General features: G+C 35.6%; 2 protein-coding genes across 3 annotated transcripts; both read right to left on the bottom strand.

Annotated features, from left to right (window-relative positions):
- Nucleotides 1-3,550: 3,550 nt before the first annotated feature.
- On the bottom strand, nucleotides 3,551-4,779 carry LOC118267000 (flightin). Of its 2 annotated transcripts, XM_050704459.1 has the most exons (4): nucleotides 4,612-4,779; nucleotides 4,332-4,523; nucleotides 3,818-4,076; nucleotides 3,551-3,695 (listed from the first exon to the last, which is right to left on the bottom strand). In XM_050704459.1, exons 2-4 carry the CDS (start codon nucleotides 4,505-4,507, stop codon nucleotides 3,678-3,680), a joined length of 453 nt encoding a protein of 150 aa, XP_050560416.1. In that variant the 5' UTR covers nucleotides 4,508-4,523; nucleotides 4,612-4,779; the 3' UTR covers nucleotides 3,551-3,677. The 2 variants fall into 2 exon arrangements, with proteins under 2 accessions (XP_050560416.1, XP_035436599.1); XM_035580706.2 differs by having other exon boundaries at nucleotides 3,551-4,076.
- A 14,513-nt stretch (nucleotides 4,780-19,292) lies between these two features.
- On the bottom strand, nucleotides 19,293-43,933 carry LOC118262285 (uncharacterized). The gene is made up of 3 exons (XM_035573509.2): nucleotides 43,728-43,933; nucleotides 38,317-38,618; nucleotides 19,293-20,020 (listed from the first exon to the last, which is right to left on the bottom strand). Exons 2-3 carry the CDS (start codon nucleotides 38,602-38,604, stop codon nucleotides 19,538-19,540), a joined length of 771 nt encoding a protein of 256 aa, XP_035429402.1. The 5' UTR covers nucleotides 38,605-38,618; nucleotides 43,728-43,933; the 3' UTR covers nucleotides 19,293-19,537.
- Between the last annotated feature and the right edge of the window lie 9,381 nt (nucleotides 43,934-53,314).

Here is a 53,314-nt window from a genome sequence, read left to right as displayed (position 1 = left end):
CCCTATTATAAGTTTTAGACAGTTAAACACTTAATAACAATAAGCAACAACAAATTACACATATTTTTTTTATAAAATCGTTTTACCCTACTTTAGGATTTTCTCCTGTGTCATGGGTGCGTTTACAAACATACTATAGACATGACACCCGAAACAACAATCTGTGGATCACACAAAGAATTGCTCCAAGCGGGAATCGAGCCCGCTAGATATCGTACCGCACCAATCGTGGAGTAAAAATGTTATAGTCTACTGCAATTAATTTTAAAACGCATCCTGACTCATCAACATCTATCGATACAATAATATGAGGCACCAGTTTGGCATCTCTGCCATCAGTTAGTTAATAAGAAGATTGATGGTAACAACGCCGGGACAGTTTGCCAGCTAAACTTACTGCAACGAACTAATTTATGTTGCTCTTGTCAATTCGGTATGACAATGCCAAGACGGTACTTATTGTATTATTGTCACCTTACTTTGTAATGGACGAAATTGGGAAATGTTTCTATCTATGATAGATACATAAAGTGTAATGGTTTCCTTTCATAATCTCAACGATATATAGGTTTTACAAATTATTAGGTGTATTATAGCTACTTAATCAATATGTATTAGGAATCTATCCCATGAAATATTGCTAATTAGGGTCTTCAAATAGAAGTTAAAATTTTACTATATATTATACCTAATGCAATATTAGATACCGTTTTGGGTTTTATTTCACAATATAGGCAATTATATTCTATTAAACAAAATTTTTGTTTTATCAATTTTTTATGCTGTGTGTCGCCGAATGCTACTCATGAATATGAGCCTGTAAGTAGTATGGCTTGAAACTAATCGGGTTCTTAATCAAACAATTAAATGAGTAAGCCGAAAAACATAACAATTACTATAGTACGTCTCACGAAAGTAAAACAAAAGCTTAAGTTACTTTGCAAGAAGAAGAAAATTTAAGTATACATTTTAAAATAGTACTGGACTAGTTGTTCAGCACTCAACATTGCTAATCCCTCTTCAGATCAGACTGAAAACTATTACAACTAGCCTGGACGTGGTGAAGTTCTACTCGAGAACTCGAGTACTTTACTTTAACCCTGATAGCTTCACCTGTATTAAGAAGATGCTTGAAAACTTCACGTAAAATTTATCAAGAATTTGCTTGAAACAGTCACCTGCAAACTGTATTTAGATTAATTTAACTTTCACATAGAATCACGTAAGTTAACAGCGAAGTAACTAACTAGTACCTATTTACTTAACCCCGATCCAGTTAATCGTTCATGAAATGATAGAACAAATTACTACCTTTTTAAGTATTTATTTGGGCAAGTACTTTGTCAAAAGGTAGGGACGGTAATTAAATCCACCCGGTTGCCAGATCGATCAATTATTCCGTCATTTATGAATGAATTGATGAGCCCATCCACAGTAATGATGCAGTGTCTCGGTGATCGTCCATGGCTCACTAAAATTGACGATCGATATTCTATGACGGAGTGCGGCTGATGCTACATAGCAGCACATTTGTCATGTAAATCGATACATTGGTTCAGAAACTCTCCAAACTGAGATCGCTAACTTTGGCTCATGGAGTTTGGAGATGATGAATTAATATGAATAGGAATTGTTAAATAACACAGTATCTATTACTCTGTCTGTTACTCTCTAAAGTTGCATGTAGATATTGTAGAGGTCTGCTAACTTCTTCCATCAGTTATGTAGTTCAGTCCTATGTGGTGTAGGCGAGGCTTTTGTTATCTAGATTGCTCTATAGAAACTTCGCGCATGATGTGAATTAAAAATATTAGCACCTTGTTTGAGAGTGTCTTCCTCTCTAATTTGTTTTTTTTAATTGCAATATGACATTTCATTAATACTCTTTCGTATTCAAATACAGATTGCCCTTTTGGAACTATTTCCATTAGCCATTGTTACACGTAAAGTTTAGAGTGTTCATAAATATGTTGCTGTGAATTCAGAGAGCGTTTATTAAAACTTAGTTGCAGTATGAAATAGTGCGAATTTGAATGCTGTCACATACTCATGTTACAAAGTATGTGTGAAATGTAATCCGGATGAATTGAACATTCCATACGAAATTTGAGTGAGTAACTCAGTGCTTAAGGGTTGGTGCGGTAACTAAATATGAAAATGTCGAGTAATTAAAAATTGCATAAGTATCGATGTCACAAATGGAGCATTCTATTAATACTCATCGAGTACCCAATCGATGTCTGGGCTCCCTTGGTCATTGTAACATTTAATTATCTTCAATTTGGCTGATTGCCTACTTTACCTGCTAGGTAGCCCAACATTTGGCCCACGCCCAAGCGATTACATTCACTGAACTGTCAAAGATAAGTTATTTTAGATATCTCGACATTGAAATTTTGCTGTGCGCCCACTGAGTATGTGTCACGCGATTGTGACATTGAACGTCTTGTATTAAGAGCCATATTACTTGCTTCACGCATCGTGACAGCATACTGACACAGATACTTAATTGCCGCTCAATGTTTCAAACAAATCATTTACTATTGATGTTATTAGTCATCTCGAATGTACGACTATGACAGTTTCGCTAACAAATTGTATATTGACATTATTAGGGTAGTTGCCAATTTGCCAGTGTGATCGCTTTATACATTTATGAAAATCGTACACTTCTAATTAATATTTTGAACCTGTAATAGCCCATAAATAATTTTAATAATTATTCACTCGTAAATCACTTTTATTAAGAAATCAGCGCACAGATTTATTATTCTAAGCGAAGTTAACGAGAGCCATTTATCTGGATATTAATCTAATATACCTTATTAGTCGTTGTCGGGGATCGATTGGCCGGATATTATTCTATGATATAATATTATCCGGGAAATAGAGGCAGAATGGGTTTTATCATACTTATTCATAGTAGTTATTGCCTCGTAATCTGAGGTGTTAATTAAGATTAAGTGTGAAACGCGATCTAAAGGACAGTTTAAAAGCTTTCAATGAAGCTGTTTCTATAAATTCTTTGATCGTTTTTTCCTCGGTGAGTGCACTCAGCAGGTGGCTTGTGACTATGTTTGTTTTTTTTTTGTGAAATATGAGGTGGAGTGAATGTCGGAGCGTGTGCATCGGTATATTTGGAGAGTACACTAATTGGAATCTATGTAATACGTAATGCTCATGTTCCAGATAGAACACATGTACTTGTATCAACACGGCACTAAATCATCGCTTGGAAGATATTTATGTTTCGATTCCCGTGTCCAGGTGTTATCTTTGAACTGCATACCAGTTTATTTACACTTTGCATAACATCTACCGACTCGGTACTTATTCAAGAACATCTTAATGGGCAAATGTAAACTGAGTAACTATTTATTTCAAAGCATTTGTGTTAAGTGAGACTTCATGTAAATATCGCAAAGCTTGTTAATTAATTTCGCAATGCATCCAATATAATTGTTCTTCACAAATATGCCTAACAATATTTCAGATGTAAATCAGATTAGTATGGGCCTAGGGTGTACACGCAAGCAAATGAAACCAAATATTTAGTTTAACTTAAAGTTTTATTGTCTTATAACAAATAAGACAGATATTAAAATAGGAATGCGGACGGCTTCCGATCAGAGTTACTTTATGTTTGTACTGCGGCGGCGGCGGCCGCTGATGCTGCATCACACCAGCGAAATCCTGTAACATCGACACAAAGGTCACGCCGGCACTCCGGAGTGGGTCCGCGTAAGCGAGGTCAAGCGAGGGTGTTAGAGCGAAGCTAGATGGAGACGGTGTTAAATCCGAGTCTGGAATACTTCCTCGAGATGAGGGACTTGCTATGGTAGCGGTGGAACCTGGCGCCCGTCGATATGTGGTGTAGGAGAGCTGTGTCTTTGGAACTCTTGTGGCTATAGCTAGAGCCTTTGGAAAGGTAGGTCCTGAGCATGCGCTCGCCCCAGGTCTGGGCGCGCGGCCGCTCCACCGGCAGGCCCTTGTTCCGCCGGTCCAGGTAATTGATCACGTCGTTGTAGTAGTTGTGCTGGTAGTCGTACAGGTAGTTGTATTGGAGGAATCTGGGCCTGGAACGTGACGCCACGGTTTAACTAATGAAACATCTTAAATATATTCTTAACTCACAATGTACACTACTTGAACGTTTTACCAATAAAACTGTTTTAATATTTAAGTAGCACAGACTTTTTATTACGTTAAAAGTGTTTGAATATTGAAAACCTGGTCGTAAACTTTTTTGTTTATTATTGTAGCGCTCCACGTTTATTGTTTGAGTTTAATTTATAACGAGTTTAATTTCAGTGGAATGTTTATTTGGTTACCTGATCCAGTGCTTAAATACTAGTTTCTTGGGTTCGGTGCCCATGACGGTTTCGGGCGCAGGGGGCTCGGCCTCTTCGGGCTTGGCTTCCGCAGCAGGCTCGGCGGCGGCGGCAGCCTCCTCCGCAGGCGGCGCCGGCGCAGGGGTCTCTTCTTCAACGTCTGCGTCGTCCCACATCTCGCAAAGGGGTACTCTGCGATCAAAAACCACAGTGTTATTGTAGGCACTTGGTAAAGCAACTTCACTAGTTTCACGACCGGACACAGCACTACATCACGGACCTAACTGGGTTTGGAGAAACGTGTGGTGCGGATGCTCGTTCGTCTACGACTGTCAGCTCCGTCCCCCGGTGGCGTACGCAGCCTCCCGATTTATCTCCCTTTGACCCCACCTGGCTGTCGCAAGCGCTATGTTTGTGCGACTCGCTGCCAATGATGTTCTGTCAATACGCTGACCGTGCATTGTATTGACAAATTCCTAGTCGTTTTTAATTAGTGTGCCAAATGACGCATTGTCTCTTTTGAAGTAGGAAAAGTGTTGTGAAAAATTAAATGTAACATTTAATTTCGTGTCATTAACATTGCATTCCGCGAGGGAACTGTAACAGATGCATAAATTCGTTTAATGATGTATTTTGTAATAATAAATCAACTCACTATTACAAATTGGTTTAATAAGATTGCGATCGCTATAATGGTGATCTACACACGAATGTATTAATCGTACCGAGGTCATTAGTTACGGGTGTCAGATGAAAAGACAAAACAAAGATATAAATTTACGTTAGAACTTATTTGAGTTGGGTGGAAATGAGCCAGACTGTCACTAACTCTAGCACAAATGATGTCACATCTGTTGTCCGAGTCCGGAAGATACATTGATTTATTTACGTGAATTTGCAAACATTACTTGATGCTGCTTCATGTGAACTTGCTCATTTGCTGATGAGACTTTCGTAGAGGCTTTTCTGTATTATTTCTTTATATCTACATACTTATACCTAACCTACATACCATACATACATGGAGGATTTTTTCCGAAATGAAGTCATATTCCCCAAAATTAATTAGGCATTCGTCTGTAAATGTTCAAAGGGACGGTGTACATCGTCCCGGATGCAGTGTCTCCTGATAATTACGCCGACGTTCCGCATGTTTTACAGTAATTAATGAGGATTAATTAGTGATTACCACACATGACACACTCACGTCGGTACCAGTGAGTGCAGCTGATACCGAGCGTGTTCAAATCGATCTATTACGCCTTGGTCAAAAGACAACAGGATTAAAATAAATGATCACATTGATCAGAAATATTGGCCTGTACCAAAATGGTATATCTGTTAAATTAGTATTTCTGTAACATATTTTTTAAATATGTATGGTAGTGGGCTGACTTATGGAAAGACAGATTGATGGTGTGGAAGGAATTGCTTCATTAGCTTAGTGTTATTCGATTCTCGTATGGGATGATTCTATGTGTTTCACAAACTGTTGTTTTGATGCATTGGTACACGCATTTATTATACAGGATAAATTCCTAGAAAAAAAAACAATAAAAACTAAAATTAAATTAAATTATATGTTTTTAGGGAGGTTGAGATAGAAATGCATTTGATAGGAATACAAAGCCTTGTTGTTGCAACCCTTAGCTTGAAATGAAATGAAAATACCGAGGTTTTTCTTACCGGTTTTTGTTTTAACTTATTAGTACGTATTGTATTTTGTGTATCAACTTCGGTGCTTGGTCTTGGGTGGAGAAATATATAGTCATTATAACAATTTATCTTTCCATTTTTAAATAATAATATGAAGATATTTATAAGATGTACAAAAAACTGTATTTCAATACTTACTCCGGTTTTAGTCTACTGTTTCTATATTTAGTAGTCACCTGATAAATATTGACATTGGTATGTAACACATTAAGACCAGGTAGACAAACGCGTGCTATGTGGCAGTTAATAAATAAGGGACATATATTATATGATTGATTTTGACATGTGATTCTGAGTCATACTAGGTATATGTCGAAGTAGGAAGCTTGTCTACACTCTTTTAAAACTTTGTCTGAAACTAGGATTTTCTTCTGTGGCATGGTGGAAACACAAGCCCTGATCAACAATTTTTATATCTTACTTAGGTATAAGGTTTCCGTGTGGGAACCGAAACGGTGCTATGTTGCCGTTGCGCGGCTGCCACCATCCGCGTACTCACTTTTAAAACACCCCTACGTTCGATCCTGATTTCGCCACATAGACTTTCATCTTTTGGGCCTCATAGATATGACATGTTTTGGGGAATTACTTTTTTATTTTATTTACTTACTTTATTATAAGATATAGGTAAATAGAACAAGACCAAAATCGGATCAGGTGTATGTCCTAAGACAATAACCAGACCAGTTACCGAAAGACATTAATCTAGCTAAGATACTTACAAGAATGAGGATTAAAGATTAAGTACCTTAAGAACAATTTGACTGTACGGTTAGCACAGTGGCTCGGCAACCGGCTGCGTGCTGCGCGCAGCGTGTTACGGGTTCAATTCTCGCAAGGAGCAACTCTTTGTGTGAACCACAAATTGTTGTTTCGGGTCTGGGTGTCATGTGTATGTGAACGTGCAAGGATGTGTGGGGCAACGTTTAAAAAAATGGTTTCATCTTTATCTAGCAATATACGTCTTTGAAATGCTGGTTTAAAGTACATCGAGTTTCATTGTACGTAGTACCATATGGCATCGTGATGGAAAAACAATGCACTATGAGCAATAGAAATCATTACCAAAAATCAAAATAATTGTGTGTGGCTAACCTAAAAAGATATCACATTGCTTTTATTTATTTACAAAATCGATCAATACAAGCATATAGCCGATATACACATGTATCTCACGTGATATTGTTGATAAATATATTTCAATCAGGTACCGACATATGTAATTAAAGGTAGCTATAATAAATCAATATTTAAAGTGATCTAAATCAAGCGATGAGATATAATATGGTACTTTCGTTGTAGCAACGTGTTGTATCTATCAATCGACAAGGGATGCTAAATTTGGTAATGAAGATTTTCCTGTACCTATATTTAACTGAGTGGAAAACAATTATTGCACAATAAAATAACATCTTACAATATATAAGTTTAGGAGAGCCATGCTTCAGCACAGATGAGCCGGCTCGACCGGAGTGATACCACGGCCTCACAGAAAACCGACGTGAAACAACGCTTGCGTTGTGTGAGTGAAGTTACCGGAGGCCTAATTACCCTCTTCCCAATCCCCAATTCCTCAACAACCCTTAAATTCCTAACACCCAAAAGCCCGGCAACGCACTTGTTATGCCTCTGGTGTTTCAGGTGTCCATGGACGGCGGCGATTGCTTACCACAAAACAGACAAAAGAAGTTTATCTGTTCTGTGTTGCTTACCATCAGATGATCCGTCTGCTAGTTTACAGGCTTATACCTTAAAAAAAATTTGGCTAATATTTATATTGATGGTATAAGCTGGTGCCGAAACATGGCTCCCCCACACTTAAAAATGTGCTACTCCAGACCATAACCACCTCTGTCTAAAAAATCCAAATCATATTTCTTATTTTTTGCGTACAACAGTAATCAATTTACATTTATACATCCTTAAATAGGGTAATGTTCTAATGTTTTGTAAGATCCATCTGGTATTTTTTCAGTCCAGTCAATCCTAATACTAAAATTTCGTATAATTAAGGGGCTAGTCTTTTTTTTTAAAACGTTGCGCCATTTTTTCGTGTGTCGTACCCAGGATACACCTGCATTCACAAACATACAAATCCATATACACATGACACCCAGACCCGACAAATCAATTTGCGGATCACAGAAAGAGTTGCTCCGTGCGGGAATCAAACCCGCTACCCGGTGCGCAGCAGCCGGTTGCCCAGCCACCGCACCAACCGTGCAGTGTTACCTCCTACTTACATAGAACTCAGCCATACCCCAACACTCATCAGTCCGAAACTCAATTGTGGGTATAGCAGCTTCACCATCCCGCATGAAACACATAGATATGTCTTTAAAAATAAACATAAACAAGTAAAACAACTTGTCTTTAACATTAAATGCTTTCAACATGAGTATGTATTTGTTTTTTAATTTCCGTAATGGGCGCGTTCGTGTGGTTCTTTGTCTTGTACTTGTGCGGGCTCTGAACAGAGGCTTGCAGTTTCCTGTGTGGGCTAAGCCTTAGTTTGTTGCATGTCATTTTATATGCATTCGTCGTTTCACCGTGTATGTACTCCTGGATTTATATTTTCTTTGTGACTTTGGTGCACTTTGTGTTGCCGTTTCCGATGCTTTGATACGGTTTTATCTTTAGGGATTTTAAAATGTTTTGTTTTACAAAATTTTCAACGGACTTTTGTTAAAATTTATATGTAGAAATGTTACCTAGATATACATTAAATAAATACTCTCCAAAGTCCTATTACAAATAATATTGAGATAGAGGTTCCCCGGGACGGCTATTTCGTGCGATTGTACAACAGATGTCGTTACTTGTCTTGCGCTGGAAGTTCCAAAGAAAATGCAAGCTTGGAATAGTTATGTATGTTCTGATATATGTACAATGTATGTACATCTCTGCCTACTATTCAGGAATTGGAAGGATTTCTGAATCCAAAAACAACTCCAATAATAAATTACCGTGTCAGGAACCGAACCCCGTTTTTCTTGCTCGGCAGTCGCACAAACCACTCAACCAATGATGCATTATAACATCATATCAGCCACAAGACTTCTACTGCTGAATGCAGGCCTTTCTCATTTACTTAGCACATATCTCCATATACATATTATCTATAGTCTACATTATAATATTACGTATTAAAACCTTACCTTAATAGAGCGCAATAACTAATTAATATTAATAATTACAGGTAATTATAACTAATAACCACATACAATAATTAACTTCTCCCACCTCATTATGGCTCTCAATTGCACACAAAGCAACACTGTTACACTCAATATATTATAACGTGTAGAAAATTACTTTTGTTAGTAAATAAATACTAAATAAGAATGGTCTGAGTGTGCAAGAGCCAACCTACGGCACGAATGTGCCAGCTCAATCGGAGTGATACCACGGTCTCACAGAAAACTGATGCAAAACAACGCATCGTCTTGTGTCGTGTGAGTTAGATTACCGGAGCCCCAATTTCCTCAAATCCTGGAATTCCTTTACCCCAAAGGCCGGCAACGCACTTGCAACGCCTCGGTATTTAAGGTGTCCATAGGCGGCGCTGACTGCTTACCATCAAGTGATCAACCAGCTCGCTCCCCGGCCTATACCATGAAAAAAAAACTGGGCTACAAAATGAGCCCACTACTAAGGTGGGACCTCTTCTCACATGGAAAAGTATTAAGCATTACGATTAAGATTACGTTTATTTTTTTACTTATAATTTATAATTATTACTCCAGGTTTCCTCACGATTTTCACTTTCACCCACCAATGGTGTCTATAAAACACCGATACAAAGTCTCAGGTATCACAAAACAAACGTACTAGTAAACATTCTCGTTTACATTTAGTTCACAATCGTCGTAGCACAGGTTTACAAATGTACGGACGTACGTAAATGTCAGTAATAGGGGTGTTCTGTTCACAGTATTGTCAGGCATACATCAGCGGTGTGTAGTTCGCAGTGTCAGAGGATCCCATGTAATGTGGTCGCTCTCTGTCCCCGGCACCCGCATGTCCACTGTCTAAATTAGCTGGTTACATGTGACTCACTGTATTAGGTGGCCCTTAATTAGCCTCTATTGGTTTTACACTGAATTAATATTGTGATTTCCATGTTTTGTTGATGTCCACCAGGTTTTATTGTTATTTGCTATTATTAGTTTCAAAATTAACACTAGGACCTGGAATTGAGTTTGTATGTGGAATACGGAATAACCGCATTGTTTTGATATTGTAATAATTCGTCATGAGCCGGATTCGGAATATAATATTCACTGCTAAATAAAGCTTTCCCTCTCTTAAGGGGGGAGGGAGGGTTAATAATCCCCATGCCTGGTATTCGTTTAGGGGATCACAGTTATGTTCCTGATAATTTAGAATAGAATAAGAGAATATCAAAAGTTAAAGAAAGGAGAAAGTGCAGAAGAATAAAGTTCAATAAATCTGTCTTCGGTAAGAAAATATTATATGAAATAAAATATAGGTTATCGCACGCGGTGAGTTTATTGCAATTAGAAATAGAACCTTATTTGTTGTGCAGTAAGTGTAATAATTAATGACTGTATTGCACCATTTACTGGAAGCTCTTTATGATTTATTTTCTTTTGTAAAAATGAATGCGGTGGCGTCAACGCTCGCCACTAAGTGACAAGTTCAATTAACTTGAACAAATAGTAGATCTTGGAGTAAAATAATTATTTGGAATTTTATTGGTTTGTTATAGAAATCACGTATAGCCGTTAGTCCATTGCTGGACCTTTGCCTGATCGAATCGGATAGCGTAAACGCAGTGCCTTAGTATGAGTTTGCTTTAGGTCGAACGAAAACGAATCAAGAGTGCGTGTGGCGCCGTGATTGGTTGGTTTATTGAAACCGGCCAATCAGAGCGCCGAACGCGCTCTAGTTTCAATTACTTTAAACTTAAAGCAAATTTATACTAAGGGTAGAGATACACAAACGTATCTCATGCATTGTGCACTATACACAATATGCATTGACGACATGGATTGTAATTTACTATAGTACATTAATGTAAGTGGCTAAAGACAAAGACAAAGAGATCCGAGATTGTGCGCACACGCCTCTATGCTCCAGAGAAATCAAGATCCATTGTCGTAATAATGTGACTGATAACATCATCATTCACCGCTTATCGTCACTTACTGAATCAATCTAGCAATTGCAATTAGGTAATTGATGTAAGTATTTGATACAGATCTTAATTATTCTATTACATATTTCAAAAAGTACCTTTACTTAGCGTTTTATAAGATTTGTAACTTTCTTATTTTTGCATATTTCTTCTCAATTTTTTTATGACGTATGTAACTTTTAAGCAACTTGGCAAAAAAGTTTTTTCCAAATTTCGAGTTAGCGTAATATAAATTGCTGGTGTCGATATTACATAATATGTATGTATGTAAACTCTGAAAAAAGAATATTTTTCAAAGCTATCAATATCATGTCTAAAAATTGTTTTTGTAAGTATTCAAAAGTATCTATATAAAATATTGTAGGGAATGTACTAAAACAGTTTCAAATATGGGAGGGATGGTTGTAATCTGATTGCGACAGTAAGTGTTAAGAATCATCTTTGGCATAGTTATCATTTAGGTATACCTTACAAGCTCAATCACGTGCTATTGGGAAGCCCTTACATCCGAGAGTGGATGGAAACGTTCTGATAATTGTGATGATAACACAAAATCTGCTTTCGACTGTACGGTTGGCGCGGTGGCTGGGTGATCGGCTGCCGCGCAATGTGTCGCGGGTTCGATTCCCGCACGGAACAACTCTTTGTGTGATCCACAAATTGTTGTTTCGGATCTGGGTGTCATGTGTATGTGAACTCGTATACTTGTAAACATACACGTTCTGATAACTGTGAAGATACTAAATCATAGTTATCAAGAATGATCGGAGGTTCAATGCAACTATAGTACAATTACGTGTCTATATACCAAACTTAATTCTATTAATGAGAACTATGTAAACAGATTTTCCTTAATTAAATTTAGATATGAAATGATACGAGTATCAACACAAGATAATTTCACAATTTGGAACGCGAAACGACATCGAAAGTACGAATTCGCAGACGACGTAAAATTAGTGAAAGGATAAATTCCTTAGTAGCGTACGTCACGAGTTAGATGCAGACGTTGATTGATGTCCCCGCCCACAATAAAATATTGACGGATCATTTGGCTACTATCAACGGTCATACAATGACCTGACCTATTTAGGTGGCAATCTACAGCATGCTCCCAATTCGATATTTAGAACAATCGAGTTAGTAAGTAACATTTGCATATGTAACTGCTGTATGCATACCTCGAATGCCTCGCTCGGTATGTCAGGTAATACTACTATACCTATTATTGAATTAGGTTCACATATTATAACTGCCTCGTTGGTCGAGCGGTTGCAAGTGCGACTGCCGTACAAGGGGTCTCGGGTTCGATTCCCGGGTCGGACAAAGTATTGCTGGGCTTTTTTCGGATTTTCGAAAATTTCTCAGTGGTAGCACGGAGTCTGGAAATGTGCCCGGTATATAGCAATAGGCTCACCACCTATTACATGGGACTTACAACATAAATTGTGAAAAGTGGGTGTACATTGTTCAGTGGCATTACGTGCCATAATGTGCACCTCTACCTACCCCTTCGGGAATTAAAGGCGTGACGATATGTATGTATGTATGTTCACATATGATTGCTTGCGTTGAATGAGCCTCCTCTATTTCCGCTGGACAGGTGTTATAGGATTTTTCGCTTTTGTAACTGTCAGCTTCGAGTCGAGACGTCTGCTTCGTGAACAGTATTTATACTTGGTTGCGGAAGAAATGTAGGTGAAAAGAAAGTTATGGTATATATTTTTCTATAGTTATACATGTTTTTGTAAATTGTATATTTTTGTTCTTATTAAGTACCAAAGATTTAATTGTATATTCTATTTCAGTCGTTAGGTCTTTAGAACACGAGTCCACGGGTAACAAACAACGTAACCTGTGTTGTGTAGCAGATATTGCTACGCTGGGCTACGAACAAGGTCCATTCGTAGCACATTTTGGGCTACGTAGGCGCTACGGAAATTTGCTACGCCGCGTTGTAGCACGTAGTCTAACTTCATGTGACCAATGTAATGTAGTATTATATGAAGCTTTGTTCTTATTAAATAGGTACAGTATGTACGGAATGTACGTGATTACCACAAGCACTTAATGACATACCTCTCTGTGTAAGGGTATGTTGATTCAGTGTACCGTTAAATATGGCGCAGTCAATCGAGATGATTTGGTGTTTCAAGCCACATTGGGTTCAATTAATGTACTAACTATATAATTTTGACTGCATGATTGGTGCGGTGGCTTAGCAACTGCCTGCCGCGCAACGGGTAGCGGGTTCGATTCCCGCACGGAGCAACTCTTTGTGTGATCCACAAATTGTTGTTTCGGGTGTATATTTGTAAACGCACCTACGACACAGGAGAAAATCCTAATGTGGGGCAACGTTGTTTAAACAAAATAAAAAAAATGTATAATTTTACTTATGCGACTGATTTGTATTGCTGATGAATTCTTTAGAACTTTGCTGAAAAATAAAGCTTTGTTTGGTACGAGGCGGTGGAAATTTTCAGAGCGATAGTTGTATTTCTTGTGACAATAGGGCAGATGACTAATTTTAATTTTAATGTCGCTTGACGTCACTTCTATGTACATTTTATATGTAGAAATGACGTATGTATCTTAGATGGTAATAATAAATAATTGTTTAAACAAATCCACTTAACTAACTACCCATCATCATCATCAGCTGCGAGACGTCCACTGCTGAACAAAGGCCTCCCCCTTAGTCCTCCACGTAGAACGACAAACCGCCACCTGTATTACTTACCCAAACACAACAAACTAAGTTTAATAACACGTTAAACAAATGCGTCAAAAACACGTTACCACAGTTAAAAACTTAACAATTTATTTATTTAACGGCAACCAACAAAGCATACACCAAAATACACGAGAAGTTCATAACAAATTAAAACATTGTTTAGTGCAGCCTTAATTAAAGGCTGCCATGACATGCATTAAACAAAAAAAACAGGATATTACGACTAAAAGTTCACTAACCAAAAAAATCTTAATAATAAGCGTTAATTTATATTGCAAACTAGCTACTTCCGCGCGGTTTCACCCGCTTGGCTCCTATTGGTTATAGCATGATGTTTTCTAGCCCATAGCCTTCCTCGATAAACGCACTATTCAACAAAAAAAGAATTATTCAAATCGGACTAGTAGTCCCGAAGCTTTATAATATTATAGTATAGATGTAAAAGAGTTTAATTCTCTGCGAATATCCTACCCAAGATAGATTATACCACTGTAAACAAAACTGATAGCATTAAAATGGAATACGTTCACAACAGAGGTTAAAAGAAAAATATGTAATAGGTTTTAAAACCACAGAGCTTACACGAGGAAGACTGGAAGAGACATATCTGTCGGACATCGGATGAGCGTAGAGATAACCAATAACCGAAGCAATGTCACCGATGTATGTTACAAAGCAAACAATACAAGACACGTGCGGTTTGAAAATAAACTAAAATGTATCGTAATAACTGTAGTGATTCTTTATTTGTATGGAGTATTTTAAAAAGGAGGTTAATTGGTTTTTGTTTTAGATAAGTGTGGGAGAGCCATGCTTCGACAAGTATGGGCCGGAGTGATACCACGGTCTTACAGAATACTGGCGTGAAACAATGTTGTGTGAGTGAGGTTAACGGAGGCCCAATTGCCCCTCATCCCAATTCCCGATTCCCCAACAACCTGAAATTTCTAACCCCCAGAAGGTAATGCACTTGTGGCGTCTCTGGTGTTTCGGGTATCCATTATAAGTATAACAAAACTTTTTGTCAAAACCGCATTAAAATCGGGTCAGCCAAATTACACATACATCGAGGTCATAATGAGATCATCCTCCATTTTGTTAAATGCAAAAGCAACTTGATCACTCGAATACTATTAAATATTTTTGTTAGTTGCATATCCGTAAGGTACAGTAAAATTAGAACCATTTTTACCTCTTGTATAGCAAAAGTGTCTTCATACTTAAAATTATTACAAAGTCTCTCTCTAGATTCACAATTTGCTAATATTGTTACTATTTGAAAATGCTTATCGATAGCTCTGCAAACTAATTAAAAATCATCAGACCGACTCCATAATCGTTAGTGTTAATAGCAATTTCACATAACACGTCTGACTGACCATTTAGCCCCATCATTTCTCCCTGCAATTTGGTATCTACGTCCAGAGGGTGTGGCCGTGTGGCGACATCGTAATTTTCCACTTAAATTCTATATACGGTGCGTAATTCAATAATATTGAGCACCCTGTAAGAGTCTGCTGCGATAGTACAGGCGGTCGCTCCAATTAGTCATTTCAAAGACCTTGTACAGCAAAAACAGTGACGTGTGAATTATGAAAATATTGTTTATATTATTACTGATTTTGTTAATAAGAAAAAAGTTATGGTCATTTTTATTAATCACCCCTAAACAATCTGTTAACTAAGAGTTTTACCTTTTAAGGTACACCTTTGATGTTGTTATTGCAGTTAGTGAATACAAAAATGTCCTAATAATATTATTAGGACATTTTTTTTCAATTTTTTTTAAAAAGGTTGGTCAAAACTGGCACTAAGCAGTTAGCGTTATATCATTATAGATTTACGTTGTTATGTGCCTACACTAGAATTTTAATGTCATACTTTCATTTATCCCAATGGCGCCCCTCCACAATCTCCCAATCCCCGATTCCCCAACAATCCTTAAATTCCTAACACCCAAAAGGCCCGCAACGCATTTGGTGTTACGGGTGTCCATGGGCGGCGCCGATTGCATATCATCAGGTGATCAGTGTGCTTGTTTACAGGCTTATCAAATAAAAAAAAAACTAATTCCGTCGAACTTAAAAGTTCAAAACAAATAACGTGATTTCGAGTTTTAGTTTACCAAATTGAAATGTGACAACAATCACAATCACAATAAAACTTCAAGAGCCGTTTAGTCAAAAAAGGACTTTAATGTGATACTTTAAAAACTAACATAAGGTTTACTTTTTTGTGGCATGATTGTGCATTTAAATCGTAGACATCCAATTTGATAAAACTAAAAGCAAACGATAGCCTTTTTGTTTCATCATAGCAATGCGAAGAGACGTTGCTTTTTGCATTACCTAATGGCTTACGAGAGATGTCTGAAATGGAAATCTTGATTTGGAACAAACAAAAAATTAAAAAAATGGCATTACAAAGTTCATTCACCTCTGAGCATTTTCTTAGTTGATAATAGGTCTTTAGAAGACTGCCAGATCAATCAGCCGGTTGGAAGTTGTGTTCAGCACATGCCATGCCATGCTATCTCGCTACATATAATGTGACATTGTCACAAAAACTATTGAGATTTTTATGATAATTAATACATACTTTCATGGTACGAAACTTTTTTTTTTTTTTTTGATGGTGGAATATCATCCAATGACTTCTCCCGCCTTGGGCAAAGCGAGAGGGAGTGTCAGACTCTTACTGACTAAAAACCACCCCGTTCCTACACCTGCCCGTCGAGCCGGAGCCCCGGTAAACCCGCTAGGTAGTCCGCAGCTCCGGATGGTACGAACCTTAGGATTCTCATGTTAGATTATGAACTCGACTTTACTTGATAAGATTAATACAAACTAGTGAGGAGAAGGAGTACATTAGGTATAGGGCACTTCTGACTTTTTGTTTTAATCGAAAGACGTGCACTTCAGTCAAAGGCAAGTTATTTTGTCTACTTACCTATATAATTTTTACAATACAATTAAACCATTAAAATACTTTATTCTGGTTAGAAATATCAATGCATTTAAGACAAATTCGACCTTATTCATAAAAACCTCGTGTCCTACACTTCAACCCCAATTCATTAGGTAGTAGAGCCAGGAATACGCGGAGTGTCATTATACATATACTTTATTCATATTAAATTAATACCACTAAAATACTTCAGATATCCATAATATAATAATTAATAAAATACGTTTTTGTTTATATAACTAGTACATACATAACATAAAAATAACTTTCCTTGCCACCGCTAGATGGCGTTACCAGTACTTTCACGCAAAATGCTCCGGCTATATTCATGATACAATTTTTCTATTGTAAAGAAATAAAATGTGTATAATAACTATACATTGCTGTTAATAAGTATTAAGGTAAGCCGTGGAATATGTTGTGTCTGATCGGGTAAAGTATTATTGTATTTTTTTTGAGTTATCGAAAAAACAACCTTCTACGAAATCTGGATTTGTGCCGGGCGTCTGGTTTATATCAATAAGCCTAATCTCTATTAAATGTCACTTGTATATAAGGACTTGTAAAAAACGAGTGTTACATTGTAAACATGTATGCATATTTACATTTAATTGCCGCAGGAGTGGGTAAACCCTTTCGACGAATCGTTACCTGCTAACCAGTATAAGATGTTTGAGAGAATATTAATAACAAAGATTCCACGAAGCAACGTTTAGCACAAAATCATTAAATCGTATATGTATTAAACTGTCCGAAATATAATTTTCATTTTAACATTTAGCTGGAATCAGGCTATTGAAATACATACCGGTACCTCAGATACCTTTGTTTCTTAAATGAGTTTCAAATGTATTATATAACATGTTTGTTTTGAAAATTAATTTATATCGTGAGAGTATTCTCACGATATAAATTAATTTTCGTGGAATTCGGTATTTGCATAGTAACTCTTTTTTGTCTTAGATACTTAAAATTATTAGTAAAATAATCTTTAAGTACAGTCGGGTTTCGTTATTTCAACCCTGTAGGTTTATGTGTATGCTTGTAATTCTCGTAAATGTAATTCCTTACCTCAATCCTTCACCAATTTCATTTGTACAAACATAGAAACAAAAATAATATGTTAATTAAGTATTCACGCGCTCTGCTATAGGTAGAAAATTGTGATATTCTGCAGGCTTATCAACTATCAACATGCTGGCTTGTTCAGTTATGCTCTTGGCCAAAACTCATAGAGTATTTGTGACGTCTTACTTATGGTCTATTATATTGCTACCAAATTGTAATTTTAACCGACGTTGGGTTTTTATGACATTGTCTTTTTCTTTCGGCTCGATTCCTAAATTAAGTGCCTAATTTAGATGAGTTTATAATATAATAGTTTCGTATATGTACACTAGAAAGTAATTGAATTATTTATATTGTTTTATTTCTCTGTATTTCTGTTATGAAGAGAATAAATAAAGTATTTTCGTTTTAAAAATTCTCAGAAGTACATAGCTCGATATCTGGAAATATACATATTTGGGATTATGTTCGCCCTTTTTACCAATTGGGACTAATAATATAGCGAAGTGGGTGTGTGGGTGTGTGGGTGTGTAGGTGTATTTACAACAATAAGCATCACCCATGAGGGCGGCGAATCTTCTATTTTTAATGTTTTTTTCCATAACATAGAGGGCGTAATTACTGAATAGATGATAGTTTATGTTTAGGCCCAATAGGAGAGTTTCTTACAATAATTATTTCAAGTGTGAGTTACATTCATACAACGACCGAGGTAAGTACAGCAGAAAATTGTGTAACTGTAACTAGCCCACGGCGCTTTCCCCTCTAAAACAAATTATAAAAACACGACCACATTTGCATAGCTTAAAATATTCCCATTTATATTCCCCACTGTGACCAATATCACATTCAATATTGCTTTGAATAAAAAGTAATACAAGGCTTTATGTGAAGAGCTCCATTTTGTACAGGTAATATCATTACTTCAGCGTGGGTACAGACGAGAATAAAATACTTATTACTTATACCAAAGGCAATCTATGTCTGCGTCATACCGTTAAAACAATATTTTTATAACAATATTGTGGCAATACTCTTTGATGTCGTTACTGAGAATAATAAATTATCTTTGATTTAGATTTCTGTTTTGTCTCGACATCCTCAAAAGGCGAGCTAAATAGGCCAGGCTATACAAATATAAATAATTGTGAAATTAAATTATAATAATATTATGTATCTAAGAACTCACAATATTTTGTTTAAATGCTCAATTAGACAAATATCATTTCTAAACACTTACTCTACAGTGAGTTTAAATAAATGTAGAGGGACCTACGTACGGGTATTGAATAAGGTAATCAAACAACACATATACGAATATTGATTGTAAAATTATTCTATTAACTCTTTAATAAATAGAAAACAGGGCGATACATAGCATTACATTTTAATCTATTCAAATATAAAATAGACATCAGCTTCGATGATTGTACATACATAGGCAAATGCAGGATCACACATTCTAGCAAACTTATCTATCTCGTAACGAAGAGAACTCACTGTGTCCTAAAACGAGCGGTTTTAGAGCCAAGAGTGACGAGAGCGTAACAAGTTTGTTTAAAAAGTGACTTGCTTCTTTTCCCTTTCGGATCTGATAGTGACCTTGGAGGCGGCGACAGTGGTATCGGCGGCTTCGGTGTCGGCGACGAGTGCTCGCAGGCGGGCGGCGCGCTTTTCTCTCATGGCAGTCCTTTCGCTCAGTTCGTTCATCTCGTCCTCCAGGTCATTTAAACGCGCTCTTGTCACTTTCGCTCTCTGTGCGGCCGCGGTCTCGTCGTCGGATTTCAGTGCTGTCCATTTTGTTAGCGAGTTCTCTTCGTTTAATCTGCGCGCGATGCGTTTCTCTGTGCGTTCCTCGTTCTCCTGCAGGGCTCTCCTGGCGCCGCTGACCTCAGATGAACCGATGCCCACGCTTTCAAGGATTTTGTCAGAGATCCTCATTCGGTTTTCCAGGTTGGCAACGTTGCTCTCGAAGTCAATGTCCTCAGCGAAGCGGGATGTTTTTTTGCCAGCACGCAGGCGCTTCAGGGACTCTGCGATCTGAAATGGTATAACAAACAATGTTAGTTTGTCGTTTGATATAAAAGTTTTAATATAAACCGCGCCGCTTGATGTATGTGTTGTACGTGACAATGAAATCGATGCTTGAATAAATAGAACTGAAACCTAATGTTTTTACCTACGCCTTTCAATTTTACATAAAGGTTACGAGTATTTTTTAACAAAATGTTCTTAATCTTGTTTCGATTAAATTCAATACAGAGCTGAGTTTATTTTTCATTTCGTAATTCCATTATAAACCATTTTGATTGAGGCAGGTAATAAAAATCTGTTTGGGATTCAAGTGGCTCATGTCATTTGGTTTGGCAGTCCTATCATCTGTAGTGGTTGCCGATCTATTTCTGTCGGCTATCTGCGAGCCGTCATGTAGGTAACGGTGTCTCTACTCATTGTTAAATTTAACACTGGGATATAAATTAACGTCATAGCTTTCCCAATGTCTTGAATTACAGGAATAAATGTTTTAAGATTTGGTGAAATGTTAGTTCCATTTCATTGACAGAAGTACCTAACTGAACAAAAGCGTTTATCTTGTTTATTCCAACGTAATAGTATAGAATTTTGTTTGTAAATCACATTATTTGTAACAATAGTAATAAGAAATTCCAATTCTAAATTGAGTTCGAAGATATGGAGTACTATTAACTTCCAATTTTAATAACCGATATTCCCAAATCTTAGGATCGATCCTCATTTTTGACAGCAATTCTATAGAATTGCATTGAATTGAATTGAATTGAATTGAATTGAGTTCTATACAACTAATGTCAAAAATCGATATTAATCTAAAGATTTTGGATTGAGATCGGTTATTGAAATCGACAGTAAATCAAACTGACCGAATTATTACCAGATTACACATTTAAGAACTAATATACACAAATAGACTCGGCGTATAACGATTGATCAAATCTAGTGTTTGTTAGTTTATGTTTTACACCAATAAAGTGAAGTAACAGACTAATATTACATCAGAAATACCGCGCTTAAAGAAAACTCTTTGAGTAAAAAGTGCAATCTAGGAACGAATACTTACAGGTAAGTAATATTTTCTTGATTAATTGCTATAAGAAAAAGTACTAGACAAATATTACTAGCATTTTATCTTAATTAAAATGCGCAGACTACTATAATGTACTAACGAGGTATTAAGTTAATTACCTCTCGATTCCTATCAAAATTTATTTAAAGCCTTCTTTTTGTATTTGAGATTTACATAGATTTATTGACTAGACTGCTACACTTAAGTGTGTTTATCTAGTCACTTTTGCGTGGTTTCATAAGGTATTCGTCCCATATTGTATAGCCATCTTCGACAAATGGACAAACACAAAAATAATAATTATTCAATTCGAATCTGTACTTCTGGAGATTAGCGAGTTCAAACTAACAAACAAATTGTTCAGCTTTATATATTCTTTAAATGTATACTTAATAGATTTAACATATCTTCATATATTTTGCTTTTAAACTACGATCAGTTATTAAATCTTACGGGCAGTCTAATGGTAAAATTTCACAGTTATATAAATACACCTGTGACACTAGAAGCATCGCGACGGCGCGTTGTAGAAAATTGTTTGATTGTACCAGCATTTTCGAAGGGCACTTCTCTGAAATGATTGGTTGGGCGTTTGAAACTCGCACAGCAACATGGCGTCACCTCTTCACACTGGTTTTCATTATTTTCCGAGATGACTCTGTGCGAGCCAGGTCATTCAAGTAACATATACACGGTGTAACAAAAAGGGGGTATACATATCAAGTGCACGGTTTCTACTTTCTAGATAACATAACAAACGATACGGGAAGGGTTTTTCAAACCCATGTTTTCATGGAGCGAAGTTATGATTTTTTCCAATATTTTTTTTTTATTTTTCATGCGAATTAAAATTAGGTAGATAGGTATTAGGCGATCAGATTTACAGAAGAAATGTTTCGTAATTAGCGAGTGACCTCTGTAGTGTTGTGACACGTTTGTATGATTTATAAAATCAAGAACCATCATCATCATCATCATCATCATCATCAGCCTATAGCAGTCCACTGCTGGACATAGGCCTCCCCAATAACAAGAACCATACGACACCATTATTTGGTTCCCATTTTTTTTAAACGTATTTTAAGCTGAAACTTTGTGTAGAGATTCTATTCAACCTGTATTCATCAGTGCTTCTTGATGTATATGGGTATTTTGTTACACGCTGTACATTGCAAGACTCTGCTACGAATAACATTGGCGGTGATTTCAATTACCAGGGGCTCATATGTAAGCAAAAGTAGATCTTACAGCACCTCTGCCAATTTAATTGGAAATACAGGTTTTATAGATATTACAGTGCCAATAATACTGAACACGTTTAAGTCGTAAAGACTTGTCTGACTAGTCAGTGCAGTCATTTTTATAGATCTATCAATCAAATCTTGTTTTATGTCTATCAAAGGTCGCGAGATTTAATGACTCCTATTTTCATTCACGAAATAGTCTTAAAAGAAAGAGTATGATTGGTTTTGTGATTGGTCTTTCTATAATGTTCTTGTATGATCAGATGTATTTTTAGACAATCATATCTAATATAAGTATTAAGAAAAAAGAAAATAAGTAAATTACATAGCATGTATGTAGGTATGTATGTCCTTTTATGTGGGCAAGAATTTTAATTTTAAATCCTAAATGTTTGAGAGAGTCATTCAAATTCTATATTATCATGTCTAGCATGGTCTCTTAACAAGATTTACTAACCAATTTATGACTTTATTAATAGACTAGCCTAGTTGAAATCATTAAAAATATCACATACCTATAGTAAAATTGTTAAAATACTCAATGTGATCAGATAGAAAGCACCACAATTTTATTGAAAATGAACATGTTACATTACAAGTCCAGACGAAAATATTTGCGTTCGAGTATCAGTGCTAAACTAATTGAATTTAGAGTGGAACCGTCCGCGACTCTGTCCGAGAACCAAACCGCAATTGTCGATGGTCCGAGCTTTGTAACGTACCACTCTAATCCCAAGTACCTATGTAGGTATGCAACGTGCAAATTAAACTACAATGTGTAGAGGTGCCTTTATCAACAAATTGGCTTGAAATTGCGTTATCCTTTCTAAGTATCAATTACGATGCGCCTTTGTAAAAATGTAGAAACATAGTTTGTTTAAAGTTATAATGAGATAAAAGAATTATTGCGGAGAAAAATAAAAGGTTCAGTTGTTCATACAATTTACAAAGTTGAAAGATGTAATGAGTATGATAATGGGTTGTTGTTTAATTTCTATTTGTTTCCTTTTTGTACTTTAAGCTAAACTGTTGACTATAGTTTTAGATTAACTCTCAAAAGGGAAAATATAATAGTTAAGGTAAGCGTGCGTATCGTACGATAATTTATTTCCTTAAATTAGTCCTGAATTAGAATTGTGTTTTAACTATAAGATAACAACATTATCATAAGTGTGGGAGAGCTTGCATGCTTCGGCACGGATGGGCCGGCTCGACCGGAGTGATACCACGGCCTCACAGAAAACCGACGTGAAATAACGTTTGTTATGTTTCGTTGTGTGAGTGACTGAAGGCCCAATTACTCCCTTGCCAATCCCTGATTCTCCAATAACCCTTAAATCGCTAACGCCCAAATGGCCGACAACGTACTTGTCACGCCTCTTTTTCGGGTGTCCACCAGCGGCGGCGATTGCTTACCATCAGGTGATCCGTCTTATCGTTTACCAGCTTATACCATTAAAAAAACAAATCTTTATGTCCGTGTTATAATATCTTAAACAAACAAAATAACTTATCCCGTACCGTGAATGTTTGACGATATGCGGACTTGTGTACATGTCAAATAATAACCAGGAAAATAATATTATTATGTAAAATTTTTCTTGTTTCCACATCCTACGCAAACATTTAATAAATTTTCCAATAAAATAATATTTATAAAGCGGAATTCTGTTTTAAATATCCGCAACATATCCTCGTATTCGGTATTTTAATATAATGATAATGTTATGTTATGTATTCGTATTTATGTATTATTATCTGTTATGGTTTGAAAACGTGTAGTACTGAAGTGAAAATCTAAAAATCCGTTCAGTATTTTCATTATGACTAAGTTCACATGACTTTAAATCTAGAAATGAATTATGTTTTTTTAATCTCCTCTGCAAGCGAGAGAGGTAACGCTAATTGTTGTCTTAGCAATTAGCGTTGCATTGTCTCTGCCTACCCTCATGGGAGATAGGTGTGAGGTTATATATGTATGTAATCACCACTGTATTCTGACTCATTTAATTGCTACTTAATCGAATCCTTAGCAACTGTCTTCAGAACAACATACATAAGGGATAGTTTAAGTAATCATTAAAAGTCTCTGAGGACGACAATCCAACAAAAAAGTGATCAATCTATTTTCAAAAAATGTAATCAGCTTATATAATTACGTTATAATTATAAACCAAACATTATAAAAATGGTGTGGGTCTATTGGGGTCTAAGTGGGTTGTAAACATCTAAGCATTGATTTTAATGAGGATAGCCATATACTCTTGGAAATACCATAAGGGTGGTTTTTCACCAGAGATTTGCTATATAGCTATGCTATACAGATGTAATAACTTAACTGTAAAACTATGTGACTGTGCGATTAAGATGTGCTATGGAGATGCGCCGCCGCAAAGACGGCGAATTGGGTTTAACTGGGCGAAGAAGATATGCAACTCCAGTATGCGATGTATCGATAGTGGGAAAGCCATCGATAGCACACATTGATAGCATACACCATATATGTACCAGTATGCATCCATAGCACCCAACTTTCAATACAAAAAAAAATAGTTTAGCTGAGTCCGTTTCCACCACTGCTAAGCTATGTGTACCAATGAATATGATTGGTGGAAGCCAAACGCATCCACAGCAACGTAGTACGGCACATATCTGGTGGAAAATCACCATAACACAAACAACATTATTATTAGAATTGTTTGTTAGAAAACGATACGCCTTTACGCCTTAAAAGGCCTACATGGATTTACCCACCTCTAACACCCACAGTAACTATTTTTATCTATTTATTAGAAAATGATAGGGTATATTATTTACTAACCTATTTTTGGTCAAAATATGCTCAGTAACGCGTGTCGTGTTATGACGGGTTTCTGTACATTATATACTAGAAAAAAAAACCTACTACCACGTGGTTTACCCATTCTGCTCGACTAATATTGATCACAGTATAATTTATTGCCTACAAAACCTTCCTCAATAAACAAAACTATGCAACGCAAAAATAATTTTTCGAATCTTATCAGTAAGTACTTATAGAGATTAGAGCCTTCAAACAAATGAATACACAAACTCTTCAGTTGTACATCTAGGTGTAAATAATATCAATAAATTGATTCAAGATTTTGTAAAACGGTTTTTAATAATAACTTAAAAGTGTTTGAGCAACTCGTTTAAAACAATAACAAAACATTCATATTTGCATAATATGGACTGCGAAAATTCTAGCAATATTCATTTGTAAATAAACTCAAAAACAACAGCTAGCCTTTCAAATCACAGCCGTTATCTCGAACAATATTAGAAACGAAACGAAACACCAAATAGAAGAAAAAAAAATCAATTTTTCACGGTATCTACAGCATGTTTGATCATAAAATAGCTTTTACAGCAATGCAGCAATCTTTATTCGACAGTAAAACATTATACAGGGTGATTCAGGTGTTGTAAATATGTCGCTGAGGATAGTATATGACTTTTTGACTCTTTAATGATATTTTATACTTGTTTTACAATGACGGCCGGCCGAGACTGTTATAGTTTTAATTCTGAAATAGTATGCCTGAGAAAAATGTTTTCTTTTTTATTTCGTCATACTACAACCATTACTATGGGTAATAATGTGATTGCTTCTATGGCTTCAGTGTTTATTACGAATAGCCAAACAAAACTCGCAATCGCTCCCGGCCAAAAAGCACTGACGAACTATCTAAATAATTTATGTTAGATGGTATTTAAATTTCCTAACTTCCCTCTATCTGCTTATCCCCTATTAGTAAACAGACGAAAGTTAGAACTAACGTAACTAATGCAACTTGTACTTCGCGAACACTGTTGATCTTGTGTCTGACCGCTCTCCAGACACCGAATTTTGTATACCAGTAGTTGCACTTTAATTATGCACAACTCGTTTAAATATTTAGATGTATCGTAGTCATAGCAGTAGTGTTTACAATAGCTATTATTCTACATCGTTGACTCAGTAAAAAGTTTTGTTTTAAAGGCGACTGTTTGATTGATAATACTAAATCTAGATAAATAAGTTGAAATTGATAAATGCAGATATGCACATACGAAGTACTGTACATCTTGAAATAGTTTCATATACAAAGTACATTAACATCGTATGTTACATATAAATAAGACTAGCTTCTGCCAGCGACTTCCCCTGCGTTCCCGTGGGATAAAAATTATCCTATACCAAAATCCGTTCAGTAGTTTCAGCGTGATTGACGGACAAACCAAAGATTACTCAATTATCCAAAGAAACAAACTTTTTCATTTATAATATTAGTGTGATCAACTCGGCTTTCGTACGATTACAGGGCTCGTCTTAACAATTGAGGGGGGCAGGGGCAGGGGTTCCCAACCTTTTTCTGGTCAAGGACCGCTTTTATAATTCTTGTTAAGTTAGGGATCACTATTATTATTACTTTTTTCATGTGGTACTACGCTCAGATTTTCGCATTTAGTCGTAAAATGGTGACTGTTGGATTATTGAAATCAGTTGCTTCTCTCAGTTATCTCCTTTAATATAAGCTTTAGACGCGGTATTTATTGGACAGAGTGTAGTCTTGTGTTCTTTTTTCATATCACGGGCCAATTTTTGTCTTCTACGGGCCACCATTTAAGAAGCACTGCTACAGAGAAACATCTTTTTAATGAAAGGTAATATAATATGATAATGCAAAGGAAGGCTTCGTAAGGAGCCTCTAGTTGCCATTTTCTTGTGTCATTTGATATTTATTCTGCGTCTTTTGAATGCAACTAACATTAATGCAGTCCTTGCAAGGTAATATTTTCCGAGAATTTTAACGACATATTTTCTTCCTATTACGTAAGTAACGTTATTTACGTAGAATTATATAGGTACCGTACTCTATTTGCGGTAGTTTTAACTTTCAAGATGCAAGGATATATTTACTTAAAAGTAAAGTTAATTTAAAAGCTTTTAAAATAATTGCACTCCCGTCTTTTCATTGACTGGTAATTCATTTATATTTATATGATATTGTTTATGGCAAAGATATAGTATCTTAAAAAGAAATGATATTAGTGTGCTGTGTAATACAATTTTTATATAGATCTCTTACGGTAATATTTTTTATACGGATTTCTTTAAGGAATTGCATGCGCAATACTTGTAGAATTGATTGTCCGGTTGACGCGGTGACTGGGCAACGGGATGCTGTACGGGTAGCAGGTTTAATTCCCGCATGGAGTATCATGTGTATATTATGAAATTATATGTCTGTAAAAGTGCCTACGACACAGGAGAACATGATAGTGTGGGGTTTAAAAAAAATGTAGATATGGTTAAATAGAATTGAAATATTTCGTTCCCAAATACACTAGATAGGCTTATTTTTAAAATCGTAATCCTCTTATAGATTACTACCACATCACGGATTCAGGATAAAACCATTTTCATTTTTAAGCTACCTATATTAAGCGCGTTTTTATAAAAAATGCACCAACTGTTAATTCTATACGGATTTCATTTTCTATTTTTACAGATCTATTAAAACATTTAAAACGCCGTGGTGGTCACCGGTGACGGACGTTAGCGGAGGATTTACCTTCAACAGTTTTCTATTGGCCGTCAAAGACTTAAATATCATCTATTATTTATTTTATTTATTCATCGATATTTTCAAATAAATGTTCCATAGCAATAACAAGGCTTATACCTGAAACCTTCATCCTTAATGATACAAATCGCATATTCGATCACAGGTCAGTTTAGATTGGAACTCTGTTTGTGACGGGTTAATCAATTCGGTTTCGTATACAGATGTCGATGTAAATACGGACAGGATATGGACGAGATCATTAATGATATGTCTAGCAGTAGCAATATAAACGAACAGCGCCGCGATTGCATGGCTGTCTTTTGACGTCTACCTGCAACGAACACATGCCCCAGGCTTATGCATTTAATGGCAAACGCTCAACAACATGCGTCATTTTGGTCTACCTATTGTGGGTTTATTTACTAGGGGGGGGGGGGGGGGCATTGTTAGGGTTGCACTGTATTGGTATGGTAAAATTTAATTACCGAAAAAGAAAACGTGGCGACGTCGCGTTGCCTACAGTTGGCGTGTTGCAGATAGCAACACGCCAAAAAATCAAAATGGCATTATAAACCTGTTATACTATATTGTATAATGTATTTCTGATTCTTATACATATCTCAGTTCCTAAATCTTACATACAATTTGGTACACTACACTATCGCAAGTAAATGGTATAAAGAGACGTTCATATCAATTTTCTGGAGAAATTTTGCCTTCACTTTGAACCTCTGAGATTCAGCTGGTGTCGTCAAAGGGGTACGGAATCCAATATATTGAATACCTTCATTGAGTTTGGTTAGGGGCGGTGCACCTCTAGCGTGTACACGAGCCAGCCCTAACTACGTCGTCATCTAGTGATCGTTCGTAACCATCCTATCAATATTACCTGTCCAAAAAATATCTCCACTTGTTATATTCGTCATATGCTAGCAAATTGTGAATTAATCTATGAAACTGTTTTGCCAAAGGATATGTCGGGGAAAATAGGGCATTTATTAAGCCAATAATACCTATGTATTGGGCTTTACTTTCACTTCTATTGATATTTTTAATGCAAATATGTTTTATTATAAATTAATTATTATGTTATCGACTTTCCCGTAACTGCTTGACGAGGAACTCGACTAGTTTAAAGGCATGCTAGAGGCTCATGTTCATGAGCTGCATTCCGCGACACACAACGCGGCGACTGTCGCACTGCTACTCAGTAATGCTGCTGTATAATAACAAATTTAGTATGCTTCACGAAAGTTATAATACAATTATGTTTGATTGTAGATGACCATAGTAGATAATTACGATATTCCAAACTGATAAACGCTTACGCCTCTAGCATAAAACGAGTTATAAAATTCAATACCGAAATAAAACATCTATTTCCTACAATTTAAATAAAATCACTGAACAAAGTACTACATTAACCTGTCACTCTTAAAATGTGAACTAAAATGAAAACACATTTCACGTGGAAATATCATCACTAAGTTGCTTAATAATTGAGATGTGTTACTGCAAATTTAGATCCAATGTCATAACTATTATTGTTCACAATCGTGTGGCAACTTCCTGGTTTTTTTAAATGCCCGTACGTCATAAGTTAATTGGATGTTCTGTTAAACAAAGTCCCGTCAGTACTTTGAATGAAAGAATGAAAATTGTATGAGAATTTTACTAGAAAAACATTTTAAGGAAATTGACATAACTTTACAATGTTGACTACTTTTATTACTTTCATAAATTAAGATGTGATATTTTGGACTATATTCAGGTGACATAAGGTATTTTTTTTGGCGAGCAGTGATATTTTCGTAGGTAGATAACAACTTCACATTAGTGAAAGGAACACTTCATGTTTCAGATATAAGTAGCAAGAACAAATGTGAGGCTTGATGTGTAAAAGCTTGCATTCTCGAGTTTATAGAAGAATTAGTAATTACTAGTGGTCGCCTAGTGGTCGAAATTCGACCATATACGATTTAATTAACAATACCACTTAGCATACGTTCAAGAATAATTTTTATTTAACTCAAACTCAAACAAACTCTTTTATAAAACTCTATTCATATGAGACGTCAGAATATCATCGCAATGTCTATTGATTTTGACGTTTTGTCATATACGATCAGATACTATGCATTTGTGTGTAATGTTTTATTTATTGATTTAATGTACTTTATAAGCATTATTTTTGAAAAATATTAGCGTTTCGCACTTCTCCTACACATAAACTATAAGTGTACCAAATTTTATGCTCCTACGTCCGCGCAATTTTCGTAAAAAGCGGTCCAAAGTTTTTGCATCACGTATTAATATATAGATATCCTCATTAAAATTAAGACGACATCGAATTTTGATTGAATTATTTGACCACATTAATTAAATTAGGTGTGCCATGTATTTTATGAAAACCATAGTCACGAAGAAGCAGAATATTATAAGCAAATAAAAATAAAACGCAATAAAATTAATCATCCATTACTTTAGTTTCTATTTCATCCCGTTCCTCCGATCACTAAGCGCGAGAGTAGTTTTAATTAAAACTCAAATCTGATAACTAAGTAGTAAGTACATTACAACTAGTAGTAAGTACATTATATTCATAATGGAACGACTTTTTATTTGTTATAGCTAATACGTTTAATGCAGATTTCAAACTTGAATAAGGGTGGAAGTAAAAGTTGATGTCAGTATTTCGGGATGCAAATTACATTTTAATTTATAACTGCATAAATATTTTTTTTGTAAATCCTACTTCTACTATATTCTCGTTAAATATTTGAATTTTAAAAATGTTAAACTGTCAGTATTGAAATAAGTGTTTGGATTTCTGAATTTCATTTTACTGAAATATTAATAGACAATATTCCGATTTAGTGAAAAATTCAAAAATGTAAAACGAAATAAAATAAATGCGACATCTGATCATTGTTCGTACTCCGTGCTCGCATCGTACGGCTCAGGGGTGGAAGCGAGTTAATTAAAAAGCTCACCATTGTTTTGCTTTAACAGCAGAACCTTGACAAATGGCGATTGTTTTCTCTATCTAGGACCATCGTGGAATAATATCCCTAACCTCGTCGAATACTGAACCGTACAGACGTAGGTACTGAAGAACGAACAGACTTCCTATAAAACGAAAAAAGCAATTTTTAGTTTTGCAATGTATCAAACGAATACTGAATAATTTTCTTCAGTGCTTTGAGCGCCGAGAAATATTGATAGATAAATATTGTTGAAGCATTGCTTGCCTGCTGGTATGTTTGATTCAACCACAAAGTTGTATGATTCGACGAGTTGTTTAACTACCTTTTCGCCGGCGCGTCTCTAGTGTATGTAACAATATTTTTTACTATTTTCCAATCAAAATTGAGTTGTATGCAGAATACACAATTTTAAACATGATGAATGTGGTTTTTGCTCTTTTGATTTGCCAGTTGGAAGAGCTTTTTGTATCTACCTAACAAAATGTACACTTCTGATTCGAAGCTCCATGTTTCTATGAATGTAGACCCACACAGAGTGCACTTGTGTTTGCGCGCGAGATTGTGGACGAATAGAAATACGAGTAGTACATATTATCATTATGTACGACACTTATATTGAGAACCAATGATAGCTCTATTTTTCTTTTTTGAGTATTGGGATGGATTGGCGTATACTGAATAAGGGTCGCTAGAGAAAGAAGACATTGGAAAATTTTAGAATGTTGGACATCAGAGAGTCATCTGTTCTATAATAGAGAAAACATTACTTTTTGGTAGTTGGTTTATTCGAGTCGGTCTATCAGAGCGCCAAACGCGCTCTTGTTTCGATTACTTTAAACGTAAAGCAAACTCGTACTACGGGGCCCCTGTACTCGACAGAATTAAATGTGGCACAAATAAAATATTTAATATATTCATAATATTCTAAATCACATAATCATTACCTCATAACAGCAGAACTTAAACACTTTTGTAATTGTAAACGCACCAACAAAAATTACCACCTAGATAAATGAAACTATTTACTACCTACGTATAAAAAAAGCATATACGTACTATTTTTAACACAAAATACAAAGTTTATAAATATAAAAGAATTCTTGAAGGTATTTAGGTTACATCATAGGCAAACATTGAAGTGGTTGCCGATAAGTCGAGCTAAGAAATAGCACAGTATTTTATAATGCCCAGCATTCTGGGAATTTGTTCAAGGAAATATTGGTAAGACTTAGTTTACTTTGGAGACACGAGCAAGGAAAATATGAGGAGATTCTGCCCGGTGAATGTAGAGGTAGGTAGAAATATTTATACACGAGTAATTTCGTAGAAGACTTCATTATACTGCTTCCTACATGAAATTGCAAGAGCTTATTTGTTAGTACTCAAAATTGGCATTTAGCTTACGTCCAAGGTACCACGTGCCTACGAACCCACACAGGTATATACTACTAATTAATAAGACTTATTTCTTGAAAAGCTACAAATTTCTACGAAGTTAGGTAGTATAAAATATGAATAGCAGAACTGCGAACTGAGTGTTCGTAGTATTGTCAGTTTTTTTAATTGTCAGTTAGATACATCGTGGCGTACTATTGCTGAAGAAACCCCAGTATCGAACTTGAAACCCTTTGTTAGGCAGTCACATGAGACAATTACATGACTATATATACCTATCTAAGATGAACTGAAATGGAAGGAATTGATGTTAACCGTTAACCGCCACGTCGGACATTGGTGTCCGACGTTTAGCGGAGAATTTGCCTTCAACAGTTTTCTTTCAACAGTTAATGAACGGCTTTAACTGAGTTATATACTATTAAAAATTCTTGTGAATGAAATTAAGCTATACATTTCTGATTGAAAAATATTATTTAATGAGCCGTAATATAAGTAGTTCCACTCAATGACATATATAATAAGCGTAACGTAAAATTACCGAGACGAGCAATCATATCAGATTATTATTACTCACTAATTTCATTTTACGAGATGAAATAAATTGTAATTGCTACTTTATAGAATCAAATAGATTGGTATTATTAGTTGTAATTCTTACTAGCGAACATAAATTGAATTTATTAGAATCGAATATTTATATAGTAAGTAGGTAATTGAAAGCAGACTGATTCTATTTCAATAAAAAGTATATTACAATTACCAAATTGAATTGCGTACAAAATAAATCACCTATTAATATCACATATTATTGTACCGTATCTCTTTCTTTTAAAATAACTAATATTATGTCATTATTATAGTGTTTATTTGTTACCTCTTCACGTTAAAACGGCCGAAGGATCACGCGTCTCTCGTTGGGGTAGGCAGAGACAATAGAACGCAAAATAACACGGTTTTGGTATGCATCTTTCGTTTCATCTACATTCAACAATATCTTCTTGTACGATTAAGATACATACTATATTACTTTGAAATATAACGTAGATGTAAACGGAAACTAAAATATAGGTTTATAATATTAACAGACGATTTACTGAGACGTGGAAGACGTAACACGAATGTTTGCCAAACATCCATCAAACGGTTGTCGTCGCGGCCACACCGACACTGTAAACTGTAAATGTGTCAAGAGAATATTTTAAGAATATTATTTATTTAGTGTACATACATAAACTAAATGTATTTTACTACGGCCAGAGTTGTGACAGGTCATATTGATGTTACATCATTTATATTTAAATGTAAAATGTTTACGATGTACCAAAAAACATCATATATTATACATATTTCATAATTACCATGACCACCGTCATTTCGATGGAAGTTCATTTGATAAACCACAGCGCGGATTCAAACAAAGTTTCAATTACGTAAATCGGGATTATTGTAATTTAAACTGGTCTCTGACTAATAAACGAAAAATAAACATTTAATTGTGTGACGTTAACATTTGAGTAATATTTTTATTTCCCAGTATTTAACCACGCAAGTTGTGAACACACTCTAAATGATTAAAGAATACGTGGGTGACAGCCTACGGGAATAACGTGCACAAGTACTTCTCCTGCACTTTAATGTGCAAAATGTTTTCCAACACGTGTCTGCACCTGTTTCAAAATAAGTCACAATGCTAAATATAGAACGGCGTTTCATTTTCAATGTTGCCGCCCGAAGACATATTAGGCGGTTTTATAAATATACCAGATTTGTCAGTGAATACTTGATGCGTCTAGGTATTTTCGGCTCATCTGCAATGTGTTTACGAATTTATTTTTGTGTGTTTACTCACAACTGCTACTAGAATCTAGAATGAATAGACTTTATGTGATTCTAGTAATTAATGAGCACGCAGCTCCGTATATCTATTTCTGTGATCACAAACGAAATGACATCAATTAGTCTATTTTTGAGTCACTAAAATATTTAACCGGAACATTTCGCAAAAGGGTACCCATCTAGACTATTCGATCGTATCTAAAAGGTCCAAATCCATTAAGCATCAGACATTAATGTCTTCTAATGAATTGAGAGCGAAATAATCACTGAGTAAGTTGCAGCGTCTCGTTTAGTTGAGAGCTTGTTTGCAAGTTTAGCGACCCGACTTTACCTTTGATCGACGACGTACCGGCTTTGGTTCGAACACGTACGGGCTTTTAGTGAATTACGTTGCAAACACACGCCCTGTGTATGCTTACCATTATTATCCTTTACATCTGTCTCCTATAGTAGCTCAGATGCAATCAATACATAGCTTGATACAGATCTGTCTAATGCTGTACAGTACCTGTATGCCGCGCATTCGTAGGGCGTTCTGTTGGCACACGTTATATGTGTATTTTATCTGTTCTCGGAGAAAATATGAAGAGCACGAAATGGAAATACATGCACGAGCCACGCTTTATTTACGTAAAGAATACATTCGTTAGGATTCATTTGTTAAAGTTATGAAAATGTTTTAAAATCCTACGGCCCAACAGCAACGAGTTAATTGAAAGTGCTACCTACTAGCTAGCAGCCACCAACAACCGATAACGTAACAAATATTAAATCCGGTCTGCGGTTTGATTAAAAATACAGGATTACAAATTTTAGGGTTCAGTTGAGCTCTATGAAAAAGTAAATTAAGTTGTGTTGATCCGCTGTGATACCAGGTATTTCGGAACGGGTATCGGCTTTTTTGAGTAATGTGTATTGAAATATGTGTGTAATTAAAATTTGTTTTCGGTTGAATTGGCAAATAGGTGGTAAATCCCCAATGTATTTAACCATAAAACAAGGTAGAGGAACTGATAACTTCAAAGTTTTAAATATCTAAATAGCTGTGGGAAAAGTTGTGGAACAAGAGTCCACGTAGAAATAGGAGCTTGCAACAGCAGAGGGATTATACGCAGATTTTTATCCGACTTCTAGCCAGCATCAGGTATTGTGTTCGTAGTTTGTTCTAAGAAAGTGTTGGGAGTACAGACCAAGTTTTTCTGCTGTAAAACAACTCCGCCTGCCTTTATAGGAAAACGGTGAATAAATAATGGATGACCCGGTTACTGTTATGTTTGAGTTTAATTATCATCCGTATAATGTTATATCGTAGTCAATTTATAGAGCACGCTGCGCGGAATACGGTACACACAATATAAAGATTATAGACCGAGGCGCGGCAAACTATCCGTGACGTATCGTGGCAGGACATGTCCCTACAATGACGGAATAAAATACGACAGCAGCAGCGACGTGTTTATGCACAGTCGCCATACGGTGGACGGGCTGTATGCAAAATGTACCACATTTATTCCCGTCACTCAGCCGCTTTGCTCGCACGCGGTTGGCGTAGTGTGAACCGGCCCTAATCTGCAATATTCGCTTCTGAATATCGCCTCTTATTCCGCTAGTGTATTCATAGTCAATGGCTTTCTACTGCTACAGATCATGTGTATAGTACGGATCAGAATGTGAGAGAGGTGCTCCGTTTTAGTAACGGATTGCATTATGTTATTGATTGAAGCATCTAAAGCTATCCTTTAACTATATACAATTCTATAAGATTCAACCTTAAACCGTTACTAATAAAATTTTAATTAGTATAACAAGTATTAATATTATAATATTATATTATAAGACTGATTAAAATCTAAGCGAACATGTCACGTTGCCCCGAATTCGCTGTACCGACAAGTAAATTTTTAAGAATAGCTTTCATTAGACAGAGACTGATTGATTTAGGTTAACTTTATTTTGGTCTAAAGTTATTTGGGACAGCATTTTATAAATAGGTCTAGCTTTCTGTTTGTTGTTTGCACTACAATAACATTTTTTGAAAGTGTAATTTAGGTGCCACATTCTTGTGATATTTTTTTTGGAAACGAAATAAATATATCGTGTTGATTGTTCGCACCCAAATAAATTATAATAGATAAAATTTACTTTTTTATTAACATAATATAAAACATTTCAAAATAAAGTTGACAAATAGACACCTTAGAACTCTCACAAAGATTAAAAATTCTCCGATCCTACTGCATATCTGTGCTATAGCATAAGTACCTATGTTTGCGTCAAAGTATGTAGATTTGCATGTCGGAATGCTTCCAATACTTAGTTCAATCCGTCAGATGGAGCGTATCAAATTCTCAAAGTCAAATATCAGATTTTCCTCTTCTATATTTGCACCTATGCACCTTTGCGATAGGAAATGCGTAAAATAACTGGAAGTATTGGATTTCTACAGAAGTCCTCATACCTTTAAGAAATATGAAATACCCTTTGAAGTTATTTATCAAATATCTTACTGTAACTGACAATTTTGTATTGTGTTGTACATTGCATTGAGAGACTTGTTGCTTTTTGATAAAAGCGTTATTTCAGTGTACACTCGTTTTAACACCATATTTAAGTTTTGTTACTGTTCATTTAAGTAAATAATTACACTAAATAAGTGTATAGTATTATTTTTCTCAATTCTTCTAATTTGCTGTAATTTTCATATTGTTTACCAAAGTCAGTTTATAGTTGGTTAACCATTATCTTCACGTAGAAATTAATAGAAAAATTATGATCTATAACAAAAATATATAGTTAAATACTATCTCGACTGACATAGACATGAAGCTTTACTTCATACCTATTGGAACTCGTTAGCTTGAGCTTCGAGTACGATTTCGAAGTTCGAGTTTATCACTTAGCGTAATGGCGCCTGTCAATAATGTACGGTACTAAAAGCATGGCGATACACGAATGAATGGGTATTAACGATATCCAGTTGTCACTTAATTGATATTAACATAGTGAACGATTATATGTAATGCACTCAGTGGAAAACTGTTAAAATCATACCAATTAATATCGTTAGGGCTTGGACAGAGGTCTGTCTTCCCGCATTGTTTTTTTTTTCGTAAAATTGTTGAAAAATCGATTGTGAGCAAGGTATTTCTTTTTTTAATAGCTATCTTAATAGCAGAATACATAGTTATGGTAACATGCTAGACAAATTATATTAAAATATATTATATGCTGTTGTTCTGGCTACTTTTAAACGTGTAAATATTTTAAACCAAATACTCGTACTTGAAAATTGAAACTCGGGCATATTTTTGTGCAACGTCTAGACAATACCGTCGTTGTGAACACACCCTATGTGTGTTGTGTGTTCAACAATGCAGTTAATCATCAATTAGTTGTATCATTTTTGTGTTGGATTGTGTTGATAATAAAACATTAAATTCGTAATTTACTAATATTTCCCAGTTAATACCCATGAAACGCGGTGTATCTATGTGCCTATAAAGCTTACGTGTATTATGTACCTACATAATACACATAGAATCTTATAATAACGTACATATGCCAATAAAGTGGTATTCAATTTTTTTATGTCAGTCTGGTAGATTAATTTAAAACATTAGACACGTATTTTTTCTTTTTCTTTAATTACACAGTAATTAAAGCTTATAAATTAAAAACTTATTTAACCATAAAATCAGTCTAATCTTAGACGGAATAAAGGTCATAATCCAATTACAGGTTCAATGAGACTATTTGGTTTTCAAAGCAAATGTTTATCAGGAATTTCTTAGGAAAGGAAATGAAAACTAATTCGGTGATCTTTTCTCGGTAGTGGCTCATAATCTTACGTTGAATCTGCTGATAATTGGTTTTCTGATAGGCGAGTAGGTAAGTAGTTTATTATAGTCTTCTAACTTCGTCTTAAGCTCATTTTTAGTTTTTAGAAAATATACCTGACCTAAGCGAAAATATATTTGAGTTATATGAATGCCAACTATTAGGAATGATTTAGTTTTTTGTGAATCTACATAATATCTAATACAGGATTTTAAGCATTGTTCATACTTTTGCATATAACAACTGTCCATATTTGTCAATTACGCAGTGCTATTGTCACGCCCCCCTTAACACGGCTAACAATTCAGATTAGTACTCGACGACCATAAAAGTGACAGAGTATAAAATGTTTACTTACATCATCAGAAAGTTCCTCGGTGTCAAATGCAGAAGACAGGGGCCTGCCTCTCTGTACCCTGGCACCCCTGGAGTCAAACAGGTCGTCCATAGGTGCTTCCACGTCATCCAAAGCGCTCTTTATGCGGTTCTCGACATCAGACCTGATACGGTCACGGTCCGGTTCGGAAGCCCGTGGTACGGGTGTCTTACCGTCCAACCGGTCCAACACTGGACGGTAGTAGCTCTCGCCTTTGTCGAAGTTGCAATCGTAGACGCGAGTGCGTCGGGTCCGGCCTAAACGACTCATCTTGTTATTGTGTTCTGTGAAAAAATTAAAAACTATATTAGTTTCAGGTGTTTGAAATTAATATTAAGTGTGTGAGAGCTTTCGGCACGAATAAACCAGCTCGATCGGAGTGACATCACGGCCCGAAAGAAAACCGACGTGAGTGAGGCTACCGGAGGGTCAATCAACCACCTTCCCAATCCCCGATTCTCCAACAACCCTTAAATTTTGTTGGAGAACCTCCAAAACGCCAGCAACGCACTTCTTGGCGATTGCTTCTTACCATCAAGTGATCTGTCTGCTTGTTTACCGGCTTATAACATAAAAAAACTGGATGAAAACGAAATATTATTTTAACTAACAGACTGTTTTTTTCCTATTATGGTTGTGTTTTCAGTTTTGAACAGAATTCCACAGTTCTCTAACTCGACGTGTAAATGTCTTCCACCTCACGTTTTACCTGTTATTGATACCGAAACAATAACTGCACTTATCAGTCTTGCGACGTAAACATTGCTCGGCGCCATCGACTGTTAGAAAATAAGAAACTTCACAGAGTTTTTCCAATCATTGCTGCAGTATGAACTTTTACTGGTTTGGTTTCCCGTCTGCGCTTTGTGTTGGAGATGTGATGAAGCCACATCAAATAGGTTTTGTTGTAACCAGAGTGCCATTTGAATATCATATTTCCAGTTAAATGGAGGATGCTTATTCAATGTGAGTTTATTGTGCTCAAGTTAGGTCTAGCTTGATATTGTTCGTTCTCTCGACAATTTGTCGGCTTCGCTACACAAGACATCATTCTAGTACGGTTTGTTAGTAATTGCTTCTGTTTAAACTTTCGAATGTAATAAAATTAAATTGATGTTGTGCACACCTATCTATTATTTTGAAATGAACATTATGGAAAAATGGATAAACCGGGCTTTAAATATTGACCAATTCAAACTACAATAATATAATATGTGAATTTTGTACCAGCAGTATAATGTGTAACTTTACACTTTTGCGTATTTATAAATACACTATGCACATCAGTATTGCAGGTATTGCAGTTTACAAATTGAACTGTATCAATCTCGAAATACACACAAACTTCGCCAAAATGGTTAGATCCAAAACTGTAACCGCTGACTTAGAATATTGTTGCATTGTCAATATTCTCAATTTGTAGCGTACGCAGTTTGCTAGTGCAGATCCAAGTTTATCTCGTTAACAGAACAACCATTATTGATTTATTTGGTCATTATATCCTCTATTGAGGATCGACTAGCACGTTATGATTCTCTATGTCGCTCATATTTTAAATTCCGTCCACATACCTAACCTCACGCCTGTCTATGGGGTTAAGCAGTGATAATGGAACGACAATTGCTATGATTCTTACACAACATTCTGTATACATGAATCTTAGTATTAAGCACAGGCTGTTCTTTTTTTGTAATATATAGGTAGCGCAGGGTTTAAAAAATAAACATTGGTTTTCCTATAAATTTAAGGCCATATTTTTGCTCTGAGCAGCCGCTGAGCAGTTACCTAGATAGCATATTCTGGGAACAATTGGCTCACCGATTCATTCATATCAGTATTGTGTACTCACTGAACTATGAAGGTCGGATTTCAGTCGCCTCGTGTCCGTAACATATTATAATATAATACAAGGTAACATTTACATTAAGCTGTAAACAAAACCTTCTTGTTTTCATCTTTAAAACCTCAATTAAAATCAAAATTTATAGAATTGTCTTAATTAGACCGTACTTAACTGACGAAACTACACGTTAGTGTTTTACAGTATAGACTGACGGAAATTTACAAATAATTAATTATAAACTGTCTAAAATAGTCATACATCATAAACGAGTGCTGAGACACAAATCTGAAAGAAACAAACGATAAGAGTCAACAAAGATTGGATGCGCCATGTCAGCTTACTTATGCATTCATTATTTATGTAGCTCAAGACTTTGGCTAAAATGGTTATATGCAGCATCACAGCATGGCATACTTAGTATTATGATTTTACTGTCGATTTTATTGAAACTTGAATGACTGTTGTTACGTCGTTTCAGTGTTCGTATGCCGATCTATGGAGACGAAACGCAGACGTCTATCTAGTATCATTCGATGATAAATAAAGATTTTTTGCGTTGAGATGTTCATTACATCGATACATTTTTCACGAATAGTTGAAGCTTTTGTTGATCTTATAATTATGACGTCTTTAGTCCATTACAGGTACTATTTATAGAATATGAAATGGATGGAAAAATTGCGTCGCCACTGAGTGAAGCCTTGGACTTGTTTATAACGGTGTGAAGGTAAGGACGGGTGCTTTTAAACGCGCTTTTATTATTGTACTTACTTACTGCCGCACTTCTGTTTCTATGTGACTGAGAATACTGAGATGTATTGTATCAAGAAAATGTTGGAAAACAAGAAGTTAATTAAAGTTAAGGGAACTACAAAATTACAATTTTATTCAAAGTCAAAGTCAGATCATTTATTCCAATTAAACCATATACTTAAGTACTTTTGAAACGACAACGTAATCGTTCGAAAAGCGAAATATCATATCAATCCGTCGTATATATAGATCTATATACTCTTTATCTAGAGTATGAATGAATACGGACATGTAGTCAAAACATTTAAAGAAACCACGTTACTTTTCGAGATTCGGATCGTTAGTGAAATTCTATAGTCAGTCTAGGAATCGTGGCCTGTGTTGTGTCAGACTCCTGATTATAATACTGCAGCGAATTCAAAGACGTTGCTTGAGTACCGTAGTTTGCTATGCGAGTGTAGACCTTATGTAAATGAAAATTATGTGAATGTGAATATATACTATATCTCAGCCTTCGTCTTCATCGTCGTCAAAGAATATTGGACTTTATTTACTTATAATCAAAACGTAATATTAAAGCAAAGTTAACTAACGAAAAATGTATTCAATTTTGTTCCTGTCGAATTTTGTGGCTTTTATTACTGGTACAATCGACAATGCAGTTAAGGTACGTATTATACTGCAACCAAATAAAAATATACTTAAAAAAGAATTTCAAAATTTTGTAACAATCATATACCTAAGTGGGTATTGTAATAACCCTGTACGATTTACGTAGCGGGGGTTTCAAATCCATTGCATACAGCGTGTCCTTAATACGAATGATTTGTAGCTCTTCGCATTATTAGTGGAATCTTGCCCCAGGCAGGCAATTAACATAACATCTACTAATGAACACGAATACGTTTCGAATATATACTGAACGTGTTAAGGGATTATAGACGAATTAAGTGATTATATATACGTATAGTGTAGCTATAGGTATATATGTGTTTGGTGTACATACAATTATAAATTAACACCTAACAGTCGGGAAAATGGCTGTAGACTGTACTGTAGAGAACTATTTTATAAAATCGAATACTTTCGTAACATTTTGTATTGTACATCTAGATTATTATTGATAGATTCAGTCTTTATTTTGTGCAATATAGTGATTTCAATTTAATTTAATTTTTAAGTGCATTTTCGTAGATATTTCGAGAACCTTGTATGAAACATTAATTAATCAATGTTGAGCCCTTTTAAATCGAATGTACAGTCAAATAAAATGAAATATGCCATAGCTAAGCTTCAATCAGCGAAGATTGCAGAGTAAAATTAAAAATAAGGTAAAGAATAAATTAATTTTACGACATGAAATACGACCAAACGTCGAGCATATGGCGGACATTTGTAAACTACTAATGATAAATGTATTCACAGACAGACACAAGTAGTTAGTCGATTTTACATTACGTACCTACTTATGTAAGGAAAAATAAAACACTAGACAGCACTAATGATTCTAAAAACAATATTGTTCTATTATTCAGAAAGAGCGCGCCTTCGATATATTTTCAACGTTTATTCAGTGCTCATAAAGAATATTGTAAGCTCTTGAAATAAGAAAAATAAGTAATTTTATTATTTAAACGGAAAAACAAGTTAAATTGTACTTTTAATATAATTGGAGGGCTTTATTGGAACATATTATTATGATAAAATAAGAACAATTTTTATAATGATTTATATAACAATACTCGTATTAGTAATGTTTCAAGTAGGCTTATTTCAAAGAACTTGTTCGCTGTTTTATCAAAGTATACAGACTTTAATAGTATTGCTTTAAATGTATTTATGTATGAAGATACTCATTACACGTTCAATCGTAATGAACACCACTCCACTACAGTTTTAAACTTTCGAGTTATTTCCCGTGTCGTTTATTCTGAATTATTTTTGTTTTGTAAGCGTTCCGTGTTCCAGCTGAATATTCACGTGCCTCGTTTGTTTGTGAAACTATAAAAATCTCCGCTTGTATATTTTATGGACAAACGTCAGACATCAAACACGATGGAAAACAACATGTCGTAATAATTAAAATCACGTAAGGCACAGCCGTGGGGGCAACAATACGTAATATCCTGTTGTCCACGTTAAACCATTTCATGCTCACTAACGAAAATAGAGACTGAATCTTTTAATTTGACAAGATTAATGTTCAGCCGATATATTTTCATGTTATCATACGTAAATCCAGATTCTTGGCAAAGAAATATGTGTAAAAACTCAACGAGCTTTCCACTTCAATGAATTTTTATATAAACATAATATAAATGTTTACTACAGAGACACGGATGTCTACGGATGCATAATCAATAAATTATGTAATGGTAATCGGCGCTGACCGGAGCGGTATTTGTTTCATCTATCATCCCCTCCTGACGGATTACCCTCCCCGAGCAGCGACGCGTGCGTCGAACAGTGAAACAAATTCAAAATAGAATTCGCAAACATTCGATATCGGGATATTTTTAGTATCAAAAACCGGGTTTTAGACGGAGACGAGGTATTGTAATATGCACTCGTTGAACGCTGAACGTCTAAAAATAATCACGCAATAGGAATTCGAACGCAGATTACCGGTAACCAATCCAAGATTAAAATTTGTAAATGAAATAACAGAAAGCACATTGTTGTCACATATAAAACACTCAGCAGATTCAATTACAAATATTGCACAGCAAATGGAATATGAATAAGAAAAAAATTCGCTAAGGGTGCATTGAAAGTGAATCTTAGGACGTGTACTAACCTGGAGCGTGTATAGGCGGCGAGAAGGAAGATGGGACTGGGCAGGCGGGCAGCGACGGTGCGGCGCGTGAGCAGCGTGGGCGAGACTATGTTTAACCGTGAGCCACACAGAAATAATACTGACTTTTGTTCCGAATGATTTCCTTGTCGGAAAACAGCCGACACAGACGGAGGAAGCCGAACGAACCGCGGATTTCCGAGGATGTGTAATGCAGCTCACACGTTTGGCACTTATATTGTCCACAGATTCCAAATATACAGTGTGAACAAATGCTGCAATGGTTCTATAAAAGGCATTCGGACCGATGTCTATAAATACTCAAATTACAAATAGTATAAATAATCAACATGTATTTATGACGCATTACGTAGGTAAATAGAAGTTCCTTGCTGTGTATAAAAGCTATATATAAACAGTTTTAGTTCATAATGTGTTTGATAGATGTATATCTCATCTAGCGTCAGGTATTTGTTATGTTAGGCTTTTGTTTCAGATGTGCGCATCCAATATTTTACGTCTTTCATCAGATCGTAAAAACAAACTTATCGGTTTGCGCATAAATTTTATTTCCGATTGATCCAATCGAAATCGTATTTTTCGCATTCCAGCCACAACGAGTTTGAACAAAGTGTTCATTTTCGATTCATCTTTATTAACATTCAAAGCAAAAAATATGGCATCCCTTTCAGTAGCTAAGTGTTCAGTAATTTTGTATTTACACAACATTTTGTCGGAGTTTGGTCGACAATGTTCTGCAAAGTTATCCTTTAAATCATCAAAGAAACTCTTTATCTTGCGACCTACTTGTTGAATTCACTTAGCACGCATCAGTAGGTCAGAGAGCTAATTCGTTCAACTAACCAACTCAGCTGTCTAATATAATGGTTAAAGTCCAAGATTAAATCGTTTTAGTAACTGTCAGTCGATAAGAGAAGAAATCCAATCTTACTCTACCGATAATTCAATCAAGCTTGCGTCTTGACCTTTAAAAGCCATTTGCTATTGCGGCTGCAAATCTGCACTAACGGAAACTGAATGAGTTTCTTTTCATCCTGAATTAGCACTGATTTTTCTCCTATCTCAAAATTAAGATACAGCTACAAATATACACAAAATACTCCAATTTCACGATACGAAGCCGCGTGCAAAGTAAACTCTATTACCGGTATAGTGAACAATGTGCGAGGCGTGTTGCTCGGCAACGTACTTGTAACTTCTCCGGTATTGCGGGTGTTCGTCTGTCCCGTCAGATCCGTTTACTCGTTCCTTTCCAATCCTATAGAAATGGAGGACGTACGAGTACCTGCCGTATCCATTTCACCTATTACGAAATCCGTTTTACAAACAACAGAATTGGGAAATATTGCATTTGGGATAGTGGTAGTGGCTGTAGCACTCCCAGTATTTGAGCTAGCCCCGTCAGACCCAATGAGGATCAGAGTGACAAATAACGTTATTTGCTAATGGGAAGTGGACGCTCCCGGGCTTTGGCAAATTGTTATTGAATTCTAGTCAGAAATTCTGTTGCAAATAGCATTTCTAACAAAAGTTAGGCATACGAATGGAGTATACTCTCCATAATTAGTACATTATTATTACATTATGTACATTAAATTTCGATGATTATGAGGATGATGTCATAGTAGTGAACGTATCTATAATTACAAGAACACGTGCGACTTTTTATCCCTTTTTGTGACGTGAGCACAGAATTATAGCGCGCGCGAATTAGCGAGAGATTAGTTAAAAAGGAGTGCAAAAATAAAACGGAACGGAGAAGAACTACATAGTTATCGTTTTGACAAAAAAAGTATTGGTTAAATCGAAAATGTATCCGGTTTGTGTTCAGATAGAAACATTGTAGTTCAATGAACATACGGCCACTCGTTTGAATGAATACTCCATAGCAGATAAGCAATATGGCGTCTAATTTCAAGGATTGTTAGTTCAGGATCAGGGTACGCACAGGGCAGAAACAGGTATAGACAAATGATCGTAATACAATGCCCCGTCACTTGGCAGCCGATTTCAATGCCGCCGCGTCTGCCTTATTGTTTCTCGAATAATACTCCATTTCCAATGTGCTTTACGATACGGCATGAATTACTCTTTTCTATCTCATACCCTTTTCACAAATGTAACAGGGTAGGTACGGACTAACTGTTTGATTAAAAATGTTTGTCAATATTTTCTGTTATCGTTTTTCCACTAACGAGCTATGTACGTTTATGAACATGAGTGGTCAGTGTCTTCAAGAGTTCATCGACTCTCTAAAATCTTTTCTAAGCTCCTTAAAACTACCTATATTTACTTCGTAAAAAGACTATACAAAATATTTTCTTCTTTTTTAAAAAGGTACAGGTTATCTTTGTTATTTTTTTTAAAAGGCACAGATTGTTGTACATAGTTAGAACTATAGGTACATAAATCTGTTATAAAAGACTTAATCCACCCACATCACACCTACAAAAGTCTGTAACCCTTCGGGCGTCTATGGCGGCGATATAACATAAGGTGATTCGTCTGCCCTTCATCCAAAAAAGGGGTGCTACACCAGTTTTGCGTCACACTGAAAAGTTTGGAAAATATTCACGACACACCAGAAACCAATAACGGTATTAGTGTTCTCCATTTTTACGCCGCAAATTAGTTTAGTACCCATCGGCGTAACTGATGAAGTTACGGCTATGAGGTGGACATGGACGCTAATTGAATTCCCGTATTTAGCCTCAGGCACTACAGCCAGGAAACCACATTAGTTTGACGAATTTTAGTTTTCACTTCCTGGTTTGGAATTCTATAGGCGAGTTCCCAAAACCAGGTATAGTTTGTCCAACATTTTCTAACAGTTCTATAAATGGTTTAGATACTTTTACATCAACGGCATTAGTCTATATTGTTTGATGTACATTAAACAATGTTTGTTTAGTTTTTGTTTGAGTCAAATATGAGTATTTCTGATAAATGGTTTGCATTATACATACTTATACACAATTATTGCATTTTAACAAGTAAAAGATCGACAAATAGTAACCTTTACAGCGCCAACGCAAAGTCGCAGTCACAGTAATACCATTTAACAAGACCATTAAAATATAAATGAAAGAGTGAAAATATTTATTGAATGTCAGTTTTTTATTTCAACATGGACAAGTAATAGCTACCCTCCGGACTTTTGCATTTCTCTTTTACTGAGCCCCTTCGTATTTAAATAAACAGCTGGCAGCCGTCTCGTCTTTCGACAGCGTTTTCAATGCTCGAAGCCTATGTTTTCAGGTCGATAAAACGTACTTGCCTTTTGAATAATATGCCCAATCTAATTAGCAAGCTTTGACGTGAAAACACGGACGGAAAAGGGGACTTTTCTGTTTGGTGTTCAAAGAAAGAAAAACGTTAAAAAAATCGCCGCCGTCGTACCGTAACATTATGATGCTGAGGGAGTATTAAAGAGGTAAATGCATAAAAATGTCTGGCAGTGTTATTGGATTCTTTTAAGTAGGCAGTTATAAGATATTTAACTTGAGGCAATGTTTGTGATTGATTGCAAAACTATAAAATCTAAAATCACTTTTGTTTTAACCATACAAATATATGACTGATGACTTATATGTGTATACTTTGCTTTATATTTTTTATATAGTACTTATCTGTGGTGTTTATCAACTTAACCATCTCTTATCTAAAAGTTACCTAACGTAAGGTAGCGCCTAAAATAATCAGTTATTTATAATGTAAAAATACTTAGCAGTTTTATTGATAATAAGTACCAACATTATTCATATCTTTTCGCGCAATGAAGTTATGGACATGCTGTAGAAAGATTTTTTGTTGGAAATTACCTCCTTTACTTCTCTGTTTCGTCTGATCCACGACTTTTTAATACGAGAGAGAGATAGAGACCGAGAGACAGAAATTTTAGGTACAAACGTACCTACTAAACATTTCCAGCCAAATCCAATAAATAGACTATAAGCTCACTCCAGACACTACTTCAAATCTGAAAGCCCGTGACAAAAGTATAGATACAGCAAGTATTGTATTATCAGTATTTATTGCGGCGTTGTGAGTGTCCATAGACCGCGCTAATCGCTTACCATCAGGTGACCCGTCTGCTCTTTTATCTCTTATTTCAAACAAAAAATAAGAAAGTATTCAAAGACCATCCAACTATTGTTTCTGATATCTAATACTAAATCTTATGTGGGTATTTTGTACAAAGTATGCCTCTATTTAATATTACTTCAATACGTTTCTTCTCCATAATAATATCTTATTTTAGCACAATATATTCCTGAAAGGCGTTACTTCTTTGTTAGGAGTGTTTCTTTGAAAACGATAAGCAGCTTAGTATGTACACCTACAGCGATCTTGTTATATTTAAAAGCATATAAACGGTACCTTCGTTGTATGAATAAATAAATAGCATAATTATTCATCACCTCTTATAATAGTTACAAGTTACCTACATTTCATTTTTTTTTTATTATTCATTTCATACTACGAGTACGTAAGGTTCGATTTAACGTTGAATTTGTATTGAATACAAACTTTACTTAACAGGTACTGGTATTTAGATAATTAAATGTCAGAGAAATTAATTTATTATTTGCACAGTTGTGAAATAATGATGAGTTTGGTAGCTGGTTTAGTTAATTAGAGTAATTAGAGGGTTTGATTTTCGATCACTGGTCGCAATAATATTCCTGTTATTGGATGTAATATACTTGCATATACCTATATGATGTAATGTAATATATTATATATAGGTATAATCATGAATATGAACTACCGGTCGCTTAAATGGTGCACGAGAATGCTTGTTATATGTATGTTATTTAGGTAGGATTAAGTTGTATGTACATATATGAATCTGGAGATAGCAAACCCTTCTGATGAAGACCAATATTATGCTGTCACGCAGACTAACAGAGAATATAGTAAGGACTAACATAGTAACTATAACTAAGAGATATTATAACATTACTCAAGTATAAAAGCAATGTAAACAAATTTGGAACCTAACTATTGAATGTTGGGTGAAGTCGCGCCACATTCTCGACTCTCTCTCTCGACTCTAGTTGAATATAGACGCTAAATTAGCAAGTTTGTCCTCCAGGTTTCAGTGCTATAATGTATAATTATGTACAGTTAAGATTCTGTAGCGAACTTCGTATAACTTGTGTGCATATTTTCTTAATAGTTCAGTTTATTCAAGGTATGAACAGCGCAAGATATGAGAATGTGATAGGATTTTCAAAGTTCTAAAGTTATAGACCAGAGTGTAGTTGAGAAATTTGTGACATAATTACTTTTCTGGCTATTTAATAAGAAGTGCAGGATTAGTGGGAGCATGTTGTAGTGATAGATTTCGTGGTAGAATTCTGTAATAAAGATTTGACGTGGTAAGTGTCGGAGAGCCATCCGGAGCTGCCCGCCAAATCCGCGGTTTACCGGGGCTCCGGCTCGAAAAGCAGGAGAAGGAACGGGGTGGTTTTTAGTCAGTAAGAGTCTGACACTCCCTCCCGCCTCACCCAAGGTGGGAGAAGTCATTGGATGATTTTCACCCATGAAAAAAAAAATAATTATTCAAAGGGTCGGAGAGCCATGCCACTAATGGGTCGGCTCGACCGGAACGATACCACGGCCTCGCAGAAAACTTACGAGAAATAACGCTTGCTTTGTGTTGCTTTCACACATTGACACTCATGCGTGCGTTCGTGATGTTACCGGAGGCCCAATTACTTCCTTTCCCGATTAACCCGATCCCCGACTCCCAACAACCCCTAAATTCCTAACCTCCAAGAGACTGGCAACGCACTTGTTACGCCCCTGGTGTTTCGGATATCCATGGCCGGTAGAGATTGCTTACCATCAGGTGATCCGTCAGTTCGTTTACCGGCTTATACCATAAAAAATATGGTGATCGTTAAGAATGTCCTTCTAGTTCAATTATTTATCGTCGAGTAGTTTCAATATTTGATTTAAAATCGATACAAACAAGTACGTAGTTACGTGCGTGTCATTAAAATTGATCTATGATTTTGATGAATAAATAAGGAGTGCTTCATGCATTAGTTATTTAAAAAAATACTTAGCCATCCTAAATTTATCGAATGCGCCGTTCCAACGCACCGTGCGTACCAAAAGCATGAAAGCGAGCGTGGCCGCATGCTTTGATGACCATCAAACCATCAGATGTGGATCATATTAAGACTTTCATTTTCAAAAGCTTAAGCAGACCTAAATTCTAGTTGTTGCGCCCGTAGTTCGTACTAAGCAAGCATTCTCTTTGCATTGACACCCACACGTGCGAATCAAATATTTGCGACTGATGTTGTGTTCAAAATGGTGTACAGGACTCTAGTGTTGACACTAGAGTACAGAGGCACACTAAACCATGCTAGTCTAGAGTTTTGATAGTATTCTGGTAAAGATACATTTGTTTCTCAATAAAATACCTATATGTTTGAAGGAAATCCTATCTTTGGGGAGGGGGGGATCATCCAAAGACTTCTGTCGCCTTGGGCGAGGCGAGAGGGATTGTCAGACTCTTACTGACTAAAAACCACCCCGTTCTTCCTTCTGATTTTCGAGCCGGAGCCCCGGTATCACGGCAGTCCGCAGCAGTAAATTCTACCTAGTATTTCGATTTATATAGTACAAAAAAGTATTTACGGCATTTTCGTCTGAAGAATCGTTTTATATACCAAAAGTAAACAGTGGTTATAAAATACCACTCAAAACTTTATTGAATCTTGATTTAATACTTTATACTCACCAAACGACAATATAGCTCGATTATTGGTATTTATAGACGTTAAAGCTAAGGAAACCTGCTAGTATTGAGCAAATTTTATATTTAACAGCGTTAAGCTGTGTACAAGGCGTGTGGAACCAATATAAAATCGAGTTTAACAACTAAGTTGCTCCGGCGGCAGTAGACTTAGACGTAGTCCTTCTAACAAGAAACAAAATAAAACACGCTGAGTAAACAAAATCTCAGAGGAAACTCATTTTGCAGCAATATTACATCGTTCTGAAGTCTTCTAGGCCTTCGACATACTCCATCAGCTATGATATCATTACATAGTATAAAACAAAGTCGCTTTCTCTGTCCTTATGTCCCTTTGTATGCTTAACTCTTTAAAACTATGCAACGGAGTTAGATGCGTTTTTTTAATAGATAGAGTGATTCAAGGAAGGTTTATATGTATGTTTAATGTACACACAACGTCACCCCTTCAGGGTAATGCGTACGTAATGCCGCTGTATAATGTACACCCACTTTTCACCATTTGTGTTATAAGTCCCATGTAATAGGGAGTGAGCCTATTGCTGCTGGACACAATTCCAGACTCCGTGCTACCACCAAGAAATTTTTTGAAAATCCGAAAAATGCCCAGTTTTTGTGTATAATACATGCATAATATATCACCATTGCACTCATGTGAAGCTGGGGCGGTTCGCTAGTCTTCTTTATATATATAATTCTTCTGTATGTGTGTATGTCACTGAACTCCTTTTAAACGACTGGACCGATTATGATGAAATTTTTTGTGTGTGTTCCCGGTTTTTTTTTAAATAATTTTTAATTTATTAGTATAATACATGTATAATATATCACCATTGCACTCATATGAAGCCGGGGCGGGGCGCTAGTTTATTATAAAGCACAGTTTAAAGCGGGCGGGATAATATGTTTACCTACTATAACATTTTTGTATAGGAAGTTTCCTCAATATAAGCAAGTAATAATTTTCTAAATCAGTGTGCATACATGCATCCTCGCTATTCCAATAAACAGCATCATTCCATTTCATATCAAGGCGGATATTACGAGACATCTGTGTAAATTTGTTCTAAAATATTAAGCTGCTTCGGTAGTGCGCCGATAAAGGAGTAAAAACGAGAACTCTTCTATAAAATATGTACTAAGCTGATATTTGTTGAATACCGATACGACTTTCAAACCTCCAAGAAAAGAGGCTGGAAGAAAAGGCCGGTAAGCCTTTTAAAACGGAATACGCACCTGTGACTTCTCTGGAGTTGCGGGTGTCAATGGGTGGCGCTGATCGCTTACCTACCATCTGGTGAAATTATCGCTCTTTGGCCCCCTATTCCATAAGAAAAAACCGCGAGTGATTTTATTGAGTTACAGATTTTAGTAGCAACTTTAATTTGAAAAAAAAAAAATATAATGTCCTGTTTCTTCAATTGGGCCTTCGTTAACCTTACTCATACGGCGAAACACAACGTAATAAAATTATAAGACGTGGCATTTACACCTCTACTAATTTAATTGAGTCTGTCATAAACGATTTTAACTTCTACTCCGTTACAAATAAAGATTCAATTGATTTGATGAAGATGCATTACCATAATTTATCAATGTATCAGTCTTTTAAAATGTTGCTAACATGTCTTTGAAACTTATCGAATGTGACTTTAGAGTCACATCTCGCGACCTCATTAAACTTTATTTACATTTCAATCGAAAATCGAGCTTATTGCGAAGTAATAGCGATTTACAATTGCCTATCTACACGATACCTAAATTAGAAATAAAGATAATCGTTATTTGTCTTTTATACTCAGAACTACAAGATTACCTAAGATAAGTAATAGAGTCTTAGTTATTTTTCTTTTTCTATCTCTTTAACTGAATATTGGTGTTATATTTTTCTCACATACCTAATACAACCAACGAAACCATGTTACTAAGTACTGTATTGTGAACCTGATTGAAAAAGAGTAACAAATGGAGTTCCATGCTCCTTCTTCTCCTTAGGAATCTACACTTTGGGAAGAGCAAATAGCTTCACTAGAAGACTGACCGCCAGACAGACATTTGTAATATTTAATTTCTTATGGTTTAATTTAATAAATGATATTGACTTTGAATAAACGGGGTACATGTATAACATTACGTTGCGTTATGGATGTATAGAGTTGCATTTTAGCTATTGCTAAAATCCATAGAAACCCACTTCACTTAGAATTAGATTTCATAGTGCCTAATTAAATATAATGGTGTGGGACTGGAAGACACATGTGCAAGATGGGTGCTGTTCAGTTTGCAAAATAAAACCAATATCTACTTCCACACGAATGATAGCGTTATCTTCTAAGACATCAAAATTAAAGGTTATAAAAACACAAATACAACCCTTTATGTGGAGAAAAAACGATAAACACATAGAGATACCTATATACGCAGAAAATAGACACAAATCGAGTTTATCTAATATAAGAAATTCACAAAGCTGTTTGTAACAAACCTTTTAGTACTTATTCACAGTCTACTGGGCGTTCTTGTTGAAGCCCCGTTGAGTTTTGAATCTTCGGTATGGATTTCAATATTGAGCGATAGATACAAAATTCCTCTATCATTTATATCGAACTTTCTGGATTTTTCTACAAAACGTTAGATGTCCACCGCAAATATTACCTACTTAGGTATTTTTAACGGAAAAGGTTTATTTATTTATTAAAGGTATACAAACAGCTTCTGTATAAAGAGTATTAAGTACAGTAAGAGTATTAATACATACTAGTGGTCGCCTAGTGGCCGAAATTCGACCATATAT

This window comes from Spodoptera frugiperda, chromosome 25, assembly GCF_023101765.2.
Source record: "Spodoptera frugiperda isolate SF20-4 chromosome 25, AGI-APGP_CSIRO_Sfru_2.0, whole genome shotgun sequence".
NCBI classification, from domain to species: Eukaryota; Metazoa; Arthropoda; class Insecta; order Lepidoptera; family Noctuidae; genus Spodoptera; species Spodoptera frugiperda.
Note: the sequence above shows the minus strand (reverse complement) of the source record. Positions and strands in the feature narration are given on the sequence as shown.

Coding starts and splice junctions, on each gene's coding strand:
- LOC118262285 (XM_035573509.2), bottom strand. CDS start 38,604: ATGAGTCGTTTAGGCCGGACCCGACGCACTCGCGTCTACGATTGCAAC. Junction 20,021..38,316: donor CCGAGGAACTTTCTGATGAT/GTAAGTAAACAT, acceptor ATACCATTTCAG/ATCGCAGAGTCCCTGAAGCG.
- LOC118267000 (XM_035580706.2), bottom strand. CDS start 4,507: ATGTGGGACGACGCAGACGTTGAAGAAGAGACCCCTGCGCCGGCGCCG. Junction 4,077..4,331: donor GTATTTAAGCACTGGATCAG/GTAACCAAATAA, acceptor GTCACGTTCCAG/GCCCAGATTCCTCCAATACA.